This window comes from Hevea brasiliensis, unplaced genomic scaffold (assembly GCF_030052815.1).
Source record: "Hevea brasiliensis isolate MT/VB/25A 57/8 unplaced genomic scaffold, ASM3005281v1 Scaf1, whole genome shotgun sequence".
Taxonomy (NCBI): Eukaryota; Viridiplantae; Streptophyta; class Magnoliopsida; order Malpighiales; family Euphorbiaceae; genus Hevea; species Hevea brasiliensis.
The window spans coordinates 11,033,292-11,105,380 of record NW_026614585.1 but is presented as its reverse complement, the minus strand read 5'-3'; the positions used below and the strand labels follow the sequence as shown (position 1 = coordinate 11,105,380).

General features: G+C 31.5%; 2 protein-coding genes and 1 pseudogene across 3 annotated transcripts; 2 read left to right on the top strand and 1 right to left on the bottom strand.

Moving 5' to 3' along the window:
* Window positions 1–33,797: 33,797 nt before the first annotated feature.
* Window positions 33,798–36,150, top strand: LOC110662389 (zinc finger protein CONSTANS-LIKE 14). The gene is made up of 4 exons (XM_058141438.1): window positions 33,798–34,848; window positions 35,099–35,305; window positions 35,462–35,724; window positions 35,846–36,150. The coding sequence occupies exons 1-4, from the start codon at window positions 33,907–33,909 to the stop codon at window positions 35,940–35,942; spliced, it is 1,509 nt and encodes a 502-aa protein (XP_057997421.1). The 5' UTR covers window positions 33,798–33,906; the 3' UTR covers window positions 35,943–36,150.
* A 14,881-nt stretch (window positions 36,151–51,031) lies between these two features.
* LOC110662352 (uncharacterized) lies at window positions 51,032–54,183 on the top strand. 2 transcript variants are annotated; one of them, XM_021821296.2, is made up of 12 exons: window positions 51,032–51,194; window positions 51,528–51,764; window positions 51,861–51,935; window positions 52,027–52,085; window positions 52,187–52,322; window positions 52,402–52,498; window positions 52,581–52,647; window positions 52,928–53,026; window positions 53,215–53,304; window positions 53,384–53,538; window positions 53,645–53,746; window positions 53,844–54,183. In XM_021821296.2, the coding sequence occupies exons 2-12, from the start codon at window positions 51,563–51,565 to the stop codon at window positions 54,010–54,012; spliced, it is 1,251 nt and encodes a 416-aa protein (XP_021676988.2). In that variant the 5' UTR covers window positions 51,032–51,194; window positions 51,528–51,562; the 3' UTR covers window positions 54,013–54,183. The 2 variants fall into 2 exon arrangements, with proteins under 2 accessions (XP_021676988.2, XP_057997299.1); XM_058141316.1 differs by having other exon boundaries at window positions 51,047–51,194; window positions 51,437–51,764.
* Window positions 54,184–55,958: 1,775 nt separating this feature from the next.
* On the bottom strand, window positions 55,959–58,406 carry LOC110662390 (CASP-like protein 1F2; annotated as a pseudogene).
* Between the last annotated feature and the right edge of the window lie 13,683 nt (window positions 58,407–72,089).

Below are 72,089 nucleotides of genomic sequence, written 5' to 3'. Positions count from 1 at the left end.
AAATAATTATTATATTTAAGTAGTATGAATTTTAAGATCCTGCTTTAATAATTAAGTGCACAGTGTCGGCTGACATATTTTTATTGTCAAAGATTTTTAATGAATATGAAACCAGACTGTATCGAAATTAGAATAGTTAATTTATATATTAATTTAAAATGATTAAGCTGAAAAAAAAAATCAAATTAATTTTTTTTAAAGATCACATTAAAATTAAAAAGACATGAAGGTTACAATTTTTTTATTATTAAACATATTTAATTTGCAAAATTTAATAAAGATATTAATGAGCCAATCAGAAGTTAATATGATTATTTTTAGTAGAGAAGTGTCCAATTTGAATCTTTCATTATATATATTTTGACTTCATTTAGGATAAATAATGTAAAAGAAATAATAATGCATTATTAAAAATAAAATTTTTTAAATTAAAAAAATCAAATTATTTCATCTAAACTTTAAAATTGTTAAAAAAAAATTAATTAAATTAAATTATCATGAAATTTTAGATTCTAAACCTTAACCTATGTTATTAACCTTTATAAAAAAAAAAGTATAACCTATTAATTACACTGATTTATTGCGTCTTCATTAAATTAAAAAAAAAAATTGATGAGATTAAAGAAAAAAAAATCCAATAGCATCCATGGAACCTTCTGACCCAATTCAATTAAAGCCTAGAGTATGCATAAATTGTTTTTTTTTTTTTTTAAATTTTCCAAAGACCATAATTTATTTGGTAGCTTGGAAATAATCTTCTCACATTACGCTTCATACAATTGGGGCATTTAATATTGTAGACCAAGTTGGGCTCAACCTATGTGTCAAAATGTCAAGTTTTATTGGACCTAACCCAAACTCTGCTTAAGCAAAAAAAAAAATGGTTCAATAACAACAAACCAATTTCTCATTATAAAAATTTGCCATCAAATAAGCATCAATCAACAACTTACTCATTTCTCTGTTCTGGCTAATTTTATTTCAAAGATTTCTCTTATGAGGTGTAATTAGTGACTAGATTTTTTTTTCCTTTTATTCAAAGAAAATTTAATAAATTTAGTAATAATTAGTATGATACATATATAACATGAGATAATGGAGGTGCTATATCTCATAATTGATAAAAGAAAGACTTGAATTTGAGATATTTTTACATTTTATGCTTTTAAAGATGAAAACAAATTAATTAAGCTATTTTGATTGGCCACATTTTATTATTGCTAATGTGGATATGGCCATATGGTACGTATCTAATTACACATCTAAGTATTCCAAAAAGGTAAAAGAGTCAAATTGATGATAGAGCTCTAAACATGATAAGAATTAGACAGATTGCTAAGGAACAAACCAATTCGGTTATATTTAGTAGAGCGTAATCAAATTTGTAATGTAATCGTAATTATAATTATATTATATATTTAATTATATTATTCAGAAAAATTTAATGTAATGAAATATCAATTATATAATATAATTTTTTTAGAAGTAATTATATAATATAATTTGTTACACTTAAAAGTAATATAATGATCATTATATATAAAAACGGATGTAATTATGATAACTTATTTTTATTTTATTTTTTTTTATTTATTGTCCATACTACCATCACTACTATTCGACTACTATTGTCGTTATCACCACTTAGTGTCTATTTAGCATTGCGTTTCGATAGCTGAATCTATTTTTCTGAATAAAAGTATCATTTTAGATGCTATTGAAAAAAACAGTTTAGAAAAAGTTATTTTATTGTTTTAGTATTTTTATGACTAAAACTTATCAAATTTAATTTTAAATTATTTTTTATTACTCTCTAACTAGTATATTTTAAAAAATTATTTTCTTAACGGTAGTTTCAACAGCAATACTAAACAGGCCCTTAATCGTTACTATCGACACTACACCACCACCTATTCACTACCACCACTACTACCTTCACCTTGCTGCCACCACATAATTATCGCTATTATTACCATTATCACTTAGCTACTTTCGCTAATATTAGCCTATCAATCACTGTAAATATTATCACTTATTATTAACACCATAAATAAATTAAATATTAAAACAAAAATTATCATTATATTACATTACTTATATTTTTACTTTACAACTAAATATATATTAGAATTATGACTTAAAATTCTAGTAAAATTTAAAGAGACTTTTTTCTAATTTGAGTACGAGAAATATTCTTCAATATGATAGAGGAATATTTCCTATATAAAGTATAACTCTTATTTTAGCGTTTTTCCTAAATTAAGTGAGAGTCCTACTCAAATTAGGATTGAAGAAATTAACACTATAAATAGGAGAATGGTGGAAATAGTTATTTAGCTTTTAGCTCATGAAGTGAGGCTGTCGTCCATTGTAGAGAGGGGCCTTGTCAATTGCTGCGAATTTGCCTCTACCCATTAATGAGGGGCTTTTGCCCATTGCAGTGGAGAGAAGCTTCAGCCTAAGGTGGAGAAAGGACAAAGAACTCAAGAGGAAGAAATTTTTGTCCATTGGTGAGAGAGCTTTTACCCATATAGTTGAAGGCATCCTTTGTGGCGTAGTGTTGTAATAATAAATATGTTGGGTTATGTCTAGAAGAGACTGAGAGGGACTAATTAATATATTTACTATAAGCAGTTTGATGTTGTATGGGTTCTCTTGAGTATAATTGAGTTTATGGATAATATAGCTATTGACTTATAATGATGATTTATTTAATGAAGATAATGGAAGATGGCATGCCCGTGGATGTAATCCTATGTTAATAGGGTGAACCACGAAAATATTGGTGTTTTGTGTATTTGTTTTATTTCTTTGCAATTTACACGCTTCCGCAATGCACAATAATATAACAATATATAATAATTACATTACATTACAACATTAATTCAATTACATAATTAATTATATTGTATTAATTACATTATATTTTACTATATATAATCTTATTTTATTTGTATTTTTCTTTAAAATATATTTAAAATTTCGTACACTTTTGTTTACTTCTTCTAATATATTTATTTAACTGTGTTTTTATGGGTGCTATATTAAGTTATTATTTACTTAATTTGAATGAAGGGCGATTGTTATTTTTTTTTAATCTTATGCTATCTTTAAAATTTATATTATATTTTTGCATTTGAATGTGTAAATTTTACGTTAGAATTTATATAATTCTTTGATATTGGCTAATTGTTATGTTTTATTTTAAAATTATAAATTAATTAAAACTATATTTATGTAATATATATTAGTTATAGAAAAATTGTTCGAATGTTTTAAATAGTAAAAATTTTTATATTATAATTTGATAATTTGCATTATGTTTATTTTTTTTATATATTTTAGGCACCCTATTATTATTATTATTATTATTATTATTATTATTATTATTATTATTATTATTATTATTATTATAACATGATCTTGGAGTTTTGCATCTAAAATAATGTTTTATGCCTTTCTTAATTGATTGAGGCTTCATTACTCTCTTTAATTAGCTGATGACATTACAAATTTTATTTAACGTTACAATTTTTAGGATTGAGTATTTTTTATTTGATCCACTAACAGGCATTAGATAGAACTTAATCTATTAAGTATTTTTTTAATGATTTTTTAAAAATATCAACGTACTCACTTAAGTTCTAGACTGAATTTTATTTGATTTATTGTAATATCTATCTTTTATTTTAGCTTGAAATTGTTTTTTATAATAATATTTGTAATCACTACTGTCGTCATCTTGTAATTCTTCTTATTTTTAATGAAATGTTAAAAAAAAATTCTTTTTAAATATGAAAAACTTTAATAATATATTCTTGATTCTTGTAGTTTCATTAATTTAAAGATCTTAGCACTACCTTCTTATTCACTACATCGTATCAAATGACAATTATATAAGTTGGTTATTTATCTATGTGAATTTCATTATTTAAAATTGCATTAATTGATTATCAAATTTCTAAATTTAATTTTCAAACCCTATATAATGTTTTCATTTTTCTACATGTACTATATGTGCATGAATTTTTTTTTCGGTCTATTATATAAATTCAAAACATAAAATCTATGATGAAATTCATCTATTGAACATATGAATCTCATATGGGGTTTATGATGAATAGTGTATAGACAATAATTTTCTATATGTGTATATGCTAAGAATTATAGTGAAAGCAAAAACAAATTATTCTATATTTTATGATATTTGAGGCAACAATACATATAGAACATAAAATAGGATGTGTATTAAATCATCAAAAATAGGGAAATTAAGGCCTAATTATTAATAAAATTTTAAACTTTATTACAAATTTCAAAAATAATTCAAATCCCCAAATTTTCAATTATGATATCCCAAAATATGTCCAAGAGTTTTCGGTTCTTGCTCAAAACCTTTGAAAATTGCAGCTAGGTTCAACTCAATTGACTAATGTGAAATATGAACAATACAACTCTATTGACAAGTTGATTCAAAGTTAGGCTATATGCAATTAGTATACTGATCTATCAAATTATATCAACATTCAGCAGAGATATCAGTAATCTGGATAGGTTTTAACACAAAGAACCAGAGCAAAGATACGGATATACTAACCGGCACAGATCAAACAACAAGCAGATTAAATCAGATATTAACAGATTTAGCAGTAAACTAATTTTCTCAGTTTGCAGCAAGGTTAATAGTAAATGGCCTCAACTTTCATGTCAGTAAAAACATATCAATCATAAAGTTAAAATGCATAAATGTAAAGAGCAAGGGTTGAGAAAATGAACACTGAAATTTTTATAGTGGTTCGACTCAACTAGCCTACATCCACTCTCTCAAAGATCCAACTTTGAGCCTTCACTTCACTATTCTTCTCTTTTAAAGGCAAGAGACAAAAAACCTTTTACAAATCTTCTCACCAAAGCTTTTACAAGTAGCTTCACACTTCTACCAAGTGTTATTCCAAATACTTTTCACAACCAAGCTTCAAAAGGTGCTTGAATGATCTCTCATAAATGATAATAATGTGTTTAAAACTCACTCTCACTCAATACAACAGAATCTATAAAGAAGAGTTGAGTAAATAAGCCAATGAAGAGCAATAAAACACTTTTGAGCACTTTGAATGAAAGCTTTTATGATTTTGAACAGTGGAGAGTCTTTCATTAAGTGCAAAATGGCCAAAGATAGGTGTATTTATAGCTTTGGAACGTTTTTTACCATTTGAGAACTCATTTGAACGTTACAGTTATGAATTTCAAGAAAATAGCCGTTATTTTATCATTTTCTGCGATGTTGTGCAGAGTTGAGACAGTTAGCATACTGGAGAAAATAGCAAACCAGTTAGCATACTAAAATAAGTAGCAAACCAGTTAGCATACCAGGAAAACTTTTCTGCATAACTTTCAAAACTATAAAATTTTACACCAAATCATAGTCAAACACTTTTTAGGCCAATAATGATGTTTAAAAGAAAAATCTTTTGAGGGATTGAAAATAAGTATCATTGACTTTTACTCCTCAATTCTTTTCACAAGCAATCCTAGAAATTAAAACTAACTTCTATACTATATGTACCTTCAAATTTGATTTTCAATGCAGCCTTGGAAGGTAACCTTTTCTTTTTTTTATCTCCTTTGATTCGTCCTGTGTTATCTTTAGAATGTCATCCTTTCTTCAAAAGCACGAATCCATCATAAAATCCTCGTGTCTTTTCCTTTTGTTCTTTTGAGAAACATAACACTTAAAACAATGTTAGTTTGATTCTAGTTGAGTTTTGGTATCATCAAAATCTATGCTCATTTGAGCTTGTGGGGTCAACAATCTCTCCCTTTTTGATGATGACAAAACTCAATTGAATCACCATGTAAATATTAATAAGTGTGAGTATGCGTATGAATGTATATGTGAGAATAACTCCCCCTATGTATGTGCTTATAACAACAATTAATCACAAATAACTCCCCCTTAATAATTTCAATGAAATACTCATAAGCATTTTCTTAAGGAGTCAAGTGTGATTAAAGATACTAACTAAATATGCACAATATGCACACTAATCACAAATTGTATATCATTCACAAGTTATATCAACAATATGCACACTATAAAGTTATATCAATAATATACTATTCAAAAACTATATCAACCACAAGTAATCACAAACTATATCAACCTCAAGTTATACCATCAAGATTACTCATCCATTACTTTTCTCCCCCTTTTTGTCAGCATCAAAAGATCATGGGAGAAATCATGCACATGTGGATAAATCAAAATTCAGTTTAAGTGCAGTGAATAAACAGTCAAAACAGTAACTGATATAGCAAACTAATTAAAGTTCAGAAAAACTAAAAGTAGCAAATTAAGTAGCAATTTAAGAGACAGACTGTTGGACAAAATTCAATCATTAAACATGCATAATGGTTGTTTATCCTTTTAGCCTAGAGCTTCGTCTGATTGGTTTTGGAGCAGCCATCTTCAACTTTTTTGGCTTGACAGGTTTATCACTCAAGGTTTGAAGAATTTCAGCAGCCATTTCAGTTCCTGGTGTCAAGAGAATAATAGGTCCAGCTGCTAACTCAGTTGCAGCAGTAATACCAGATTCCGCTGTCAACTTTTTGCCATTTTTAGCCTTTTTGCCAGATGGTTTACCAGTTTCCTCTTTTTGCTTCCTTCTTTGTTCCTTTTGAGCTGTTTTTGCCTTGTCTTTTGCAGGAGCAGCAGGAGCAGAAGTCTGTGGTTCTGCCTCAGATTCTGAGTCACTCATATCCTTCCCACTTCCTTCTTTGCTGCCTCCATTACCATTTCCATCATCAGAATCATCTTTATCTTTTTCAGTTTCCTCTTCTTCCTCTTTTTCCTTTTCTTCCTCTTTCTTTTCTTCTTCTTCTTCTGTTTCTTCTTCTTCCTCTTCTGTTTCTTCTTCTTCCTCTTCTCCTTTCTCTTCCTCTTTTTCTTTTTCTTTCTCTGTTTGAGGGACAGAACCAGTAGCAGCCTTACTGGTTTCTCCAACTTCAGTGCTTGAAATACCCAGATGAACTTTGATTTTAAACAATTCTTCCACAATCTTATACATCAACATCAAAGTGCCATCAACTTTAGAATCAAGAGCATTCATAAGAACAGTTTGAAAAGCTCTAAACTTTTGTATTTCTCCAAGTTCAATTTCAACAAATTCTCTCAAGTTGTTTACTTCTTCTAGAATTCCTTCAACATTTACAGTACCGCTTGCACTATCCTTGGAACTAGCACCTTGTTCAAATCTAAGTTTTCTGCCATCATCATCTTTTTGCAGACTTGTGATTGGGATCATATTTGTCCTAAGTTTCTCGATTTCCAGAGGGATCCCAAAGTCTCTAAATAGACCATTAAGAAGATGGGCATAGGTAGCTTGTAAGGTAGTTTCCATTTCATGATTTGCTTCAGCATAAAGTAGGAAAGATTAAATTCAATTTGATTCACAATATGCCAAATTATGCAGAGATCAAGGGTACTTAAATAATTTGGACTGCCAGTTCTATGATTCAACACATAGATGATAAAACTATGAAGAATTTTGATGTGTTGATGAGCATGGGTAATGCTAGTCTTATCCTTTACTCCCCCTTTAAATACTTCAGCCTCAAAATCTCTTTTATTGAATCCACCAATAGCAAAAACATCTTTGTGAGAACAAATTTTATTCCCACTGTTTGGGATTCCTAGGGCTTTAGCTAATCTATCAACTGTCACTTCATAGACTTTCCCTTTCATTTTCACCTTAAAAGATTCATCTCTGTCAGAATCATCAACCCTTAAATTCTTCTAGAATTCTTGAACTAAGTCCACATATATTCCTTCAGTGTCAGAGCACAATTTGTCCCATTTTTGATATTCAAACAAGGATTGTAAAGGAACAGTAAACTTGATGAAAAGCAAAGCTGGATATACAGGTTCATGAATGGCCCTTTCCATATGTATAACTGGAGTTTTTGAAGTCTTTTTCTTTTTGGTTCCTTTTTCTTGGACAAGCTCACTGGTTCTTTTCTTGGGTGTTTCTTTTGATTTTCCTATTACCAGAGGAGCGTCTTTTTGTGGAGGAGGCGACGCAGGAACACTTGCGTCAGTGGAGTCCGAAGATGATGAATATGTGGGGATTTTTGCTTTGCCTTTTCCTTTTTCCCGCGCCATAATCAACCCAGAAGAAAATTAGGCCGAAATGACTGAGTTCACAAATTCAACGATGTGAGCAGCCAATATATAATCATTCGAAGCATATCAACATATTTCTAGCACAACTTAGCACAATGTCATAAAAAAAATAGTACAAACAGTAAGAGATACTCGAGTTCTTAAGAATCCATGGCAATCGATTCATGATTTTGTTATATACCACATTTTTACGAAATGTTAATGCCCAAAAAAAAAATTCAACAGCACATTGCGAAAGCAAAACAAACAAAATAAGCACAAACAAAATGTAAAACACGATTCCATTAAAGTTTTAGATTTTATACCTGAGATTTGCAGAGACAGAGAGTGCGAATCATTACCAAGCGCGTCAAAAACCAAAAAACTAATCCAACAAGAAATGGTTTCTTTTGGCAGATTTAGACAAATAACGGAAATGAAAAAGTTTGGGGATTTTCTAACTTGAAACAATCGATTTAATCGATTCACAGCCAATGGGTTTCAGAAATATTTAAGAATGATAAAGGGAGACAATGGTTTGGAAGGTTGCGAACGAAACGGGTTTGCAAGTGGAAAGAAAATGCATCCGTTCGGGTTTTGGGAGGCGATGCGATGGAAAAGAGAAGGAGTTTTGAATTTTAAAACTGAAAAGACATAAATGGAGACATTTGCAGAGAATGGGTACCGTGTATCAGTGGAGAAGCAGTGAGAAGATTGATGGTTCAGAAAAAAATTTTGAGTCCCGCGCTAGTTTATATGTTAAAAGTCCATTTTGCCCTTAATTCACATAAAGATGCAATGCTTTAAATAGAGGGGTATTTAAGTAATATGGGCTTTAAACATGCAGAATAGGCGCTCGAAAATAAGAATAATTTTAGAGTTTTGGTATAATCAAACCTGACTTCCAGTTTGCCAACGAAAAGTTAGGAGCAGTGGTAAAGCATTTAGCAAACAAGAAAATTAGCAAACAGATTAGTATACCATTGTGATCAAATTCTGCAGAATACTGTTCATATCTGATAAAACCCAGAATTTTTCAACTTGTACCAAAAATATCAGAATGCATTTTTAACACTACAAACCAACATATATCACTTCATTTTTATATAGAAACATGAGAATGCATCAAAACTTAATCAATAGCATCAATCATACCAAGTTCTCTTCTTATTTTGTAGAAAATTTCCTCATTAAGTGGCTTTGTAAAAATGTCAGCAAGCTGTTTTTCAGAAGGGACAAATTCAATTTGAATATCACCATTTTGAACATGATCCCTAATAAAATGATGTCTAATTTCAATATGCTTGCTTCTAGAGTGTTGAACAGGATTTGTTGATAGGTTTATAGCACTAGTATTGTCACATCTTATGGGAATGTGATCAAATTTAATTTCAAAGTCTTCAAGCTGTTGTTTCATCCACAAAATCTGTGCAACACAACTTCCAGCTGCAATATATTCAAATTTTCCGCAGAGAAAGTGCAATAGAGGTTTACTTTTTACTGTGCCATGAAACTAATGCATGACCTAGAAATTGACAAGTTCCAGAAGTGCTTTTTCTGTCCAGTCTACTACCAGCAAAATCTGAATCACTATAACCAATAAGATCAAATGATTCACATTTTGGATACCATAAGCCAATGTTGTGAGTGCCAATGAGGTACTTAAAAATTCTCTTAACTGCTACAAGATGAGATTCTTTTAGACATTATTGAAATCTTGCACATAAACATACACTAAAATGAATATCTGGTTTAGATGCTGTCAAGTAGAGTAAAGAACCAATCATACCTCTATAAAGTTTGTTATCTACCTCTTTACCTTTTTCATCTTTCTCCAATTTAATTATTGAGCTCATGGGAGTTCCGATACTTTTCATATCTTCCATTTTGAACTTCTTTAGCATATCCTTTATGTACTTGGACTGATTTATAAAAATTCCATCTTTCATTTGCTTAATTTGCAATCCAAGGAAGAAAGTAAGTTCACCCATCATACTCATTTCAAATTCACTTTTCATCATATTTGAAAATTTTCTACAAAGAGAATGGTTAGTAGCACCAAAAATAATATCATCTACATAGATTTGCACAATAAGCATGTCTTTTCCTAGTTTCTTAATGCAAAGAGTAGTATCCACTTTTCCTCTTTTAAAATCATTTTGAAGCAAAATTTACTAAGTCTCTCATACCATGCTCTAGGAGCTTGCTTTAAACCATAGAGAGCTTTAGTAAGCTTGTAAACATGATTTGGAAAGTGAGGGTCTTCAAAACCAGGAGGTTGAGCTACATAAACTTCTTCATCAATATATCCATTTAAGAATGCACTTTTAACATCCATTTGATAAAGCATGAAATTCTTAAAACATGCAAATGCACACAACATTCTAATAGCTTCAATTCTAGCAACCGGAGCAAAGGTTTCATCAAAATCAATACCTTCCTCTTGGTTGTATCCTTGAGCTACTAGTCTAGCTTTATTTCTAATTACATGCCCTTTTTCATCCATCTTATTCCTAAATACCCATTTAGTTCCAATAACAGAATGCTTTTTAGGTTTAGGAACAAGTGTCCACACTTTATTTCTTTCAAATTGATTTAATTCCTCTTGCATAGCAAAAAGCCAATTTTCATCATTTTGAGCATCATCATATGTTTTGGGTTCAAATTGAGAAACAAAAGCAACATTACCAAAATATCTTCTAAGTTGAGCTCTTGTCATCATTCTTTGTGATGGACTATCAAGAATGTCATCTTTGGAATGATTTCTATGGTACCTCCATTCTTGTGGAATATCTTGATGTTGAGGTTCCTCAATTTGTAGTTCTTCCATATTTGGTTGAGAGTCTTCTTGAATTTCAACATTTGTGGAGCAAGGTAGTTCTTCTTCTTTGTCATTTTGATCATCCTCCACTGGTTCTTTTGAATCAAGCTCATCTTTATTTGAATTCTTTGAATTTAGAATCTGCTCAATTTCATCATCACAAGAATCTTTCCTTTGCAAGGAAGTGTTAGCATCATCAAAAAGTATATGCATTGATTCTTCCATGGTCAATGTTTTTCTATTGAAAATCCTATATGCTTTGCTATTTGTTGAATAGCCTAGAAATATTCCTTCACAAGATTTAGCATCAAGTTTCTTGAGATTGCTGTCTTTGTTATTCAAAATGTAACATTTGCAACCAAAGACATGAAAATATGCAATATTGGGTTTTCTTCCTTTCCATAGTTCATAAGGAGTTTTCTTTAAAATAGCTCTAATGGAAACTCGCTCAAAATATAGCATGTCAGATTTATAGCTTCCGCTTGTAAATATTTTGGCAAACTGCTTTCATTCAAAGATTGTTCTTGCCATTTCTTGCAAAGATCTATTTTTCCTTTCAACAACTCCATTTTTGTTGTAGAGTTCTAGGAGCTGAAAATGTATGATAAATACCATTTTGAGAGCAGAAATTTTCAAACAAATTATTTTCAAATTCTTTTCCATGATCACTCCTCAAAGATGTAATGCAATATCCTTTTTCATTTTGAGTTCTTTTGCAAAAAGCTTCAAATATATCAAAGGTTTTATCTTTATGTGCAAGAAAAAAAGTCCATGTGAATCTTGAAAAATCATCAACAATTACAAATGTATATGCCTTGCCTCCTAGACTTCTAGGTGTGATTGGGCCAAAAAGATCAAGATGTAATAATTCCAATGGTCTAGACGTAGTTACAACATTTTTTGATTTAAAAGATGATTTTGTATGCTTATCAAGTGCACAAGCTTTGCATTGAAATTCTTTTTCAAATCTTAGCTTTGGAAGTCCTCTAACAAGGTTCCTTCTAGAGAGTTTAGCAAGTGTACTCATGCTAGCATGTCCTAATTTTCTATGCCATAACCATGCACTATCATCTGAAGTCATAAAGCATGTTTCACAATTTTCTTCAAGACTTGTTAAATCAAGTAGGTAAATATTATCTATTCTAGCACCATCAAACATAACATTATTTCCATGAATCTCACAATGTGTAGACGTAAAAATGACTTTAAAACCATTATCACATAATTGACTAACACTTAAAAGATTATATTTTAATCCTTGTACTAATGCAACATTCTCAATGCAAGGATTTTTACCAATAGTTCCACATCCAATAATTTTAGCTTTACTTTTATCACCAAATTTGACATAACCTTCTTCTTTCAAAGTAAGAGAGGAAAACTTGCCTTTATTTCCTGTCATGTGCCTAGAGCAGCCACTATCAATGTACCAATGTTCTGTTTCCAGCATGCTCCTTAGGCAGACCTGAAATCAGTTAACTGTTCTTAGGTAGCCAAGCAACTTTGGATCATTGTGTGTTAGTAACATTAGGTAGGGTTCCTTTAGGCACCCATACTTTCTTTGCCTTAAAGGTTCCTTTCCTAACAGGACAAGCATTAATCATATGACCTTTATGATTATAATAAAAACATGTAATACTTGGTTGAGAAAAGGATGTAGCTTTAACAAAAAATTGTTTGTATTTTTCATACTTCATAAATCCATCATAACCAATTCTAGATTTTTCATTTGTGGATCTTTGATTCCCAAGAAGTATATCAAGTGTTTCTTTTCCTTTTGTAAATTTAGTTAAATCTCTTGTCAAAGATTCAACTTTTGCCTCAAGAATTGCTTTTTCTCAAGAAGTTGTTCACACACTTCTTTTGATCTTTGAAGCTCATCATTAACTTCCTTAAATAATTTCATTTGAGATTTGTAAAATTCATTTTCCTTTGAAGCCATACTCAAGGATATATTTTCTGATCTTAAAGCACAATTTTCATGAACCAAAATTTTGCATTTCTTTTTAAAAGTTCTATATTTATCATATGTCTTCACAAATGCAAGTTCTAATTCATCAACATTAGAAAGTTCAAGATTTACCTCATTTTCACTATCTTCAATGCGTGAGCTTTCACCTTTTTCTTCAATTGCCATCATACAAGTGTTTGCAGCTTCTTTGTCACTTGTTTCATCATTTGATGAAGAGTCACTATCACTCCATGTTGCTGCCATTGCCTTTTTGCTTTTATCCTTTCTAAACTTGTTTTTCTTCTTCAATGTAGGACACTTTGGCTTAATGTGGCCTGGTTTGTTACACTCATAACAAACTATTTCACTTGAATGATTTGGAGTCTTTGGAGCATATTTCTTTGTGAACTTCTTGTATTTGCTTCCACCTTTTCTAAATGCTCTTTTGAATCTTTTGACTATCATAGCCATATCTTCATCATCATCACTTGAAGCACTTGAATCATCACTTGAACTAGCTTTAAAAGCAACACTTTTCTTTTTCTCATCTACCTTTTCGGATATGAAAGCTATACCTTTCTTTTTCTTTTGATCACCTTCTTTCTCATCTTTCTTATAGATCATCTCATGTGCAATGAGAGAACCAATTAGCTCATCATAGGTGTATTTTCTGAAATCTTTGGTGTCTTGAATAACAGTAGTCTTTGCTTCCCATGACTTTGGAAGAGATCTCAAAATTTTCTTTACGAGTTCTTGTTCCTCAAATCTCTTTCCAAGAGCTTCAATAGTTTCACCAGGTTTCATCTCAAATAACTCATAATCAAGGATGAGGAGGTTTGCCTTTGACTCTTTCACCACATCAGTCCCTTCATATGTGACTTCTAGTTTGTCCCATATTTCTTTTGCAGTTTGACATCCTGAAATACGATTATACTCATTAATATCAAGAGCACAATGAAGAATGTTAATAGCCTTGGCATTTGTAGAAATTTTCTTCCAATCATTATCATCAAATTCAACTTCGGCTTTAGGAATTTGTACAGTTCCTTCACTGGTTTTATAAGGAATATAAGGACCATCTTTAATTATTCTCCAAGCATCAATGTCAACAGATTGTATAAAGTTTCTCATTCTAGTTTTCCAAAAGGAGTAATTTGTGCCATTAAAAAGTGGTGGTCTAGTGATGGAATAACCTTCACTATAAGGTGTATACCAAATTGAGTTTCTAGATGAACTAGCCATGTGTATGGATCACTCTAAGGGGTTTAATCCTCAAGCAAGAGAGACAAGCTCTGATACCAAATTGATTTCCCAAAATATGTCCAAGAGGGGGGGTGAATTGGACTTTAAAAATAATTTTCGGTTCTTGCTCAAAACCTTTGAAAATTGCAGCTAGGTTCAACTCAATTGACTAATGTGAAATATGAACAATACAACTCTATTGACAAGTTGATTCAAAGTTAGGCTATATGCAATCAGTATACTAATCTATCAAATTATATCAACATTCAGCAGAGATATCAGTAATCTGGATAAGTTTTTAACACATCAACTAGAGCAGTATACCAGATATACTAACTGACAGCAGATCAAACAACAAGCAGATTAAATCAGATATTAACAGATTTAGCAGTAAACTAATTTTCTCAGTTTGCAGCAAGGTTAACAGCAAATGGCCTCAACTTTCATGTCAGCAAAAACATATCAATCATAAAGTTAAAATGCATAAATGTAAAGAGCAAGGGTTGAGAAAATGAACAATGAAATTTTTATAGTGGTTCAGCTCAACTAGCCTACATCCACTCTCTCAAAGATCCCACTTTGAGTCTTCACTTCACTAATCTTCTCTTTTAAAGGCAAGAGACAAAAGGCCTTTTACAAATCTTCTCACCAAAGCTTTTACAAGTAGCTTTACACTTCTACCAAGTGTTATTCCAAACACTTTTCACAACCAAGCTTCAAAAGGTGCTTGAATGACCTCTCATAAATGATAATAATGTGTTTAAAACTCACTCTCACTCAATACAACAGAATCTATAAAGAAGAGTTGAGTAAATAAGCCAATGAAGAGCAATAAAACACTTTTGAGCACTTTGAATGAAAGCTTTTATGATTTTGAACAGTGGAGAGTCTTTCATTAAGTGCAAAATGGCCAAAGGTAGGTGTATTTATAGCTTTGGAACGTTTTTGACCGTTTGAGAACTCATTTGAACATTACAGTTACGAATTTCAAGAAAATAGCCGTTATTTTATCATTTTCTGCGATGTTGTACAGAGTTGAGACAGTTAGCATGCTGGAGAAAATAGCAAACCAGTTAGCATACTAAAATAAGTAGCAAACCAGTTAGCATACCAGGAAAACTTTTCTGCATAACTTTCAAAACTATAAAATTTTACACCAAATCATAGTCAAACACTTTTTAGGCCAATAATGATGTTTAAAAGAAAAATCTTTTGATGGATTGAAAATAAGTATCATTGACTTTTACTCCTCAATTCTTTTCACAAGCAATCCTAGAAATTAAAACTAACTTCTATACTATATGTACCTTCAAATTTGATTTTCAATGCAGCCTTGGAAGGTAACATTTTCTTCTTTTATTTCCTTTGATTCGTCCTGTGTTATCTTTAGAATGTCATCCTTTCTTCAAAAGCACGAATCCATCATAAAATCCTTGTGTCTTTTCCTTTTATTCTTTTGAGAAACACAACACTTAAAACAATGTTAGTTTGATTCTAGTTGAGTTTTGGTATCATCAAAATCTATGCTCCTTTGAGCTTGTGGGGTCAACAAATTATTTAAATAAATTTTTAAAGTTAAATCAATTATAGCACACTGTCAATTTATAGTCAATTAATTACAAAACATCACATTTAGAAAATAATAATAATAATAATAATAATAATAATATGAAAATAAAAAATAGATTAGCACTTTATTAAGGTAAAATAACATTTTTTTCACTAAATTATACCATCAAAATTCATAGTCTCATATTTAAACAATAACCTAACAACTAAAATCACTACTTAGGTTTATAATTAGATCGAAAATTAACTATAATACCATTTTTATTAATTAAGCTCACATTGCGATTTCTCTCTCATCTTTTTGTGCCTTCGTAACATTTCTTTTTAATAGGGAATCGAGAGGTAGGAACTCGAACCTGACACCTACTATATAAATAATATATTTTTAATCACTATATCTCCCTAATATTAATCAATTCTATTTTTTTTTATAAATCACAGATATTTTCTAGTCCAATAGGTTAGGTTTAATTTTGTTCACGCTGTAGAGACTAATTATAATGGTAAAATACTTCCAATAAGAATTTTCTCTATTTATAAGGATCGAACACTTTATTTAAATAATATAAGTCTTTTATCACTCGTCCATTGATAATGTAGGAACTACTTTTCTAATTGCATAAGTAGACATTGCTTACCAATTATATTCATAAGGCGTTGTTTGGCTTTATTATGATTACGTAATATCAAAAATCAATTAATAAAATCCTGTCAATTTCAAAATTTCAATAACTTTTTTATTTATGGCCAATATGTATAAGTGAATTCAGTACTGATGATTTTAATTAATAAGCGATAGGATCAACATGCGTAATTACTTTAACAAATGGGACCTATATATCACCTCTCATTAAAAATGGATAAGGTCAAGGAATCCATCAACCACGCATGCATGGACCAAATGAAAATTAATGAGATGGGAAAGCTCATGCAACCACATCCTTAAGGTGTGGTTCATCTGCTCGTATCAATTTATTAATTATGATTAATAAATTGAGAACTCATGAAACATCCTCACTTAAACCAAAAAGAAAAAAAAAAGTAACTAATATATATGTTAATTGTTCTTCTTTCCATCGATTTCCTATATATATATATATATATATTACTTTTGATTGAGATTCGAATTCAATACCTCTTGCTCTCGGAGTCGATTGCACATGGAACATGGAAATGTGTGTATAACATGAAGAAGAGAAGGCCTAGCATAAGAGAGAAGAGCCTGTCAGCTTAGCCAAGGAGACCTGCCTGCTAGAAGAAATCAAACAAGAGTTTTCTTAACAATGCCTAAAGAGTATATATATATATATATATATATAATTCTCTAGGAATGAAGTTGCAGGCAAGTCATCCTTGGCTACCAAACGAGACTCTTATATTCATGTAAGGCCTCTCATCCTCTCTTCCTTAAGATGCGGCACTACGCAGCTAGCTACAGCACATCATTGGTGTAGAAGAGAAGGCCTAGCATGAGAGAAACGAGGCTGTCAGGTTAGCCAAGGAGACTGCCCGAGATCCCAACAACTGGAGATTTCCATTCTTGAATGCAAAGTCTTAATTGCATCAGAAAACCTCCCGTTGAAAAGGATCAGGCGAGTCATCTTTGGCTACAAAACAAGGCTCATTACCTTCATGTTAGGCCACTCTTCTTGTTAAATTGGGTTAAAGCAGCAAGCTAATTAATAAGCTAAAGCTCGCACTTATTTGCCAATGCAATGTTCTGCATCTTTCCATTTATAGCCAAGCAAAGAACAGAGACCTTATCTACCAAAAAAGGAAAAGAACACAGACATGTATCTCCACATAATTATTAATTTATTAAATGTATTGCCTCATCCATGCATATGCAAGTTATCTTTTCTCTTTTTTGTATATTTCTTCCACCTCTCATCAAGCTAGTGCATTCATGATTTGGCTGCCCATAATGGAATATATTCTCCATGCACAATTATTTAATATGGTGGAGATGAGATAGAATTTCCACGACCAATTCTGTCAGCCTAGCTTCTGGATCATCTGGCAAGTTGCCCAGGCAACTTGCTATATGATCTTTAACGCTTTCTTTTCTGCGAGTTAATTCAATGGTTGTAATCATCCTGATATGCCCTACGTGTCTATATATATTTCCATTCATGACTGAACCTGCGTACCATCCCACAGATTTGGTTTTGGATTAATCTGGTCTCTATCTTTGTTCATCTATCCTTTTTAGCTAGAAGTTACCACTGGCATGGGCTGACTATTTCCTGTAGGAAAAAGACTCTTGTTGGGAATAGATAATGATTTTCAAAATCGCAACACAAAATATAATAATAGAAAATAAAATCTCATATATAGTACAAAATTATAAATTACATAAATTAATCATATTCAAGATTTTGATTAATATATGCCCCCAAAATTATCCAAAAATAAGTTTTCTTTACAGATTGAAAAAATAATTTTATAAAAAAAAAAAAAGAACTGTTAAATTTCAGATTTTTTTAGTTCTAAAAAATTGAAAATGCGCTATAAAATATATTGGGCAATATAAAATTATTTTTAATGAGTACGGAAATTTATAATTATAATAAAAAAAATATAATTACTGTACAATTAAATTAAAAAATAAAAATTTTAATTGGGTTGAATTATTATTATTATTATTATTATTATTATTATTATCATCCAGTTATTCTCCTGACCATAAAATCAGATGATATTGACCTAACACTGGAAACTGAAGACAAAATGCGTATGGGTTCACACTATATATATATATATATATATATATATATATATGTTTTGTCCTTCACTTGTGGGGCACATGAGTCGAAGGGCAATATATACCCATTCACTATCCCAAAGATGCCTCCGCCTCTGAAATTAAGTCAATACAGGGCTTTCCACAAAAACAAAGACTTTTGTTATCATACAAAGCTTGTTTGACAAATTTAGTGGCTGCATGTATAATACATAGATATATATATATATATGTTTTCATCGTTTTATATTTTAAATTCATCAAACCCCAATACAATATTGATGGATTCATATTAATTCAATTTAATTAATTTAATAAAAATGGTTAAACATAATTTTTAAAATTTTAAGAAAATAAATCACATTGAATCAAACGTTCTTTTATATTTATGACAGAGCAGAGAAGGCTAGTCACATATTAATGGAGCTGCTTCCAGTGATTTCTGGCTTGAAGAGATCATAAACCGCACGATGAGTACTGACTAGCTATCATTGCTTACATACATCGAATCGGAATGGCCTTGAATTTATTGGATTTCGCTGGTAAAATACAATCACTCATCTTCTGCACTCACCTCTCCTCACATTCATCTTTAATGTTTGAAAACCTAGAGGACAATGATACACCAGAAAAGAGCAAATAAAAACAAAGTTATTTTTTAGAATAAATTGTCTCGTTATATACACCGAATCAATTTATAAATAACATATTGGTAAAATTATAGGTTTATATATATATTAATAATTCATTATTAACTAAGTATATACAAACACCTTCACTAAGTATATACAAAACTGACATGATTTTACTAAAGGGTGTATATCTTTTATGTCACTTGTGTTCTTAATTAATTCAAAAAGAATTAAAAAAAAAAGAATTTGAGTCTATTTGATAGGGGTATCTATTTACTTTTAGGTTATTGTGTTAGCCTTTAAGATTTTACATTAATTGTGAATAACATGAATATAGGAGATATAAGATTTAACATAATTTAACGAAATTATCATATTTTTATTAAAAAATGTGCGCCTTGTATGTGTGCGTGCTATATACTTAACTAATTTTAAAAAAAAAAAAACAAAAATTTAAGTGAGAGTATTATGATTTTAATCAAAATAATAATTGTATATTGATTGGGAATATATATTTGGCTGTAAATAAGGTTCACTCAATAAAGAGTGCGAGATTTGTGGGGCCAATAATAAAACATAAGTACTTTATTCCTATCAAATGCCACGTAAGTAAAATTGAAAATCAATTTTAATTAAGTTGGCTGCTATTATTACTTCATTTTAAATGAGTTGGCTTTTATTATTATTTTATTTTAAACAAAGTAAAATTAATATATTTTATAAAAAAAATTGTATTTTATAAATGTTTACGTTTTCTCTCATAAATTTTATGTGAAATGATATTTAATTTTTATAAAAAATAATCATTTGACAAAAAAATAAGATTAATAATAATAATAATAATAAAGTTTTTAAAAGAATATAAATATAACAGTTTTTTTAATTTATATAATGTATAAAATTCTTATGTTTTCTGTCATAAATTTTATGTAAAGTGATATATAATTTTTATAAAATAATCATTTTACAAAAAAAAAGTTTAATAAAAAATAATAACATATATTTTAAAATATATAAAAATAATATAAATTAATATATTAAAATATTATATGAAATTAATAACAATTAATTGAAATATGTACTTTCAATAATAAAGAAATAATATCACTATTTTAAATTTAAAATAATTTTTTTTATAATATTTATAAGAAATAATATATACTTATATTTTTATAAAGACCATTATTTTTTGTCAATTTAATAATTTTAATAAAATAATTACTTTAAAAATTGTATCACTTCATATGAAATGTATGAGATAAAAAAACATAAATTTTTTAAATTTGAATTTTTTTTTTAAACAAAGTATGGAATTGGAAAATTCTATAAATATATAAGGAGCATATAAATTTAATGTTTCTCTCTCATATAAAAGTGAATCCCCATAAATAAGAAGGGTGAATCTCATTTTAAAAGAATGAAAAAGTATGTGCACTAGATGATGTAAATAATCTCTCATAGAAATTATCTTTAGCTGCGGTTAGAATTAATTAACTTTTAAAATTATTAAAATTAAAAATTTTGAATATTATTATAAAAATTGAAAAATTTAAAATTTTTTAATATTAAGGTTTTTATCAATTAAGTAAATAAACTTAGAAATTTAGGCCATGTTTGGTATAACGTAATCAAAGTTATAATGTAACGGTGATTACATTACAAATTTGATTACGTTATTTGATAATATAAAAAATTTTTATGTGATGGAATGACAATTATATAATGTAATCAATTATACTTAAAGTAACGTAGTGATCATTACATACAAAAATGGATATAATCATGATTACTTATTTTGAATTTTTTTTTTATTTATTGTCAATATTACCACCACTATTAGCCATCACTGCTGCTACCACTATTATCCCACCTTGTCACCACTACTATTACAACCATTGTCACCATCACCCCCACCCCCACCACCACCATATTTCTATCGTCGCTATCACTATCACCACCACTTAATCATCGCTATCACCACTTAGCTACTGCCACTTCTATTACTATCAAGCTACTATCACGACCACTATCTTATCTTGTCACCGTCATTATCTAACTATCACTGTCACTACCACCACCACTTAACTAACACTATCAATCAATTACCAAGCACAGCAACCACTATCACTTATTATTGACATTATAAACAAATTAAATATTAAAATCAAAATTATTATTATATTACGCTACTTGTATTTTTATTTTACAACCAAATATAGGAAGGTAATGACGATTATATTATATTACAATTTTAATTGTATTACATAATTAATTTACATTACATTACATTACGTTCTACCAAACATAATCTTATATCAGTTTTATCATATGATTGATTACCATGTCAATTGAACATGAATAGCTAATTGAGATGCAGACATGACAGTTACGTTTAAGTTGTTAAAAATCGATTCAATAGAAAAAATAGACTCAACTAATAAATTTTGAAATTCGATTTAATTTATTTTTTATTTTGAAGGGTTTGATCAATTCTATTCTCATCATAAAAAGAATTGCAATAACTGAATTGAATTAAACATTGCGTTTTGTTTTGGACATAAAAAATACAATTAAATTAGTATATAATTAAATTTTCAATAGTATAATTTACATTTAAGAAACATTAAAATTGTCATTTTAAATATAACAAATTATATGCCCATATATGTAAAATTTATAATACAAATATATTAAAGGCCAAAGTATAGACTTTATTACCAAATGGATTTGATCCTATCACCAAAGTTGTGTTCCTTCTCATAAAGTTTTCTCTCTCTAAAACACCTTTTCTCTAAGTTTTCAATGATGGGGTCTTTAGTTTGGGGGAGATCCAGTCTCTTGACCATCAATCCTCCCCCACATCTATCCTTTTTTGTTTTGTTGTGTGCTTTTCGTTTCTTTTTTTTTTTTTTTTTAAGTTTGGTTTTTCTCAGATTTTTGTCTGTTTAAGTACCCCTTATGGAGTTCCAGTACGCCTTTGTGGATGAGGCTTAGTTTGGGTCTTTTATGCCCACTGCATGTTGGGTTCGAGAGCATCAAGTTAGGTGGTGATGCTTCCCCTTGCGCTTAGAGGTGATTAACTTGTTTTGATGGAATTGGTAATCATGGTGATGCAATTGCTTAGGCATCACTTGACAGGGTTAAAGGAGATTGAGAAGCTCGTGTCTTTGTCATGCCTTTTTTGGATTTATCTAGCAATGGTCCTCGCTCAAAGGTTCATCAGGCGATGTTCTACTTTACTCCCTTGTTGCTGATGGGATGTTTACTTTGGTTGGGGGTCCTTGATGATTTTGATAAGGAGTTTTGACTCTAATTGGGTCTTCCTTGTATGCCTTAGGCCATGCCTTTGCAACCTCCTCTCCAGCTACCTCAATTTTCCTCCATTAGGTTTTCTGTAGCTAATGGAGTCACATTTGCTATCAATTGAGAGGAAGGCTAATGGTGACAAAGACAGATCAAACCGTTTTAGTCCTAGGGTTCTTTTCATTTTTGGGCTTTCAACCTTTAATTTGTTTTTAGTAGTTTCTTTGTTTTTTGCGTTTGGCCTTGCAATGTTTTTTTAAAAAGACTTTATTGTCAAATCATAACTGTATTTGTCCAAAAACATTTACCCAAAAAGAAATCATGGGCTAAGCGTCAATGGCCCAATGGGATATCATATTTGATTTACACTGAAATTTGTCCCATTTTTTATGCAAGAAATACTCACAGAACTCTATTTAGGCCCAAGAAAGCATAGTTACACTATCCCTGAAGACTATTCATAAAAGCCCACATTCTCTTATCCTATTAAAAAAAATAAAAATAAATCCAATAAAATATTAGATGAAAGGTTAATTTTACTCGCGATTTTGATTATAAAATTCAGTTAAACACAATAAAATTAGATCAATTAAGCCCAAAAATTTATAAAACAACAAAATACTCTCAAAAACATTGATGTGCAATATAAATGCCCATTAATAAATAAAAAAAAATCATGAAAGAGAAATAAAAGTAATTTGACATTTTACAATTTAACATTCTCTATCTATTCTCCTTTTTAGCTTGCACATTTCTCTCTATCTCCACTAATTCTTGTATTATAATAAAAATAGACAAAATACACGTAGAAAAAGAAAAATTAGTGTTTAATTTTGAGTCGGATAAATGGCCGATTCACCTTTATACTCTTTCATCCATTTTTATCTGTCGCATTTAGTTTTTTTTTTTATTTGTCTAAAATTATATGTTGACACTAAGTGAGTATAGTTCAATGGGCCAACATCTTGCCCAGATCTCTCTTGTTCATAGTGTTTAAGTCGTTATGCTATAACGAGTCGAAGTTACGCATTTGCTAAAAACTTAAACTTTTGACATAGTAGTAAGCATTTGATTCTATAATTTGTATCAGAGCTGATGTCATGGGTTTGAATCCCCTGGAAGATGCTAGGGGATTATTGGCATTGAATAAGGATAACTCAGTGATTTAATATCTTACTTAGATTCCTTCGAGCTATGGCACTTGGACGGCCACGCTGTAAAGGCTTGGAGTTACGTTTTCACTAAAAGTTTAAGTTTTTGACACCGTGATAAGTGCTCAATCCTATATTATTTATTGCATTTAAAAACCTAAGAAGTATTAACTATTTTTTTTTTCAATTTTACCTTTTACCTCTACTGAATACGATAAATATTTATACAATGAGTAATTAGGTGAGATAAAAGATAATTTAGTCAATTACCACTATATTTTTATAAAAATAGATTATCAAATTTCTCTTATTATCATGCAACACCCAAATGCGATTAATAAAAATAGACGGATGTAATATTTGGCACTAGGAGGCACATAATAAATAAATTTGAAACAAGTGGAATGTGGTCACACGTACCCTAGATCAAATTTGACATTTTGCATGTATTCTTGTTTGTCCCATCTATCTCTATGCTTTATAGTGTTATTAAATCCAATTTGAAGATTAAATCAGAGAAAATTTATAAATATGTATTAGTAGTTCAATTAATAGGTCTATAATTAAATTAATGGGTCAGTGATTCAATTTTAATAATATTTTTAAATTTTGTATAAAATATTTAATTTTAAATATTATTATTAATTTTTTTAATATTTATGAGTTACATATAAAAAATTCAACAAATGTGTAACTATCCTTTTAATATTTGCTTAAAAAATAAGTAAGTAAATTGTTTTATAAAATTTATTATATTATTATAAATTAAGAGATATAAGTCAGGTCAGTTTAATTGAATGCGAATTTAAAAATCTTTTTATCGTGTAATGATTTCAGTTTCTCTTTCTAACACTTGACAAAAGTAGCTCATGTTGACTGGTTGGGTCATACTAATTCACTAATCCAATTGGTTGGATCTCACCAAGTTACTTTTTTACTTTCTTGTCTAGTCAGACTATAAACTCTGATTAATTTAAGGTGTAATTCACCAATCTGATTGGTTGGTATAATGCTTTCCCTAAAAAAAAATAAAAGTGACAAAAAAATGATTAAAAATTAAAATAAAAATATCAATACCATCAATTCATTTTTAAATTTCTCCTTAAAATTGAAAAAAAATTCAATAAATATTCAACAATTCTAAAAAAAAATATTTTTTTCAAAATATTTTTTTAAAATATTTTTTTTTGAATTTTTTAAAAGAATCTTAAAAAAAGGACATAGTTATTATTTTTATAAGTATCAGGACTAAAATATAATTTGTCATTTCAATATGCCAGCCATCACGCATTCTTTGTTTATACCGTGAGTCTCAATTTTTAAATTTGTGCCAAATTAATTTATTTTGCCAAATTCATTGTCAATTTAACCACAAGAGTTGTTTTTTTTTTTTTTTTTAAATTGAGTTTTTGATTTTATAGCACTTATATGAGATGGGAGTTTTGATAAAATTGTCATGATTTTATTAAAATATTGAGTCTTGTCCTTAAATATTGGGTGTGTGCATTTTACTTATATATAAAAAAAAGAAACCTGAAGTGAAAACAAAAGGTGAGTTGAGTATCCCGGTATGGACTGGTTAAGGTCCATAAATGAGTCGTGCATGTCAAAGAGCTGGTCTTTTGAGATTCTATATCGAATATGGAGAATGTATGTATAGCGATTATATGATATGAATGATCTTAGTAAAATTATTATGATTTAATCAAGATACAAAATCATATCCCTAAACATTGAATGTATATGTTCTACCTATAAAAAAATAAAAAAAAATTAGCCTTGATGCTGAATGTAATTGCCAAATTGGCCTTTTTGTAAATTTTGATCATACAAAACTTGAGAGTTAGGTTTTTTTTTTTGGGACATTATTTCAATTTTTTTTACATTTAAAATGACCATTCAAACGCCATTAACATTATTTTTCCTCATTTTCTCGCAAACCAAGCAAAAAATGTAGAAAGAGAGCAACTGAACATTTTACATCAAAAGGGCTTTAGAAAGCAAATTAAGCATTTAAAGGCAAAAATCAAACAAAACTTAGAAATTAGAATTAAATTTCAACTCCATTAGTTTAATCTGTTTGGAAATTAGAATTTTATAAAAATTCAATTTAATTAATTTTTTTAATCAATTTTCATATTTAAAAATTTAATAGGTGAAATTTTTAATTTTTTTAATTTTAAAAAAGAAAAATTATATTAAAAATAATTAATATGATTATGTGAAAATTAATTTTTTTAAAATATATTTTTTTTTCAAAAGAAGCCATCACGTTTGGTACACTAAACTCCATAAACTTTGCCTTTTTTGCTCTCTTTAATGTATTTGGTTACTTTCTTAGTCAGCCTTGAAAATGAAAAGTGGACGGAATTATAAAGAAAATAAAATTCTTATAAAAATATTATTATTTTTTAAAATCTTTTTCATAGAAAAAATGAAATAAAAGAAAGTAATTTGTTTTTTTTTCATGTTTTAATAAAAAAAAAGTGAGAGAAAAAATTATTACATTTTTTGTTACATACATAAATTAAATCGTTATGGATTATATGTTTAGAAAATATGTGTATCTAGAAATGAGCTTGTATCTATGATTTTTTATAAACAATCAAGAACAGAGAAAAAAAAGCGAAAGGGTAGGTTTACAACTCCCAATATCCACAGTGTTCAAATTCTATTTGAATTCTATCTGATATTAAATGGGTTATTAGAATATATATATATAAGACTGAGAGTTAGGGCATATTTCTTAGTGGGCTTATGGACAGCCTGATTCATTACAGGCTTACCCAATCACATGACCTCATCCATTTACATATTGCCAATTACTAAACTTACTTTGATATTATTATTTAATCTGTCAATGAGCCTAACAATTGATTATTGCTAATCCACATCCAGATACAAATAAGTAATCTAACAATCTAATAATCTCTCACTTAGATAGCAATAATCAATTTATTAAACTAAAAAAACATATTAATAAAATACAAAATAATATCCAATAACAAATAGGCAATTTAACCTATAAAATCCAGTTAATGAAATGATAAATAAAATAACATTGAATCCGATAGGGAAAATAATATTATATATGTGTGCCAACAAAATCTCAAAAAAAAAAAAGAATTTAAATGGAATATGTGATAAGATATGTTAAAAAAAAAAAAAAAAGGTCTAAGCATTCCATACAAATGCTAACCCAAATGTAACATAAAACAGACTCCCACTAAATCAAAGCATCATCAAAAGTTTTCACTACACCCATATGCACAACATGCTTTTGAAAAATATTAATGGGCAAAACTTTGGTTAACGGATCCACTATCATTCAGTCCATAGTAATATGTTCAATTTGAGTACGTGATTCACGAATCTTCTCTCAAACGAATAGGAATTTGACATCAAAATATTTAGTTTGACTAGAATTCCTGTGATTTTCAGAGAAGCAAACAGCAGAAGAATTGTCGCAATAAATGGTCAAGGGCCTTGAGATGTTCTCAACAACAAGTATACCAGAAATCAATTTCTTTAACCAAATAGCTCGATAAGTGGCCTCACAACAAGCAACGTACTCTGTTTCCATAGTAGAGGTAGTGGTAAGTGTCCATTTGGCACTCTTCCAAGAAGCAGCTCCTCCAAACATCATAAATATGCAACTAGAAGTAGATTTTCTATCATCTACACAGCCTGCAAAGTCAGAATCAGAGTACCCACTGACTTTCAAATTGCTAAATCTTTTATAAGTCAACATATAATTCTTAGTACCCTGCAAATATCTCATAACTTTCTTTGTAGCCTTCTAGTGACTCCATCCAGCATTACTCAAGTATTTACTAAGGACACTAATAGCAAATACTATATCAGGATGAGTGCATACTTGAGCATACATCAAGCTCCCAACAGCACAACTATATGGAATCTTTTCCATTTCAATCCTTTCCTTGTCATCCTGAGGACACTGAGCTTTAGAGAGTTTCTCATCTGGCAGAACAGGTACAACAGAAGATGAGCAAGTGTGCATGTTAAATCTCTTAAGAACTCGAGAGACAAACCCAATATGCCTCGAGACTTATTATGGTGAATCTGAATACCCAGAACATATGTGGCCTCACCAAGATCTTTCATGTCAAAATGACTAGAAAGCATGTATTTTGTCTCGTTCAAGAGATTAATGCTATTACTAGTAAGAAGAATGTCATCAATATACAACACTAGAATAATGAAATGGCTCCCACTCACCTTCTGAAAGATGCATTGATATGAAGCATTCTCCTCAAAACTAAGAGAAGTCAGAACTTGATCAAACTTTAGATACCATTGTTTATAAGCCTGTTTCAACCCGTACATGGATCTTTTCAACTTGCACACTAAGTGTTCTTTACCAGCTTCTATGAAACTATTAGGTTGAACATATACACATCTTCATACAAGTCTCCATTTAAGAAAATCATTTTAACATTCATCTAGTGGAGTTTTAAGTCATAATGAGCAACTAAAGCCATAAGCACACGAAAGCCATCTTTAGTGGACACTGGGGAAAATGTTTCTGTATAATCTATACCTTCCCTCTGATTATAACCTTTTGCTACTAGTCTGGCCTCATACCTTTCTATTTCACCTTTGACTCCACGTTTGGTCTTAAAGACCCATTTACAACCCCCACAGCTTTACAACCATTTGGTAATTCAACAAGATTCTAGACTTGATTGTTATACATAGAACATAGTTCATCCTGCATGGCTCTCATCCATTCTGAAGAATTAGGACCAAATACAGCCTCCTGATAAGAAACAGGATCAGAAATATCATCACCATCAAAGTTGTGTTCCTATAAATAGATCATATAATCATTTGATATTGCAGGTCTATGAATCCTCTGAGATCTCCTCAAATGTACAACTTCATCAATTGTATCAGGCCCTTCAGCATCTCCAACTGGTGGTTCAAAATTGACATCAATAGGATTTTGAACTTCATCATTGCCCTCAGGAGGATCAAAATCTACTGAGGAAGGCAACAAAGACACAGGAAAGATAACAGTCTCATCTCTAAGATCAACAACACGAGGTACTTGACTCCCATTATCCATCTCATCCTCAAAATAAATAACACGATCTGATTCAATCACTCTAGTAGAATGAGTTGGGTAGTAAAATCTACTACCTCTAGAACTTGTACAATAACCAATAAAGAAACCACTAACAAATTTAGCATCTAGCTTTCTAATCTAATGGTATATGGCCTCACCTTTGCCTTACAACCCCATACATGAAAATGTTTCAAACTGGGCTTCTTACCAAACATTAACTCATAGGGAGTCTTAGGCACTGATTTACTAGGAACTTGATTGAGAATGTACACAATAGTTTTCAAGGCATCACCCCACAAAAATTATGGTAAAGAAGAATGACTAAGCAAAAGGACCATATCCATCAAATGTACGATTTTGCCTCTCTGTAACCTCATTTTGTTGCAAAAGGACAATGCCCATCAAATGACTAAGTAAAATGTACATCTCACCATGTCCATCAAAATACAATTTTGCCTCTCTGCAACCTCATTTTGTTGTGGGGTCCTAGGCATGGTGTACTGTGCCTCAATCCCACATTCTTGTAAATACAAAGCAAAAGGACCAAGAGTTTTACCAGTCTTAGTATACCTGCATAATACTCACCACCCCTATCTGACCTTACACATTTAATCTTCTTCCCAGTTTTTAGTTCAACTGCAGCCTTAAATGCTTTAAAGGCATCCAAGGAACTAGACTTCTCATAAAGAATATCAATCCAACCATATCTAGAATAGTCATCGATAAAAGTGATGTAGTATTTAAAACCTCCTATAGCAACAGGAGAAATGGGTCCACAGATATCTATATGAATCAAATTCAACACACCTTCACTCCTAATTGGCCCTTTGTTTCTAGCTCTAACAAGAAATTTTCCCTTAATACAATCAACAAATATATTAAAATCAGAGAAATCCAGACTATGCAAGACACTTTGTTTAACCATCCTTTCTAATCTTTCCCTAGAAATGTGACCCAAACATCTATGCCATAACATTGAAGAGTTCTCATTAACTCTTTGACGTTTGTGCCCAATAACAACATTGATAGGAACATCAACAAATTGAAAAGGAACAGAATTTAAATCCAACATATATAAACCATTAGGGGTGACAATTCGGATTGATGGGTCATGTTCATGTCATGTCAACACGCGACACGAATACGATTAAGGTCGACACGAACACGATACGATTAACAAATCGTGTCAAAAATTTAAACACTAACATGACCCTTCTATTATATGGCTTACACGACACGACACAATTAATATTAAATTGTATTAGGTGTATTCAATACGACATGACCCATTTAACACGAAATAACCCATTTAACACAGTTTGACACGACTTAACCCATTTAACATACTATATAAGTGAGTTCATGGGTCATAGTGGGTCAAATGGGTTAGTGGGTTACGGGTTAACACGTGACACGAATATTAAATCGTGTCATAAATGTGTCAAGTCAGATTAGCGGTTTAACCTGTGACATAACACAATTATAACCGTGTCATAAATGGGTCGACATGAATTCGATATGAATTCGACATGAACAAGAATAAACCTAACCTAAACTCTACATTTTCGTATCGTGTTCGCGGGTCGTGTCCAAAATTGCTACCTTTATAAACCATTACATAAAATAGCAGAACCAACAATATCATATTTAAAATAAATAACAATTTTTCCATTGCCCTAAAGAAATACATAACCACACTTATCTAAAATAGAACTGGAAATTAAATATCTCCTTAAAGAAGGAACATAAACAGTATCATTTAATTCCAACACATGTCTAGAAGATAAATTCAAAGAAACAGTCCCTATGAGTTCTACTACTGCAACTCCATTTACTCTTAAAATAGTCTTTTGCTTTTTACTTGGCTTCCTCACGTTTTTGAAACCCTACAAGGAATTTGAAACATGAATGGTAGCACTAGAATCCAACCACCAAGAATTTGAAGGAACATCAACAACATTTAATTCAAAACATACTAGAGCTAGAGGGGCAAGTTCTAGACTATTACCTTCCTTCTCATGTTTTTTCTTAAGCTTAAAACAATCCTCCAACTTATGGCCAGGCTTCTTGCAATAGTTGCACTTGCCTTTGAAGGGCTTCTTCTTAACTGTTAAATTATGATCATGCTTACCACCATTCTTATTCTCAAATTTAACTTTAGGCTTCTTATCCTTCTGAAATTTCTCATTAGTCTTGCTATTAGACCCTTGAAAAACATAATTAATAAAAGGAGTATTCCCTCATAAATTCTTCTTCTTGGTACACAATGGCTATCAACTAATCAACTGTCCACTCCCCATGTTGGGAGTTGTAAGAAGTCTTGAGAATTTTGAATTGGGCTGGAAGAGATTCAAGAATACACCAGACCAAAAAACTCTCTCCCAAATCAAGATCAAAGGACTTGAGCTTGTTGAAATAACTTATAAGTGTTGAGCTTGTTGAAATAACTTTCAACACTTATAAGTGTTATGATGTATTCCCGTACATTACTAACACCATCATATTGAGTGTGCTCCAGCAAAGAAAGATAATGACTCTTTTGATCCTTATCAAACTTTTTAAACTTTTCAGCAATAGCTTGTAGAAATTCCTTAGTAGTCTCCTTATCAGGAATACCCTGTCTTATGGACTTATCTATAGTATACTTCATCACCATTAAGCAAACCCTATTAGAATTTTGCCACTTCTCATGATAAGCCTTTTCAGCAATAGTGGATTCATTAGTGAGTTCAGCAGGTGCATCAACCCTTAAGGCTAAATCCAGTTGGGCTATTACTAGGAACACACTCAGAGACTCTTTACAATCATCAAAATTAGAGTCATTCAAAGTTTTCACAGTAAATAATTGCATAGAAATAGCAGCTGGAATAAAAAAAAAAAAAGAGAAAACATGAATTATGTATATAACATAATCACAAAACTAAAGTTTCCTTTCAGATCCAGCTAAAAAAGCAATTATGCACAAAACTGTTATTTATAATCCCGTCTAAGGGTCCTGGATTACAATAAAATCAAGAAAACTCATTGAACTCATCAATATATATATATATATATAAACCAACATCTTTAACACTTTTATACCGATAGGGTATTAAAAATTATTAAAGACAATCAACAAATTATATTACAACCAATAATAACTCATTATATTAATAGTGTTATACCGATGGGTATATCCACTATTAATATAATCCAAATAACTTTTGAAATCCATGAAATAAATTTTTAAACAAATTAACAAAACAATTTTATGATTAGTCCCATGATAAGTGAGCTCATAATCATAAAAATATTTACCATAATCAGAATTTTCATAGACACTATATTATGAACATAGTAATAATGTTACTCCTAATGAATATGTTCTCAATATGTGTGAACATAATTAGTCCAACAAAACCAACAACTATTAATAAACACGTAATATTACCATAATTAATAAATACATAACCAAACAGAATTGTAAATATTTTATGCTATTGGCTTTTGTTAAATTAATTACATGTGACAGTATGCAGGTTTCATATGGGCTATGAAATTCAATCATAGTCAATCATAATTACTATATGAATATATTATGTATTGTTTTGAAAACCAACATCGAGCCATGTGGATTTTGAAATTCAATACACACACACACACACACACACAACAATTTTTATGTTCAACGCAGTTATCATGTTTAGCACAATCATGGCCGACAAACGGATATATATATATATATATAGTATTTTTATTTTTTTAAGTATTTAACGTAAAAAAAAACACTGTTTATCAAACCATGAAATCAAATTTAATATTTGTTTATCGAGACTAATATTCAAACATACAATAACGAAATTAACAAAAAAAAAAAAAATGAAATCCCTAACCAGGCTTTGATACCAATGGTTATATATATAAATTAAATCGTTATATATTATATGATTAGAGAATATGTGTACCTGGAACTACGCTTGTATCCATGATTTTCTATGAACAATCAAAAATAGAGAAAATGAAGCGAAATGATATGTTTACAACTCCCAATATCCACAGAGTTCAAATTCTATTTGAATTCTATATGATATTAAATGGGGTTATCGATATATATATATATATATATAGGACTGAAAGTTGGAGCATCTTCCTTAGTGGACTTATAAATAACCTGACCCATTACAGGCTTGCTCAATCACATGACCCAATCCATTTAGATATTGTCAATTACTAAACTTATTATTTTATATCATTATTTAATCTGTCAATAAACCTAACAATTGATTACTGCTAATCAACAATCAGATACAAATAAATAATTCAACATTTTTATTATTATGCCCATACTAAATAAATAAATTTATTTAAAAAATAACTATTAGAGGGAAAAAGGATGCAGAGAAAAAAAATTAAAAAATCAATACCATTTTCTACTCTTTTTCATTCAATTTGTGCAAAAAATAAAATGGCTTTATTTTGAGCATTTTCACATAAATTCTCATAATTTTTATTTTTTCTTTTACTTTTTACAAAATAAGGGAATTAAACTTTTAATTTTTTATTTCTTTTTCCTTTCAATAAAATAAAAGAATTATATATTTTTTCTGTTTCCTATTATTTTTCTCTCTTTTACAAAACTAGACGCTTTTTTTTTTTTTTTTCCTTCTTACATTGCATCCAGTTTTGACCAAATAAAAATCAGCAAGGAAAAATTTGTCGAGAGAGAGACGGTGTCAAGAAATTTTTCCAGTTAATTCAGGAGATGTTGATATATTTATTTATTTATTTTTTCAATTGCAAATCCAAATTGCAATACAAGGATTTTTTTTTTAATTATAAAAATTGAGAACCCTCCAAATATGATCATTATAATTTTTTAGGTCGGAGGTTTAAAATTATCAATCAACATCCTCAGTTTAATACAATCCTGACATAACAATCCGCTGCTAATTCCTATTACATTCTTATATAGATATAATATTTAACCATTATGTTACTATGTTACTGTGAAAAGTCGAATCAGAGTGAAATAAAACCTCTGGATTGTGGTGGGTGGTGCAATTCAAAGATGTTATTCTTGATAGTTGGGCTATACTTGTATCATAATTGTAGAGGGAATCAGGGAAAGACGCACATGGCCTTTCATTCCAGCTCATCAAAAAGTGATGAATTTATCACGTGTGGATATCCACCTGTCACCCCTATCAATCTGACACACTCCTATTTCAGATTTATGTCTGCATTCTCTTTCCTTCCTTCTTTTCCATGCTTGTCATGCGTGTCTGCAGGAGTACTATGTCCTCACCTCTATCCATCACTTTCTCTTCACACTCAGACCCTCACCATTTCAGTTTCTACATTATCTCCGCCTTCAATTTCCTTCTCTTATCCACTTACTCCAGGGTTTGGCTTAATTTGTTGTTTAACTGGCTGGTAATGGAGGATTCTTTATGTTCTGAATCAACAATGTCTTTCTTCATACAACCGTGTGATTTTTGCAACTCTAATGTTGCGGTTTTGTACTGTAAGGCTGACTCTGCGAAGCTCTGTTTGCTTTGTGACCACCAGGTTCACTGTGCCAATGCTCTGTCTCTCAAGCACCTCAGGTCACTCATCTGTGACAATTGTGGGGCTGAACCAGCCTCAGTTCACTGCTCAAAGGATAATCTTGTTCTCTGCCAACATTGTGATGCTAGCTCCTCTGTTTCATCTTCTCTTTACAGTCGAACTCCTATTGAGGGCTTCATGGGATGCCCTTCAGCGATTGAGCTCGCTTCTATATTAGAGCTTGATTTGAATCCGAAAATTTTTACGAATTCAGATATTGGGTATCCTTTGTATGAGCAAAATATGGTAAATTTGCATGATTTGGTGGTTCCAAGTGGTAGTTTTTCAGTTTTCTTGTGCACTGAGAAGTGTAGGCGAGAAATGCATCAGCAATTGATCGAGTTGGGCAAGAGGGAAAATATGAGAGTGAATGGAGATGCAGAAGAACTGGGGCCTGAGACGCCGCCAAGTAGATGCGAACAGCTGGGGAATTCGGAGAGTCTCGAAATGGAGAATGTAGATGAGGAAGAATTGCTTAACCAGCAAATGCCACTTACTTCTTTGCTTATGTTGCCAAATCAGGAAGATGCAAGAGAGAGTGATGGCGTAGCTGAGGGAGATCTTTTGTGGGATTGTAGTCCAACATATCAGGCAGCTCAGGTTTGGACCAAAAATTTCTGATACAGTCTCTAGATATGCTGGTAATAAGTATTGCAGTGGTAGGCTGCATTCCAATAATGCAAATCTGAATGTGGTATTACATAGTCACTTTTTTTTTCCCCTTTGAGGAAATTATAGATTCACTTACCATACACAAGAAGTTGTTGATCTGTTCTTTTTTTTTTTTTTTTTTTGGTTGGGTGTGGGGGGGTAACGAGCTTCTGTTAATGTTCTTTTGATGCCTTTTCAGATATGGGATTTTCAACTTGGAACGACAAGAGATGGTGCAGAACCTGGTCCAGAAGAAGCGGGATATGATGCAAAGGATCCCGGTTTCAGGATCAAGAATTATCGCAACCTTACAAAAGAAGCTGCCTTCTTCAATGCAAGAAAATTGTTGGAAGACACAAATGAACTGAGTTGCTCTGCACCATGTGAGGATATACTATCAAGAGATGTAAGCCATTCTATTTCTCATACTGGTTTACGATATCAATCAAAATCCAAACGTTTGGGACTGTTGTGTACACATATTGAGTAGCTTGTATAGTTGGTGCCTATACCTAAAATCAGCACAGAAAGGGCCTTACTGCTCTATGTTTGTCAATTGCAGAGTTGCTCTAATAAACAATTGTCAAGGCACACAGCAAGAACAGGAGAAACTGAAAGTACATCCCTAATTGAATCATCATCAGAATCCATACTAGAGGAGGCCAAAACATGCTATAGCCCCAGACATGCAAAGGTAGTGGAGAGGCCTCGTCTGGGTTGGTTTGGAACTGCAGATAGGGTGAGACCAAAGGTGGACACGGAACTTCTTGCACAGAACAGATGCATTGCCATTTTACGCTACAAGGAGAAGAAGAAAACTCGAAGGTATGATACTTATCCTCCATATATATAGATGATCAGCTTATTTCTCTGCCCTTCCAAAAACTTAATTAGAAACTCTGAAACTTCATGTTTATTACATAATGATGTGATAAACTATGAACAGATTCGATAATCGTGTCCGTTATGAATCAAGGAAGGCTATGGCTGATTCGAGGAAACGAGTGAAAGGGCGCTTTGTGAAGGCAAGTGAAAATTGCTGATATTTGCAGCTGGAGATACGGAGCGTGAAGTTTACACTATCGTGTTTGACATATCGTGAACAGAGGATTGATCAAATCATATATGAAATATTTTTCCTTAATATCAGCCTATGTGGGACTTAACAAGATCTTCCCACTAGAATCTGTGAACCCGATAATTGAGGAAGGGTTTCCCTCAAATTTGTATATATTTAGTATTTTGTATGTATATAGTTGCCGGAGTTCATCTTGCATATAAACACAGCCAATCTGATAATTGCTGACTCTCAATGTTCAGAAAAATACAAGCTAGTCACGTAGCTGCAATAATCACTGCAGCACAAAAGCTTGCAAGACCATTTTTCGCAGAGATGGCATCGTGTAAGGAAATCAAGCAATTGTATATTATTAAAGTGGCTGGCTCATTTCCCAATTCTACTATTATATAATTAGAAGCTTAATCTAATTTTTGTAAAATTAGGCTAGGGCATCAAAAAAATAGATCAACTTAAACATTCATTAGTCTAATTGGTTTTGCTCGGCCAAAAATAATGAAATATAATTAAAAAAAAATCAGATAACTAATATAATAATAGCATTCAAGGTAAGCATAATATATTTTTTTTTTACAAAAAATATATTAAACTGAATATTTTGAATAAATTATTAATCAATTTACTATAAGTGTTTGGTTTAACTATTTATTTTTAACTTTTAACTTAAATTTTATATTTTAACTTATAAGTCAATTTAAAAATAAATAATTAATTATTTGTGTAACAACCTGATTTTTTTAAATAAAATATTTTTAATTAAGGTATTATTTCATTAATATTTTATTTATTGTGTTAAATTAATATTTTTTATGATGGTATTTTTTAAAGGAATCTTATTTACATGTATTATTATTATTATTATTATTATTATTATTATTATTATTATTATTATTATTATTACATTAAATTAAATTGAATTTTTATTCTATACAATTTTAGTGGATACTATTATTTTAAGTATATTATTATCATTATTTAGGAAATATTATTTCATATTTTCAATAGTATTTAATTTAATTATATTACCCTAGTACTTTGGACCTAATTGAATGAATCTAAAAAGTTTAAGGACTAAAAAGATAATTAAAAGTTAAAAAAAAAAATTGAACCTAATTGAATGAATATAAAAATTTCAAGGACTAAAAATATAATTAAAAGTAAAAAAAAAAAACAACCACCCCTCCCCCCCCTTCCCCCTTTTCCTTCTCTTTCCTTGCCACTCTCTTCTCTCCCCTCTCCCTTACCTTAGACAACTAGATGGCCGACAACAACTCCAAGTGTAACACCCCTTATCCAATTTACAGTGTAGTCGAGTGAGGCGTATTACATTCAGTGCCTGAATACCCTATTTTATCCTGTTTTATACCATATTAATTTAATTATGTTATCTTAAGTATGGAAAATTTTTAATTTTTTTTATCCCATATTATTTTTATGGAGACCCAGACAGAGTCTCCTCTATTTTATTAGTGCATGGTGGGTTCTATTATTTACCTGTTGAAATCCCATATCCACATCATTTTTCATAAATCATGTCATGTCATCATAATACTCATAATCATTTTAAGTAAATAAAATACTTCATTTCATTCATATAAAGTCAAATACAATATTTACAATTTTATTTACAATCACAAAATGAATTACATCGTTTACTTATGTACAATGGACAAAATACAAAATCTAAACATGCATATAGGCCCTACGCAAAATAACCTTCTGAGGTGACAATCACTCTGTAGCAGATCTGGTTAGAATCCTGTCTAGGCTCTAGTGTTGCTGCTGATGGTGGTATCCTGTACCTACGCGATGAAAAACCATTGCGCTAAGTATAACGCTTAGTGGTGCAATAATTTGAAATAAAGATAACTAAAATAATTAAATAATTGAAATAATTATTCTATGTATAACTTTATAAAGAAATATAGAGTTCCATGAATTTAAAATCTTTTACATGTTTATAGAACTTTGGAAGCAATTAAGTTAATCAGGATCTTTTCTGTTTACTTGTTCCATGTTCAGTCTTATTACTCATACCTATGACCTCTTCATGTACTTATTTAAATTTAAGGCTCATTACTAATATCTATGCCCAAGTAACCTATACCAAACTATAAAGACTGGATGCACGGGAGTATACTAGTTAAACATCTTTATGTCTAACATGTATACATCTATCATGTCAGACACAAGGCTAGCGGGTGAGCAGGCATAAAGCCAGAAATAATAATGGGCACAATGGCCAAGGGGCATGCATAAAGCCTATAGAACGACCACATTAGATATATATTGTCTATCAATGATCATTCCTATGGGCAGTACTGTAATATATAGTCCCTAATTGATCCATCCATACTATATAAATAAGTCTAGGTATACTTTGGGCAAAATAATATTTTTAAATACTTATAGTTTCATTATTTCATATTATGTACTAATTGTATTTCATAGCATTTTCATGTCACTTGAAATGGGAAACATAAATCACACATGTATATTTATGTCACTTTTATGTTTTACAATTCATTTTGATTAACTTCATATCATATAATAAGTCATTTTATGAACCTTTATCAAGGTCCAGATTTAATGTTTTAAGTTCACCTAACAAATTGGTCAAGATGTGGCCACTGTTTGGCCACACTTCCTTCATGGAAGTTGTCCCTCTATGTCTTGTCTTTGTTTTTCTTTTTGACTCATGTCATTTGGAGTTTTAGAACTCAAGTTATGATCAAATTACCATAACTGATTCCTTAAATCACTCTAGTTCTAGAACCAGGTAGATTTTGGAGTCAATTTTTCCCTAATTATTTGGATAGGTTACAGCCACTTTTAGACCTAATATTCCTCATAGAACTTGTTACCCTATGTCTTATGATCACTCAGATTTTTTAATTACAATTTTTCAAGTTTTTTAGAATTAGTTATAGCCAATTAACTAGCCTGGACTCAGGTACCCTATGTCTACAAGATTCCAGGTTCAGGTCAGTAGTTTTGATTCCCATTTTAGGATTCTTACGCTCAAAATTTGAGGCAAGTTTCTAAATCAAAGTTGGAGCCCTATCTCTTAGGTTTCCAGAACAGTTTGGCGCATCTCATTTGGAGTTTCCTAGTGGGAGGTATGATATAAAAACTGTTCTGGGGTCAAGTGGTGGTTTAGTCAAATTCCAGGTTTTGGTGTGCTGAATTTTTCTAACAATTTGACCTAGTTCCTTTGGGTTCTGGGTTTTGGTCAAAACACCAATATTATAGATCTATGTCTTATAAAAATTTTAGCACTAGTTTCATTGCATTTGCAATTTTATAGTCCAAGTTATGGCCTTTTTGCCAAAACTGGTCATGTAGGTTATGTGTCCAGAATTTCTAACAATTAGTTCCAGACAGTTTTGTTGGCCTAACTTCTACTAGTGATTTGGTTTGGTTAGAGGCAAATCTGGGTTCTGTGATCTTCATAAAAGTTGTACTCCTATGTCTAATCTTTCCAATGGTATAAAAATCAGGTCATTCTGACTTTTCTAGAGGAAGTTATGGCCAATTGAACTTGTACTGTTCATTTGGTTATTTTTCTAGGTTTAGGTTATGGTCATCTGAATTCAAGCAGTAATTACGTCAAATTGTGGATAGTTTTTTAGCATGGTTTCTTCATAAAAAATGAGGCATTTTAACCCTAGTTTCATCTCCACTTAGCCTCATACCAATTGGAGCAACACAACTCTAGTTATGATTCAATTTTCCCACTGGACTCATTGGTCTTAAAACCTGCATAAAAACACACTCCCAAATTTTCAATTTCCTCCAACTCCCATACTTCAATTGGTATACATGGCACTTCTATTGATCAACAATTCATCTCAACAAGGCCAATTTCAAGCATAGCATAAAATTCCCAATTTATGATTAAACTCTAATTCAACATATCTCAATGCATATGAATTCCTCACATACAACTTCTAATACACTTTTAGTCATCAATCATCATCATTAAGCAAGTTTATATTAATCAAAATTATCAAACTCTCCCTCCTACCATGGCTGCCAAAAATTAGGATTCCCACTTGTTAATGTTTTTCTTTTGTTTTCATGCAATTTCAATTTAATCTAGTATGTTTATCATACTTAGAAAGGGAGGGAAGCATAATAGTGCACTAACCTTTAGTAAGCCAATTCCAAGCTTCCCAATTCTTCAAGTTTTCTTCTTTCTTTTGCTACTAGATACTTTAGCAAGGCCCTAGGATAAATTTTAATGTTGGGAACTATTAGTTTTTTGGTGAAAACCTAAGGAAATTCAAGCTTGAATTGAAGAAAAATGGAGGAGAGAGGAAGAGAATGGGATTCGGCCATGGAAGGAAGAAAGTGGAAGATGGATTTTTCTAATTTTTAACTCATTTATCTCTTATTTTGTCCCTTTTATAATGGCTTGTCTAATTTTTATTGTTTGGGAAATTTTAATAACATCATTTATGCATAATGCTTATGTAATAATTCAATTTAATTTAATTTAATTTTCTTTTCTTTTCTTCTTTCTTTCACTCATTTTTAATTAAATTTTTAGCAATATTTATTCATATTTTTGGACATGGATCTCACTTACTTAAATGGACAAGTTAGTCAAAAATCATCTCAGAAGGTGAAATGACCAAAATGCTCTTCGTTTAGCTTATCGAGTTAAAATTGTCTGTATCGATTTACAAAATTTTTTTAGCTTTTTCTTGGCATTCTATTATCATCTAAGGCTCAATAACTCTTCACTGGAATTTCAAAAATTATTTCACAGGGTTTGCCATGGGTATAGGGTTGCTAACTGTCTTTACAGTCGCTTCCCATTAGGTCACCCATCGCTGGATCTACAACTCATTTAACCTTAGTGCATTTCATTGCTTAAATTTTTCTTTAATTTTTCTTATCATTATTTAAACTATTTATGACTCCTCACTCTAGTTTACATATAGTTTCAAACATTCTGGCTATTCGGACAAACATTGGTCACCGGAACAGTAGAATGTATGGACTATTTAAAGTAAGGATGTCATACCAAGTGGTCAAAACTCCTTCAGGTGACCATCAAAGGTCGGATGGTAGCAACCGGCAATGAGAAAATTGACACCCATGCGAAGAGAGAGAAAACTCACCACCTCCACTTCCAAGCTTCATTTGGGGTGTTTCTAACCTCCAAACGGGGTGTTTCTGGTAGCATTAAACTCCTGGGAGTGGCTTTTACATGAATCCAACCTCATTGGATTTTATGGAGTTTTCGGTGAGGTAGAGGAGAGAGAAGGTAGTAGCATTTTGACTACTTTCCTGGCGATCCGAGACCCCCATTGAACTCAGCATGATGAAACCTTCGAGATGGAACCAACCTTACTCCAATTGAGCACCTTTTGGAAAGGCGATCATTGGACGGTCCAGATCGCTAGGTGAGATTTTTGAACTTTTTCGATTCCCGTAAATTAAAAATAATTATATGATAATTATTAATAATTTATGGGTTTCATTTAGGTGCGATTGGATTAGTGATAGCTCACTGGCACTTGAGACTGAGTTTTTGACTCGGTCTGAATGCTCGGCGGGCCGTTCCCGAAGGTGGTCATATTTCCAATTGTTTCCAGCATTTTTAGATGTTCCGGACGCATTCCAGGAAGTAGAATTTGCAAAGGTAGTCCTGAATTCAAGTTGTATAGTTTTTACCTTGATTAAACTAGTTGACTAATCTGTAAAATGTTCCTAAAGTAGTAAAATTAAGTAAAATAAATTTAATTAATACAAGAATAATGTAGAGTATCTTTAGAAATATTTTTATAATTTTTGAAGTGCTGAAAATAATTATTTGGACTATAAAGGAATTAGGAACCCAAGTTAGACTTTGAAGATCTGGACTTAAGTTAAGTTTCTTGTAGACTTCGGATGGACATTGTGATTACTGTTGTGGGCCTGAGGCCTTATATGTCATTGTTGCTATGAATTGTTTGAGTTTTCTTACAAGAGATTAGGTCCAGTTATAAGAGAGACTCTTTTGAAATTTCAGCAAAACTTTAAGATTAAATTCTTGTTTCCTAGATTTAATTTAATTATTTTGTCAATTTATTGATAGAGGTCAGTGTGCCTGTATAGGTGATTAGGCCAGCCTTTTTCTTTTTTCTAGTTGGACTAGCTGCAGTTAGGTCGACCAGTCTGTGAATTAGATATTGATTATTTTTATAATTTCAATATTATTTATATTCTTGGCATGCTCATGCATTATATATATATATATATATATATATATATATATATATATATATATATATATATATATATATATTATATTTATTTATTTATTTAAATTAGGAGTGTTCTTATTGTTGCATATAATTATTGTTAATTATCTGTGATTACCATCATGAGGATAATTTAAAGTTGTGTGTGTTATACATGGCATATGATGGATATAGATTAGACGGATAGTCGTAGCTTGAGCTAATCTCGCTGGAAACTGATCCTAATGGATATGGACAGTCAGGTTGAGATACAGCTTTGAGTTGATCTCGTTGGCCTCATATTTGGTGTCACGACCTGATCCCACTGGCCAGACCAGTACTAGGACGTGGGCCAGCATAAAGCTCCTGAGGCCCGTAGTAAGCCTTACTATTTCCAAATCTATAACCAAGGCCCAAAAACTGAGGCCCAACATGTAAATAAAATAAAATAAAATATTTCATTTTAATTCGGGTTAACCCAATCTAATGAATATCAGCTATAAAGTGAGGGAAGCACAGCTCAACCCTATTACCACCATTTATAAATTATTTATATACCATAAAAGTTTTCATTCAGTAAAAACTAATAACTCAATTTGATACTGTCTCTAACAAGATCCACAATACTACTAACACATGCGGAGTTCTAGATTACAATTTAAGAAAAATAATATTACAAATAAATAACTGGTAATAAACCTACGAGGAAGAAGGTAGGTTATTCTGAAAAAGAATTCCTCCTGTATCCTGAAAAAATAGGGTGAACAGGAGTGAGCGTTCGACTCAGAGAGTAAATATTTATTTTACATATAATTTTTATAACTATCTAATTCTAATTCACCCTTAGAAATGAAATGCATCATCTTTATACAAGACATACAAATCATATTAAGTCACATCAAAGATAATCTAGTGCACTCACATACCTGGGTCAAATCCATACTCACACATACATATATGGGGAGCTGATCTCCCTACCCAGCTCTCTTAATCCAAGGCCTACCAGCGAGATCAAGTCGAGCCAGACTTTCGCTTAATAATATATATATGTGGGGGTCAGCAAGACCAACTCAAAGCCGTACTCACCGCTACTTTCTCAAAAAGACCTGGCCCCAAGCGAGACTAGCTCAAGCCGATTTGCCCGTGCTACCCATATCCATCACATCAGACCATATGCACGCCGACACACACATACAGCTCTAGATTATCAAAACACAGTAACTAAAACAGTATTCATCAAGTACATATGCAATACAGGGCATGCCCTGTATTTTATATATATATAAGTTATGCATGAGCATGCCAAAAGTATAATAATATTGAAATTGTAAATAAAATAAATATCTACTCACTGTACATCGAAGACTATTGTGCCTGCTGGATGGAGAAAAATAGTTGACCTCGATCATCTAAATAATTATATTATAAATTTATTATCACTAATTCAAAATAAGACTCTAAAGAGATAACAGATAGCCTAATTCATACCGAAAATCTGGCAGAGTTTTTTCTATACCTAGGACCTACCCAACCTGTAAAATAGTTCAAATAACATTTCTAAACTCAACCCATATCTCATTAATATCATATGGCCCCTCCTGGGCCCTCCAAATCAGACAATAATTACAATATTAGACAATTCAATCATAAGGATTAAAACTAATATTTTTCAAGAACTATCCAAACTAACTTAAAAATTTTTATAAACTTGTCCCACGATCCTTAATAATATTATAAGGCTATTGCAAAAGGAATCATAATTTTCTGATCATTCACGAATATTTTATGAATTTTATTCTAAACTCAGTATGAGGTAAAAATTGAGCAATTTAGAGTTCGGATTTACCTATGTCAAATCTGACACCTGGAACGGGTCCAGAACGTTTGAAAATGCTAGGATTGACTATAATATTGATCACATTTCGAGAGAGGCTGCCAGACAGCCAGATCTGGTCGAAAATGCAGTCCTGATGCCGGTGAGCTACTATCGATCCGATTACACCTAAATTACACCTAAAAATTGTTAATAATTATAATAAAATTATTTTTTATTTTTGAGAATTGAAAAAGTTCGATAATCTCACTAAGCGATCTGAACGGTCCGATGATCGCCTTTTTCCAACGGTGTTTGATCGGAGCAGGGCCAGTCCCATCTTGAAGATTTCGTCGCCCTGAGTCCATCGGTGGTCTCGGATTTCTGATCAAGGTCGGATCGTCGAAAAGGTGGTCAGAAAGCCACTGCCATCATTTTCTCTCTCTTCTTTCTCTCTCTTCGAAACGCGCCTGAAACCTCCATGGAACGGAGCACTGCTGGTGGGATGGGAAGCTCGTGGTCCTAGGAGTCGAGTGCCACCCTCCCCTCTTCGAACGGTCCCCGGAGTTGGCCGAAAACAGCCTTGGAAGTCCTCTCTCTCTCTCTCTCTCTCTCTCTCTCTCTCTCTGTCTCTTCAATTCTCGTCGCCGCTGCCTTCGTCCATCGCCGTTTCCTATCCACTGGTGGTCGGTCAGTCAACCTGAAGCGTACTAAAGCTTCATCTGCTGCTAGGGGTCGCCGGACAGAGGGGAAAATTAGGGAAGAAGGGGTGTCGGGTGGAGGGGCTGCGAGAGGGAGGGAGAACGAAAGAAAGAGAAAGGGGGGGGGGGAGCTGGTTGCATGTGATTGGGCAAAATTTTTTTTTAACTTTTAATTGCAAATAAGTCCTCCAACTGTTTGGAGGTTTACAATTAGGTCCAAAATTCTTTTATTATGATTAAATTTAATAAAACTTTAGTAATGAAATTAAATATACCCTAAAGAAACCTAATTATTGTTTTATTCTATTTGATTATTATCATTATGAAAATACTAATTTAGTACCTTAAATAAAATAGTGTTAAATTATTATCAAAATTTTAATATATATATATATATATATATTAAATTAAAAAAAAATATCGGGTTGTTACATTCTGTAACATCCTGTGTGGAAAGGGAAGGTCTCAGTTGAAGCAATCCTCTGGGAGGGCAAGGCTCGCTAGTGCCCTTATCCAAATGGGGAGCAAGAATGAATCGAATCATACATTGAAATGGGGAAAAGTAATTACTATAGGCGCCTTTCGGTGGAATGGCCTGGAGAGTTAGAAGAACTCCAGGGTTAAGCGTGCTCGCTTGAGAGAAATTCTAGGATGGGTGACCTCTTGGGAAGTTCTCCATTCCACCTATGGGACAAAACTGTAAGGCTCAGGATGGGATGGGCTAAAGCAGACAATTCCTCTATTGGTTGGAGCAGAGGTGTTACAGATGGTATCAGAGCTGAACCCCCTCTAGTAGATGTGTGGTTTGAGGACAAACCAAGCGGAAGCTAGTGGGCCTATAACATCCCGTGCGTAAAGGGAAGGTGTAGGCCAGAGCGGTCCTCTAGAAGGGCAAGGCTCGTTGGTGCCCTTGTCCAAATGGGGGGCAGGAATGAATTGAATCATACATTGAAATTGGAGAAACTAATCACTAGAGGCGCCTTTTGGTGGAATGGCCTGGAAAGTTAGAAGAACTCCGAGGTTAAGCGTGCTTGCTTGAGAGAAATCTTAGAATGAATGACCTCCTGGGAAATTCTCTATTCCACCTATAGGACAAAACCGTGAGGCTCAAGATGGGGTAGACCAAAGCGGACAATTCCTCTAGTGGTTAGAGCAGAGGTGTTACATTTGGATTTTAAGCGAAAGCCCAGCTTGAGAGGTATCATGCTAATGAGATTTGGATTGAGAGAGCTGCATAGGGATTAGCTCTTATATTTATATATTGATGTGATACATTGAGTGTATGAGTAACTTTAAATTATCTTCCCGTGCGAATATTGGATGAATTATTTGTTACATGTGATGGATATGCATTTTATGGTAGGATTGCACTAGTTTTAGGTAGTTATGAAAATTGCATCTATAATTAATATCTAAACTCTCTGAGTTAGAGGCTCATTTCTATTCAAATATTTTTCCCCAGGTTATAGGAGGAGCAAGTTTATTTTTTAGTCTAGCCTATATTTTTCTCTGCAAGTTATGGTGTTTTTTAGTTACTAATTTTTATTGTGTTTATTATTCATTTATTTATCTATTTGTTTAATTATTAAAAATCTGCTGTGACACTAGTGTATAAATATATTGTATAAATTAATGAAAATTAATAGTATTAAATAATTTATACATGCTGGGTATTAGGGTTAAGCTGGGCTCCCCTAAATGTGGATTTCTTATAGTTATAGGGTTGAATTGGCCCAAATTAATTTATAATGTTTTATTTATTTTATTTTATTTTATTTTACATGTTTGGCCTTAAAATTGGGTCTGATCATGGATTAAAAATTGTAAGGCTTACTACGGGTTTCAGGGGCTTTATACTGGCCCAAGTCCTAGTACTGGTTCGGTCCATAGAGTTGGGTCGTAACAGTTTGCTAAAATTATTTAAAAGTTAATTTTAAATAATTTAAATATTTGGTTAAAATGTACTTAAAAATAATTTAATTCATCAAAATGACAAAAAAGGATATGTAATTGGGTGTTTTAGTTTTTAAAATGAGAATAGTGTTGATATTTTAGAAAGTTATTAGGATAATATAGTTTTTTCCTTAGTCAGATAATATTTTTAGAATAAGTAGATAAGTCATAAGTAAGAGGTACCCTACTTATGACTTCTAACTTATTTTAAGTAGTTTCTTTAACTTATAAGTCAAACCAAACAGTAATCTAGTTATGACTTTTTACTTATAAGCAGATTTCACTAATTTATAAGTTAAACTAAATACCTTTTTAGTGTATCATCTTAACGATAGCTAAATGAAAAGATAAAAAAAAAAAATCTATAAAAGCTTGATATTATTATACATTCTTGAGCAAAATTGTGTATCTATCATGAGTATGAAAGGTAATTTTTAAAGCCCGTCCCTAAATTTTGCACTGTATTTCACTTTTGTTTTTTAATTTCAATTTATTACTAAAAAATGCTTAAACTTTAATTTTATTTTAAAAGAAATCTCTCTAACCTGCAACAGCAGGTTTCCTGATCAAAAAAAAAAAAAATCCTCTAAGCTACAATATAACATTTATAAATGCAGTTTTAGCACTTTTCAGTGATGGATAAATCCTCTTTTAAAGGAAATAGATCGCTGTGATAACATTGATATTTTTGTGATAGGTCAAGATGATGATTAAAACGGTCGTGCTTTTTGAGTGTGAGAGGAAAAGCGGCAAAAAGGTAATTTTATTTTTTTAACCTGAAAACCTACAATAATAGGTTAAAGGATTTTTGTAAAACAAAATTAAAATTTAAGGATTTTATAGTGATAAATTAAAGTTAAGAGATTAAAATAAAACACAAGGTAATGTTTGGATAAACTATAAAAATTACCCTGAGCATGAGTGCACAAGTGCCGCCATTTTTGTTGGGAATCTAAATCAAATATCTATAAAAATGAAAGTACAAAATATAAATAGTTACGTGGTTAGTTTACAATATTGACATATTCATTTTGATGTGTAAATAGTTCAATTATTTATATGCCCTTACTAAAATTAAATTAATATGTGTATACTTAGCACTCTTTTTGAATTTAATATGGTAACTTGAGTCATAGAATTGTATAATTGGACCCATATCGAGTTTAATTATCAAATAACATCCATGTAGTTGCATTTGAGGAAATATGTTGGGAATCCCATATAGAGAATCTATAAAATGAAAGGGCAAAATATAAATAGTTAGTTTATGACATTAAATTGGATAATCATTTTAAAGTAAGCAGCTTAATCACTTATATGTATTCATATTAAAATTAAATTTATAAGCACATGCTCAATATTTTATCCGAATTTAATATTTTTGAAAATGAAAATGGAATTTAACATTTATAGCGTGGCTTATTATGATATAGTATAATATTTCAAAGTTTTTCATTGGGCAAGACTCGTACATAACTCTCAGCTTTTTACGTTTTATCTATTAACCTCTTATTTTCATTTGTTGATACTGAACCTATAATTTTTTTTTTTAATTTCATTCTATTGAAGATTTATTTAACAATATAAACAAAGGAAATTCATGAGAAAATTATTCAATTTAGAAAAAGAAAAAAAATCATTTATGTGCTCTTGAATTTGTTGAAGTTTGTCTATCAATGTAATTTTTTTCGAGAAACAGTGACTTTTTTATGACATCAATAATGGATTTTTCAAAATTTTTTATATGGTTAAATAAAATTTTAAATTGAAAAATTGAGTACTTAGTTTCCCCCATCCATTTGCTGGTAAGATAAAAGCCAAAATATTCGATTTGTGAAACTCATGTATGGATTGCAAGGAGTAGGATACTCGCAAAAAGCATCCTACTCAATCTGAATCTAATTAATATTTTCATTATTTGAAATATATCTCAAACTCAAATAAAATTTATCCTCAATTACCAAGACATGTCTCAAACCCATTATTATTATTATTAAAAGTATTCAAACTCATGTAATTTTATATATTTTAATTAATAATTTACCTAAAAAAATAATTTTTTATTAATAATTTATATTTTAATAATATAATAATTCTATAAAATATTTAAATTCTATTTATTTAAAATATAATATATAAAAATTTATAAATATTATTTATAAAAAATATAAAAATTAATATTTAATTAATTATTTATATAAATAAATGAATAATAAATACTCAATATACAAAACCTGAATCAATACAAATTTAATATTATTACGTGATTATATATTATTAAAATTTATCTCATTAAAATTTGATCAGATCGAATATTTACAAATAACCGATTCATTGTCATCCTATCATGTGATTTTTGAGGAGAAAGAGAAGAAAACGAAAATCCCTACAGGCTATTGGTTCAAATAATTGCAGAGTTGGAGTTGGAGGGGTTGACCTTGGAAAATGGATGGAGTGAACAGTGTATACTTTTTCATATACATGTGCTGTAAACGCAGCATGGAGGAGTATACACACCTTCACCAACTAAAGTGAAACAACTTTAATACGTGTAAGTTGAGTGCCATTGTATAAATATATATGCACCTACTCCAAGCAAAGATATATATATTTTTTTTCATTTTCCCTTATTTTTTGAATGCAATTATTGTAACATTAATCATATATAAAAATAAATTTAATAATTATTAAATTAAATATTTACATTATTCTGGTTCAAACTAGTTTAATGTGAGTTGAAAATAAGCTTCCGTGTCTCCACAACCCAGATAATTACTGGGTGATAGTTCAACTGGCACAATTGTCTGGTTAGGCCTCAAAAGAAGATCATCATGGAATATACTGTGACATCCATGAACCAACCAGGCTGTCCTGCTTCTGATCATCTAATTCATTTAATTTTTTAGTTACTAAGTTGCAGGAAGGAAAACTGGCAGGTTTATTACAAACCCTGCTTGATTGGTGTCTGATAACAGATCCATGGACAATCACTGCACCAGTGCAATTTAAATATCATTTGACTCAAAAACTATATATTTACATGACTACCATAACAGTTCAACTTGCTTGTCTAAGTTATCTATTAAATCCAATGAGGATGTCTCTAATCAATTTCCTTTCTGAAATTAACAGAACATATAATATATGATATTGCTTTGGACTTGGACATAAGTAATAGAGATGAGTTAAATGGATGGCTAAAAGATAAAAGTTAGAAGGTGGATAATAAGTTTTTTATTTTTTCTATATTTTTTTAAGGAAATTGAGGAAGTAGAAATTTGAACTTAATTTGCTAAATGAGTAATATGCTTTTAATTACTAAACTAATTAGTTAAGTTAGTTAGATGATCGGTAAAATTAGCATGAATAATAAGTAAAGACAAAACTATTCGCTTATTATAAAGTTTAAAGTTAAAGATTTTATAATTTTAAAAATAATTTTAATATTATAAAATTAAAATTTAGTAATAGATACGGTCAAATTTAAAACAAAATTTACATATTTACTGTGTTTTTTTTTATATATACATATATTTTTTATTTTTTTTATAAGATGTGAGTAGCTAAGCTTGAAGGGTTCAAATAAGACTAGCGATTCAACAAAACAAGGGTAAGCTTTTAAGAGTTTATAGTTTAAGATAAGCTTAAACAAGGTAATTTACCTTAGAGTTTGGACAAGCCTATTTAATTTCATCATAGGCTTCATTTGTTTTGTGAAATATTTTTTGTATTTTTAAGTATTTAGATACTCAGAAAAATAAATTAATAAAAAATATTTTTTTAAAAAAAGGAAAATTAAACTATTTTTAAATAAAATGATTCATCTTTTCAAAATAAAAAGCCAATTTTTAGACTTTAATGATTTTATTTAAATATAAAAATATTTATATATATATATATATATATATGTGACGCGAATATATATGATATAAATGTATATTATTAATTTAATATTATAATTAAATAATAAAAAATATTTTTATAAAAAATATTTTCTTATCAAATAATTTTTATAAAAAATATTTTTTTCATAAATAAATTATTCCCATAAAACAAATAAATAGAGTAAAAGATTTGCTTTTGCCGGTGGAGTTGTTTAACACTTAGCCGCCCAATTTACCTTAAAATGAAAGCCATGTGCTATTTCTCAAAATCAAAACCTCAAGAACTAACGTAGTACAAAAAATGCATTGGGTTGTTGGCATTTGAATTGGGAATGGTAAACTTCAATGAACCCATCATTATCTAATGCAGTAATGCTTACTTGGATTAAACAAATAATACCAATACATGTTGATGGGCAAATTTCAATGATCTCCTTCAACTACGCAGAGACTTCTGCGACTCCTCCATGTGAACCATGTCTCGGTCACTGAGCTTCCTATTCCCAGATTCTTCTCTTTCTCTCTCTCTCTCTCTCTCTCTCTCTCTCTCTCTCTGATATTGAGATGTTGCCATTTCTAAATGCACCCTCGAAGCTTCATTTCTCCCTTACTTCGCTCTTTCCTCTGCACCCAGTAAGTCATTTCATTTCAAGATTTCTTCCCTTCTGTATTTTTGGACTTTTAACGATGAATTAATCTTCTTACTTCCATTCCTTTCGTTCCAGCTATATTAATGGGTTGTAATCATTTTCAGTTTTGAACCCACTACTTCTCATTAAATGCACCTACATAGCTCTATTATTTTATTCGAAATCTGTCTCTGGTTTTCTCTCTTTAATGCTTAACAAATTCCATTATTTTTTAATATTTCACAGCTATTTCCCGTCACTGCTCAATTCATTTCAACTCTATCTCCTAAGTGATACTAAAGTATAGAGGTGTACTTACGTGATATATTTTGGATAGGATGTTAAGTTTGAGAGAAGTTACAAGGAGAAACAATGGGGTGCACTGCTTCTGTGTATGCGGTTGGGAGGAGAAGGAAGAAGCCAACTATAACAGAAGTGGTAGTCTATGTTCCTCCAATGCGAATACCAGCACAATCTGATCTTCAAAGGTCACTTAAAGGGCTAATTCCTCGAGATCTTGTGGATAGATTGGCCTGTCTTCGCAAGCAGATTAGTTTAGTGGCAGAGGATACTGGTCTGACCCCATAATCCCAATCTTAAATTTTCTTTCATGTTCTGTTTGGTTGCTGAGAAAATTACTAATGTAGAAAAAGAATTATGGTTGTTGTAGGTGGATCCGCTATGACTGAATTAAGTCGAGCATTGGAGGAGTATTTGTCTCTCCTTATTGGACTCACTAAGAAAGGTAATGAAGTGTTTTTTTTTTTTTTAATTTATTTATTTTAACTCTTCTTTCTCGGCCTCTATCTTTATTGAATTGTACTCATATCTTGCAGAACATGGTCTTGAGAACTTGGTGGAATTCAAGTGGAAAGTTTTAGAAGATGGGCGACACGTAAGATTCTCAAAATTGATAGTCTTTTTGTTGCTGAAGCAATACCTTTCAAATTTGAAAACCACTAAACTGGTAATTGGAATTGAAATGTGACTGAGCAGGAAAACTCTGTCTCAAACTCCTGGTTTGAGTTTCTATCTGTTGTTCATATGATGGCAATCCTGACTTTGTCAGAAGCTGACTCATTGATGATCCCCAAGGATCACTCTGGTTCCGGCATAAGGGTTGTATCTTTAGGTTCATACTTTTATCCTTATGCTTTATACGATGATCTTGAATTCTTTATTGGCAAAAACTAAAGATATTTGTACCTTAGATTGTAAGAGGGATGCTGTTGATTTACTGCTTAAAGCAGCAGGATACTTGGAATTCTGTGTTCGGGAAGTATTGGTTCGCATTCCGGCAGATATCAAGTATGTTGAGAGATATATCATTTAGGGGTTTTCTTGGAACTTTAGAATCACTATTGATTTGTGGTTAACTGTGTGTTCATAGGAAAGGATTTTCAAAAGATTTGCAAGATGGTGTGTTGGAGGCTATATCCATTCAAGCACTAGGCCAGGTACACATTACCTAATGATTCTGCAATGTTTTTATCCCTTTTTTCCTCCAAAATTCTGGCCTGCACTGGTCTTTTCTGATGCCCTGCATTGGTCTTTGAATATCATGTCCATGTTTCTCTTACAACTGGATCACAAGTACAAAACCTATAAAACTAGTATCCATCAGAATGGAAGTGATGTTATACAAATCAAATTGAAAAATTCAAAGAAATGGTGAAGTATTTGGGTTTGAGTGGCCAAATGTGAGCTTGTGGAAACTTATATTGTAGATATATTCAGGGAACTGAAATTCAGCTTGGTTTAGCTCTTGAAAGTCAGAATGCCACTTTATCAGTAAAGAGGAGGTTGGCATGTGAACAGCTGATTTTCTTCAGTCAGGTATGCCCTTTGGCCTCTTCTTTTATTTAGATCATTTTTTCTGAAACCTCTTTGTAAAGATTTCAACAGTCAAGCACAGAACAAATAGATTCATTCTAGGAACCTCAAGTTGAAAATTTCTGCTAAATACATTTTCCAAAATTATACTGTTTCTCATGGTTTGATTTTCTCGTTCTATGGTTGGTCAGGCTTATCACCGCCTGTCAAAATGTGACATGAATCATGAATATGGAAAGAAGCATCTCTGGTTCATTAAGTGGAAGTTCCTTGAAGCAAAGGTAAAATCAATGCTACGTGAAGTCTGATTGCTGCATTTTTGTAAATTTTGCACTTCCTGATTCTAATTGATATAATTAGGCAGCAGCTTACTACTACCATGGCCTGATCCTTGACAAGGGTAGTGAACCAGCCTGTCACGTTAGCGCTGTATGTTGTTTTCTTGCAGCACAAGAACTTCTAACAGAGAGCAAGAGGGCCTGCTTAAGCTTTTGTCTTGCAGCACCTGTTACCAGGTTTGGTATTAACAACGTTTTGTTTTTTCTAGAAGGAAATGATCAAGATTGTTCTATCACAATCCTTGAAGTATTTATAATATTCACTCAATTATTTTCTTGGAAGATCTCCTCCAATGTGGGGTGCCATGAAGCACTTGCATCAGAAAATTCCTGAAGTTGCTTCAAGGAAATCTCAGATGTATGGCTACCTATTAGAAGAAGAGAAGTAAGCAGTTTTCTACTTGCACTAATCTTATCTCCATTCAATTTCATTTTACGAATTTAGAATTTCAAGTGAAATTCTTACAATAATGATGGTGCAGGGCTTTGCAAGCATTGCCTGACCTCCCAGATTTCCAACTGTCATTAAGACCCGACGACTATGTATTGCCTGAAATGGATGAGGCATGGGATAGAGAGAGGTGGAAACTCCCGAGCCAGTCCTTGAAGGAACATCTTAATGATTCTGAAGATGAGGTTGAAACTGAATGACACCAGTTTATCACCTTTTATTCCTCTAATATAAACCGGTTTTTCCTTTTCCTCTTATTCTTGCTGCTCTGAACGTCATATCATTAGCTTATATTACCGCAAGTAGCAACAAAATAAGGTTCTTCATGTGTCTTGCATTCCCAAATCTATGTAAATTCAGTTCTACTTTTAGATTTTGTATGATCATCAGCATAGAGGCTATCAAACCAAAGAGTGTGCGTGTGTGTATATATATAACTTAGGTGATCTTCTTTGATTACAAAACAAAACTAGAAATTAGAACTTTCTTCAATGTTGGAATCCACACAATGAAAAGAAGCTAATTGCGTGAGGTACATGGCAAAAAGTTTTTGGGACTCTCACTGTTATTTTCATTGATTCTCCCACGAGAAAAAAACATAATAGTGAGCAGTTTTCGGTTTAAAAAAATAAATCGAATTGAATTTATTTTTTTTATTGTGTTAGAAAATTAATATGGCTCTAACGATATTAGATCAAGCATATTAATTCATAACCAATCTTGTATTACTTGTCCATATTTAATCACATATTATGCACGAATTAAACATAAAATTCATAGTCTAAATGTATCTAGATTGCAGATAATTTAAGAAGAAATTATAGAGAATAAAATACGTGATGAAAGTACATTGATACGATCAAAATCACAACAAAGAAAAATATAAATATAGAACCACAAAGAAAAGACTCATTTTTCTCTCTTGTATTGCTGAAATTATGACAAAGAATACAAGTATTTTTTTTTTGTGCTCTTTTTATTTGGTTTTTCTTCGGCTCTATTCTCCTAATTGATGTCAACTTGTATTATTCTATTGTACTACTTCACGTAGCAGAATTGCAGGTAGCAATTCTCATCCCAGCAGGAAATATACCCATAATGAGCTTTTATAACAATAAAGTTCTAAATTTTATATTTTAAGCCTACTTAAATGCAGTCATCATGAGTGTTCATGCCTTAATTTGATTTGATTATTTTGCTAAAATATTGAAAAACTCGAAACAAATTAAATTTTAACGGGCTTCTATTTTGTTTAACCTACTAGTCCAAGCTCATATTTTAGCATTTGAAGACCCAAACCTTTTAGCAGATCCATTCTAAGCACAAACCAGTAAGTTCACACTCAGAAGTATATTAAAAAAATCAAATCCAACTGAAAATTTTTGTTCAATTGGATTCTATTTTATTAGTCTGTTCGGTTTAGTTAGTCATTATAAGCTATTAGATTTCTCAATTTTGCTAATTTAATTTTATTCAAAATTGAACCGACTGAATATTCTTCCTTAATTCTTGATAAGTTTTTATTTATTTATTTATTTATTTATTTTTCCTGTTTTCACATCTTGATTTATCATTTTGTGGTAAGATAATGAGAAAATAGTGTATGTAACAACATAAAGCCAGTCTGCCAAGCATCTTAAATTTATTTGTTCGATCTGAACTCTCTGTAAAAGAAGTTTCTGCTCAGTTGAAAGAAAGGCGTCAAGAAATTTTTTTTTCATTTCGCCTTTTCCAGTCCATGTAAAGTTCAATCCTTGCAAATTTAATCTCTAACTTTTATATCTTCCCATAATTTTTGTACAAAATTTCATTATTTTTAACCTCCTTTAATTAATCCTATAAATTAAGTCTAGTCATTAAACTAATCAATAGTTCAATTAATATTCAGATGCTATAGCAGCTGATTACCAATTAAGATACAACGATAAAAACAATTAAACCATAATTTTTTTTTTGAGTTGGTAGAGTGGAGACTCAAACCTAAATAAGTGATATATTCAGCCACTGAACTAAGCCAGACAAGGTTAAATGAACTACAAATTAATAATACGTAGATGTGTGATATTTTTACTGCATGCTCTATCGGAAATTGTTCCATCGTTAATTAATCACCTTAATTACCTCTCATGCTAAATTTTAGAACTAACTTACACATTAATGTACATATAAATTTGTATTCTAATACTGCATACAAGACCTTGTCTTCCAGTAAAATAATATGGAAAGGAAAAGATACTTTCCTCTTGAGAGAAATGCAGGGGATTCACTGAGTCCGAGTCATGAGTTTGTGGGCAGAGGCACAAGTAAGTGCAAGGTAACAAAAGAAAGCTAGGTAAGATAAAGACAAGAGAAGCCAAGACATGGTTGCAAAATTTGCCCACATAATCACAGACAGCAATCCAAGTCATCCCGTTTGCTCCATAGTGACCCACATAGCCTATAGCAGTTGCCGCTGAGCATCCAGATATCAGCAACACCATCATTACCCGCACTAAATTAAGTTTTTCTTTTTTTTCAATTCCTAGACATTTGGCATGCTTTGCCTTCTTGAATCAAAGATTTTCTATATATATATATATATAAAATGAAAATTGGATACCCAGTATTCAATACTAATAAATGCGGTGGAAGAGAGGAAAGTCACCACTGAAAAGCAGATAAATGATGGACTACAATTTATGAGTTTTCCCTATCTATCAATATGGGATAGGGGGCCACCAATCAACAAATTTTTGACGGAAAATGGGGTCAAGTTTGAACCCCAAAATTTTGCAATTTAAAATAAAAAACAACTAATTCACTTCAAGTCTTGATAAAAAAAAGAAATTCTAAATCATTCAACTCTGTCTCAGTTGTTCTGAAGTAGTCTCTAACATTATAATGTCTATAGTTTAAGTCAAAATCAAAATCAATTATACAAAAAAATAAAAAGAAATTCTAAGATTTATTTGCGTCATTTATAAATTAAATTACTCCACATCATTTTTGTTTATTTATAATTATATAAATATAAGAAATAATTAAAAATTAAATCACATATTTATTTATAATTATATTACCATTTTAAAACAATTTTATTGCCTACAGAAAATGGAGTAGACTAAGTTTACCTAAAAATTTCTTGTAATAAAATGAACAAATCTACCATCAAACTTTTTTGTTCTTTTGAAAAACATCAAACTATTATATTTGATTATGTAAAAATGAACTTCTAATGGAAATACTGAACAAATAGGAGATTCAATTTCATTCTTATTTCATTTCCAAAGGGAATCAAATGTTCTTTTTATGAACTTCAACAAAAATCAATTAATATATTTTATTATTGGCAAAGTAATTGATTTCTCTTCTTTTTCAGTTTTCTTTCTTGCTAAAATGTTCGTTGGTAAAGGGTTTTAACTATAAGTTAGATGATAATAAATTTTTATGGATCAACTGTACCTTAATGTACTTTTATTTATTGAAGAAAATTAATTTAAGACACAAAAATTATACAGCTTTCCATATCATGCAAGAACAGGTAGAGATAGTTCATAAACTGTGCTCTGAGCGGCTCAGAATGCAAAAAATGATCAGAGAAAGCACAGACAAACCACATACTACTGCATCTGCACCAAGCAAGAATCTGAAAAATACACAAGAAAAACCGAAATCAAAGATCATACGATACTTATAAATTAGCCCTTAGAGAGGAATTAATTTTATTAAATGCTGTAACGAGCCACAGTCATGATACCAAAGACTAAGACATTCTGGTCGCTAGTAACCATCACAGAGATTAAAGCAACTGTAAAAGCAATGGCTAAAACCCTAAACATGACTTGGGTCATGAAGAAACTTCTGTGTGGTACTCGACTTGGGTATGAGAAACCTAAAGACTTGACTTCAAAACTAATAGTGTTCATTTCTTTAGCAGCTGTGGTTGCCATTGAAAAGCCCTAGTGGAGACAGTGAACAAGTTTTTGTACCAAGTAGGAACTGGGGTGGAAGATGGAGGGTAGGGATCAGAGGAGCAGATTATGCATAAATTAATAGGAAAGAAATGGGTTGTGACTTGTGAGCACTCGTCGAGAAAAGCGAAAATCCAGTTTTATTTAGGCTTCAGGATGATAATAAAGAAGGAACCAACCTAAGTACGTAGAAGGGCATTAATGGCATTCATGACCGAACTCTATGCCTCTCTCTAAAGGACAGGCTAAATCAGGTATATATCACTGAAAGATTATATAGTGCAGCATTACATGTAGATTTACATACATTGATAAATTAATCACAAAATGGCCAATCAGGTGTAGAGGGTGGGGAGATGTAACACCCAAGTTCTAGAACCCTTTAAAAATAAGAAGATAAAGAAAGGAAGAAAACAAAGAAGCGAGAAAAGGAAGTTTAAAAACCGAGAAGAGATGATGGCAGGTGAATCATCGTTGGTGACCAGACGAAAGGGGAAAAAAAAGAGAGAGAGAGAGAGAGAGAGAGCCACCATATTCCCAGCCAAATTTCTTCATCACCAATTGTTCCTCTATCTCACAGTAGCCCAATGATGATAGAAGCTCTGTCACTTTTATTCCTCACAACCACAGCGAAATTGAGAGGAGAAATGTGGGAATTGAGAGGGGAAATGTGGGATTTCGGCTGCCTGAGTTTTAAGTTGCCATTACCGGCGTTTCTGTAACATTTCGAAAACCCATACGTACTATACTTATATAATTGATTAAATTTCTGTGGATTTATTTTCGTCAAGTAATTGATATTCTTAGGATGGAAATAAAATATTTGGGGTTTGTATTAATGAAAGTTAAAACTAAGGATTTGGATGAGAACTCAATAGACAAGGAAGGAGTTATAGTAAATTTTCCTTCCATCACCCTATAGATGACGCATGACAATATGTGAATCAAATATTTGAACTAAAAAAATGAAATGGAAAAAAAAAATGGGGCTAAAGAAAAGGACCCACTCTCCCTTCTCCATTTCTTAAATTTCACCTAAATTTCTAGTTCCTTTCCTTGACTATCTTCCATGGAGCCATAAGTTAGAATTCTCGAAATGTCCTTCTAACTCAGCTTTATTCTTAAAAAAAAACCAAAAAAAAAAAAAAAATCCTTGAAGTGTTTTATAGAGTTGAGAAAAGTAAAAGCATATAACAGAAAACAAAGAGATTAAGAAAGGAAAGGAAGATTCGGTCAAGGAGGTTAAGCTTTTCATCAAAGGAAGCAAAAGAAAGGTAAAGAACTCGAGCAGGGAATTTCGGGTACTTGGGAAGTGATAAAATAGAGGAGGAAGCATTCCCTCTTCATTCGGCCAAGTTGTTGGTGTGAGAACAAGAGTTTCTTGAAATGGTTCAGCCTAAAGAAGGGATAAGGAGGAAATTAGCTAGGCAAGGACTTTACTTTGTGTTAAAAGAAAAAATACAAGTAAAGAAGGAAAGAATTATCTATTTGTCTGTGTCTTATTTATAGAGATATTACATCTATTTGTACATGAGAATATGAGCTAATTTAGACAAGAATAATAATTGCTCTAATTATGCTACACAAATATCTTATAATCATGCTAATTGCTGTAATTATGTTATACAAATATCCTATAATCATGCTAATTGCTGTAATTATGCTAACTCCCCTCAAACTCAAGGTGGTAGCACAAGTGCCAACTTGAGTTTGCTTAAGAGATCCTGAAAGCAAGCGGGAGGATGCGTTTTGGTGAAAATATCAGCGGTTTGGCTGACAGAGGAGACAGGAATCAAACATATGGTGCCATGAGCAACATGATGACATACAAAATGACAATCAATTTCGATGTGTTTGGTACGCTCATGAAATACATCATTATGAGAAATCTGTATGGCACTTCTATTATCACAATGAAGCATTGTGGCAGAAGAATGAGTGATACCCAAATCAGTTAATAACCACCGTAACCAAAGTAATTCAGATGTAGCATCAGAAAGAGCACGATATTCAGATTCTGTGCTAGAATGTACAACAACAATTTGCTTTTTGCTATGCTAAGAGATAAGAGAATTACCCAAGAAAAAACAATAACCAGTAGTAGAGCGATGATCTGTCAGATCACCAACCCAATCAGCATCAGAGTAGCCAGATAATACTAGGGAGGAGGTAGCGAAAAAGTGCAAACCATGAAAAAGAGTGCTTTTGATATAACGAAGGATTCTAAGTACTGTAGAGAAATGAGTTGAGCGAGGAGCAGACATAAGCTGGCTGACCAGATGAACAACATATGAAATATCAGGTCGAGTAACTGTGAGATAAACAAGATTCTCGACAAGCTATCGATATAAAGTAGGATCATCAAGAGGAGTGCCATCAAGAGGTGTAAGTTTACAATTGAGTTCCAATGGGGTTGATAGTGTTTTGCTATCAGTAATGCCTGCTTGAGAAAGTAAGTCGGATGCATACTTGGCTTGAGATGGATAATAGCTATCAGAATTTTGAGAAACTTTAAGACCCAAAAAATAGCTGAGAGAACCCAGGTCTTTCATTTTAAAATGCTGATTGAGATAATGTTGTAACTCTGAAATACTAGATGAATCATCTCCTGTTATTATCATATCATCAACATAAAGCAACAGAAGAACAATACCACTGTCAGTTCGGCGAGTGAATAATGCAGAATCATGTGGACTAGAGAGAAAATCAAGTTGATCAAGAGTGGAACTAAATTTGGCAAACCAGGTCCTGGGAGCTTGTTTTAATCCATATAAGGCTCACCGAAGTTTGCAAACCTTATGAGGAGAATGATAACCAGGAGGAGGATGCATATAAACCTCTTCTGTTAAATCACCATGAAGAAAATCATTTTTGACATCCATCTGGAAAAGTTTCCATTTACGAACTGTAGCAATAGCTAAGAGACTACGAATAGATGTTAATCGGGCCACTAGAGCAAAAGTTTCTTCATAGTCGATACCATACTCTTGAGTGTACCCTTTGGCTACTAAGCGAGCTTTGTAGCGTTCAATAGTTCCATCAGAACAGGTCTTTGATTTTGTAAATCCATTTGCAACCAATAGGGGTCTTGTTTGGTGGAAGATCAACTAAATCCCAAGTATGAGTTTTCTCTCAAGCCTGAAGTTCGTTAGTCATAGCTTGCTGCCAAAAAGGGTCAGTATTTGCCTCATGATAAGAACGAGGCTCATGAAGGGTTGTAATAGTAGAGTAACAGTGAAAATAAAAAAGATAATGAGGAGTTTCTCTTACACAAGTAGAACGACGAAGAGTAGTGCTAGGAGGAGATGTAGGCACAGGTACTGGATCAACAACTGGTGTAGATTCAACAGGGGCAGGTGTAGTTGGGCTAATATTGAGCACATCATAATCACTTGGATCAGGACTTGGAAACAGCTCTTTGGAGGAGTCAGTGAAAAATAGAGAGTCAGTATTGACAGAGTGATAAAATTTGGAAAGAGAAGAGAACATATTATTGTCCCAAAAGGTAACATGACGAGAGATGCGTAACTTATTAGAAATAGGATCCCAACAATGATACCCTTTGTGTTCAATGCCATAACCAAGAAAATAACATAAACGAGCACAGGGTTCTAATTTGGTATGTTCATGAGATTGTAAAAGAACAAAAGAAACACATCCAAAATGTTTAAGGATCGTATAGTCAGGAGGTTGTCCAAACAACTTTTCAAAAGGAGATAAATTACGAAGAACCAAGGTAGGAAGACGGTTAATAATATAAACAGCATGAAGAGCTGCTTCTCCCCAAAATTTTTTTGGACATGAGGCAGAAAGAAGAAGAGTACGTACAGAATAAAAAATATGGCGATGCTTGCATTCGACTTGCCTATCCTGTTGAGAGGTGTGAGGATAAGAACGTTGAACAACGGTGCCTTGTTGACTAAGAAACTGAAGTAAAGAAGAATCCCAATATTCCATGGCATTGTCTGTTCGGAGAATTTTAATGTCAAAAGAGAACTGAGTTTTAATCATTTTTGCAAATGTGATATAAATTTGTGATAACTCAGATTGATGTTTCAAAAAATATATCCAAGTAAACCGAGAATAATCATCAATAAATATCACAAAATAACGAAAACCATTTATTGAAGAAATAGGAGAAGGACCCCAAATGTCAGAATGAATTAAACCAAAAGGAGTGTCTGAAGTAGTATTATTATGAGAAAAAGAGAACGTAGGTTGTTTTGCAAGCTGACAATTTAAACAATTAAATGACTTAAACTTAGTAGATCCTAATAATCCACGAGAAATTAAAGGTTGAATTTTATTGGTAGAAGCATGATCAAGACGAAGATGCCATTGGTGAATGGAGGAATTAGGGACTTTAGCTGCAGACACAAATCTCTGAGGAAAATGTAAAGATGCAAGCTCAAATAATCGACCCACTCTGCGACCCTCCCCAAGAATCTGTCCCATTAGTGGATCCTGTACCTGGACACCATGGGGAGAAAAAATAACATTTAGTCCTTTTTCACACAACTGACCAATAGAAATAAGATTGAGTGCCAAATTAGGGATATAATAGGTGCTAGGGAGATGAAGATTTGAGGTAGACACATGACCAGTATGTGTGATATTCATTTTAGTACCATTTGCAGTATGGATTGGTGGTAAGGAAGATACAGGTTTTGCAGAAGACAAGAATTTAAGATTAGTGGTCATATGATTGCAACATGCAGAGTCAAAAAGCCAATAAGAATTACCCGGAGTGGCAGACATGGCAGCAGGAGAATTAGAAGAGATAACCTGTTTGAATAATGTCTCAAGATCACTCATGGTGATGGCAGTAGAACCCTTAGTAGCGGCAAAAGCAGTGATAGAGGAAGATCCAGGCTTTGAGACATTCTTGAATTTAGAATGCCCTCCTTTTGGTCTTGGAGGGCGTGTGGGACAATGTTCAAGAATATGACTGTAACCATGACAATATCTGCATTCTATAGTAGGACAATATGCAAAAGTATGACCAATTTGATTACAAATCTTACAGAGTTGATTGCCAGATTTCTGATGTGAGGATCGAGTAGTTGCAAAAGCAGTTTCAAATTGAGGAGTTTTATCCAAACTGAGATGAGTCTCTTCAAAAATAATTTCTTGAATAGCAGTATCCAATGATGGGAGTGGATTTCGATGTAGCAGGGACGCTCGAACGGCCTCATATTTTGATCAAAGAGCCATTAGAACTTGAATGAGATGAAAATGATCTTCACTGCTTTTGGGCTGAGATATTTGATTCCAAATGGGTTGGACCTGGGCAAGAAAATCATTCACAGATTGACCTGCTTCTTGTTTCAGATTATGAAGAGTAGTCCACAACTGATAATAGTGGGCAAGTCCAGTGGTCTGATATCGATTAGCCAAAAAATCCCAGATTTCTTTTGCAGAGTCATAATTAGCAAATTGGATGTGGATGGACGAGACAGAGTTATTGCAAAACCAGGTTATGATCTGATGATTTTTACTATTCCAATCCTTAAGACGGTCAGCAAATTTTGCATCAGTTTTATCATTCTCTCTTGTCGGCGTAGTGATATTTCCGGTAACAATACGCCAAAGCTTGTGACCTATCAAAAAACTTTTCATTCCTTGAACCCAAAGATTATAGTTGGAACCAGTCAGAACTGTTGCAATAGGTTTTGAAATATCAGATTTCTCCATTGATAACAAGATGAGGAGAAAAAAAAATGGTATAATAACAGGAATGAAAGAATGAACCAGAACAGGTTGTAGAGAGAGAAGAGAGACCCCAGAAACTAGAAATAAAAGCTTTACGGCTCTGATACCATGTTAGAAGAAAGAATACAAGTAATGAAGAAAAGGATTATGTATTTGTCTGTCTTATTTACTAAGATATTACATCTATTTATACATGAGAATATGAGTTAATTTAGACAAGAATAATAATTGCTGTAATTATGCTACACAAATCTCCTATAATCATACTAATTGCTATAATTACGCTACATAAATATCCTATAATCATGCTATTGCTGTAATTATGCTAACACTTTGAATTTGGAGCTTGTGTGACTATAAGGAAACATAAGTTTTTATTGCCACGTTTTAAAGTTTTAAAATTTTAGTAGATATTTACTTTACTATAAGCCTTGATGTTAAAAGAAATACTACTGTGCTTGTGTAAAGTTGATTTGTTTAAATTAGAGGTTAGTCAATGTGGTGTTATAGATTGTGCCAATAAATGGGTTGAGTGATTTTATAATGTACCATGTATAGGTATAGGAATTGTGGAAGACTTTTGGAAGAATTCTATTGGTGTAATTGGTAGATGATATAATCACTATAATTGCTGATATATTATGTGTTATGTGAGTGGTTGATTATCTATTTATATATTTCTTGTTTGAAAAATCTGTTGAGAAATTCTCCAGTTAGTAGGCTATGTTCAAGCTATTTCCCTAGAGAGCATGATAAGTGGGTGGTTAGGCAACATAGAACACGAGGGGGGTTGTAAGTGCCAAAGCGCTGCATGAGACGGCTAGTTCCCTGCCTCAATATGTGAAAGTGCTTCTTAACAGGCTGTTACGTGGCTAGATTTACATTGCCAATGTTGAGTTATAAGCCACTTGTTATAAGGTTGAAATTCTAACATATTCTAAATATATAAATTAAATTAAACACATGGCACCGCCCAGGCAAATTGACTAGATTAGAATTGTGACAGGTGTGTCTTGCATATACTTATTTATTCATTTATTTTCTTTCTTCGACTTTTACATTGTAAAACTATGAATTGACCATCTCAGGTGGGTAGTTGCACTGAGCCTTTTGTGCTTGAATGAGAAATACATGTATTGAAATTTATTTTAAAAGGGTGATAGTCAATGGCACAATCTAGCAAATCTTGAAATTCACTAGTAGTATTATATTGTTTTTCTTATAAATGTTTTTAATTTTAGCATATGCGTCAGTAGAATTTCAAAATTTTTTAGATAATATGCTATTGAATGGAAGTTGTCGTTATATAGATAACTAAAGTAAGCTAAGCCTTAGAGCTAAGTTAGAATATGTATATTAAAGGTTTTAAGAGCTGTATCGACCTGATCTTCGTAGAAGGTACGTAAACAATTTTTGAATATGGTGTAAAGTAAATACTATGTTTTTTTTTTTTTAATATTTTCTTTTATATTATTATTTTCATTTTCTCATTAAATTATAATTATTGGGGCACTATTCACTTCTAGGAGGACCTGATCCTCCATAGAAGATACGTAGATAGCTTTGAATATGGTTTAAAGTAAGTACTATATTTCTTTATTTTTAATATTTTCTTTTATGCTGTTGTTTCCATTTTCTCATTAAACAGTAATTATTGGGCACTATTCACTTCTGCACTTTATCTTATAATAGTATTAGTTATTGGGAGAGCCTTTCTTGTCCTTTACTTGTTTATTCTTTAATTTTGATTTATCTTTATATAAATTAATTTTTGAAATAAAATTCATATTATTCAATGGAATATATATGTTAATTTCATTTGATTCTCCTTGAGAAGATATGTATACGTATGCAGATTTGGGTCCTAAAATGGATTGGTTATCTTGATGCTGTAGGTTAGTTAAAAAATTATATGCTCTAGGGCATGTCTTTATGTTCATTTAGTTAATTTATAAGAGATATTGTAAATTTGGTTTTAGAATTAAATCTGTCCTGTTTAGTGGAGTTTAGGTGTGATGGGTGATTTTGAACTCTTTATCTATTTATTTTTAAATTATTTATTTTTATGATGAAAAATAAAGATATTTATCTTTCATTATATGTAACTTATATTTATTATCACAAAATCATAAATAATTAATAATAAATTTCATAAAATTTAATTTTATCTATATAATTTTTTTTCTAATTAATTATAATTTCTTTTATAGTGAAATTGACATATTGTTCACTGAGAGGGATGATTTGGTAAAACTCAAATTTTTAATTTAATGCGAATTTGACCAGTTAAACCAATTCTTATTTGTTATATTTAACATTATTTAATAGACAACAAAAGAACCAATAAAATATTAACTGCAATTATTATGGTAATAATTAAACTGTTCAAATTTGCCAGCGCCTATAGGCTAATACTCCCTCCATCCGTTCGTAATGGCTTTTTAAGGGTTGTGTACAAGAAGAAAAAATGATTGGATAATATTATTTTATAAAAAAATATTAATAATTAATTAAAATACTTTTATGATATCATTCGAATATAAAAAAGTATTAAAAATAAGTAAATACATTAAAAATAATAATAAATAAGTATAATATTAAAAAAATAATTAATATTTTTTTAATTTTTTAAAATGATAAATAAAATGAGACAAAAATTTTTCTAAATCATTTTTTACATTGAGTCAGAGGGAGTAAAGGTTACTATAATTATCACGAATAATAGCCAAATTAATATAAACATTTTGCAAGTTATTATTTGATAAATTTTTTTGTGGAAATAATTAATCGAAAGAGGCTTTCATTTTCAATAGCTCGTTTAATTACTACTATAGGCATGCATAAGCTGTTTATTAAGCTCTCACATTAATGTAAGCACTGTTTTTCAGAGGATAAACAAACTCTGTTGTGTTTATCTCGTCAACTTCTTTCGTATTTATCAGTAACTTGTCTTCTTATCTTTGTCTTCTATTGTAATGTACACTTCTCCCTAATAGAAAGGTGGAAAAACTCTTTACAATTCTTGGCTTTACCATGTTATCAGAGCAGTGATAAGAAAAATTTTCCCATAACGTCCAGTTCCTCTAAACTTACACTTGTCACATCAAATCCTCTCGTCTGTCAACCCCATCGCTTCTCACCATACATTCTATTAAACTTTTTTTTTAATAAGCACATTTTCTGATGACCCTACAAGCTCAAAGGAGCATAGATTTTGATGATACCAAAACTCAACTAGAATCAAACTAACATTATTTTAAGTGTTGTGTATTTCAAAGAAAAAGGACAAAAGGATTTCATGATGGATTCGTGCTTATGAAGAAAGGATGACATTCTAAGGATAACACAAGACGAAGCAAAAGAGATAAAAGAAGAAAATGTTACCTTCCAAGGCTGCATTGAAAATCAGAATTGAAGGTACATCTAGTATAGAAGTTAGTTTTAATTTCTAGAATTGGTTGTGAAAAGAATTGAGGAGTAAAAGTCAATGATGCTTATTTTTAATCCCTCAAAAGATTTTCTTTTTAAATATCATTATTGGCCTAAAAAGTGTTTAACTATGATTTGGTGTAAAGTTTTATAGTTTTGAAAGTTATGCAGAAAAGTTTTCCTAGTATGCTAACTGGTTTGCTACTTATTTTAGTATGCTAACTGGTTCGCTAATTTCTCAAGTATGCTAACTGTTTCAACTCTGCACAACATCGCAGAAAACGACAAAATAACGGCTATTTTCTTGAAATTCGTATCTGTAACGTTCAAATGAGTTCTCAGAACGGTAAATAACGTTCCAAAGCTATAAATACACCTTCCTTTGGCCATTTTGCACTTAATGAAAGTCCCTCTACTATTCAAAATCTTTAAAGCTTTCATTCAAAGTGCTCAAAGTGATTTATTGCTCATCATTGGCTTATTTACTCAACTCTTCTTTATAGATTCTGTTGTAATTGAGTGAGAGTGAGTTTTTAAACACATTATTATCATTTGTGAGAGGTCATTCAAACACCTATTGAAGCTTGGTTGTGATAAGTGTTTGGGATAACACTTGGTAGAAGTGTGAAGCTACTTGTAAAAGCTTTGTTGAGAAGATTTGTAAAGGGCTTTGTCTCTTGCCTTGAAAAGAGAAGAATAGTGGAGTGAAGACTCAAAGTGGGATCTTTGAGAGAGTGGATGTAGGCTAGTTAAAGCCGAACCACTATAAAAATTCCAGTGTTCATTTTCTCAACCCTTGCTCTTTACATTTTTGCAATTTAGCTTTATGATTGATATACTTTTCTGATATGAAAATTGATATCATATCTTTGTTGATCTTCTTCTTGATGAGAAAATTAGTTTCTTGCTAAAGCTGGCGATATCGATTTAATCTGCATATTGATTGATTTGCTGTCAGTTGGAATATTTGGTATACTGCTCTGGTTGCTGTATTAAAAACGTATTCAGATTACTGATATATTTACTGAATGCTTATATAGTCTGTTATATCAGTATACTGATTGCATATAGCTTGACCTTGAGTCAACTTGTCAATAGAGCTATATTGTTCATTTCTCACATTAGTTAATTTAGTTGAACCTAGCTGCAATTTTCAAAGGTTTTGAGCAAGAACCGAAAATTGTTTTTAAAGTCCAATTCACCCCCCTCTTGGACATAATTTGGGACATCAATTTGGTATCAGAGCTTGTCTCTCTTGCTTGAGGATTAAACCCCTTAGAGTGATCCACACACATGGCTAGTTCATCTAGAAATTCTCTTTGGTATACACCCCTAGTGAAGGTTATTCCATCACTAGACCACCACTTTTTAATGGCACAAATTACTCCTTTTGGAAAACTAGAATGAGAAACTTTATACAATCTGTTGACATTGATGCTTGGAGAATAGTTAAAGATGGTCCTTATATTCCTTATAAAACCAGTGAAGGAACTGTACAAATTCCTAAAGTTGAAGTTGAATTTGATGATAATGATTGGAAGAAAATTTCTATAAATGCCAAGGCTATTAACATTCTTCATTGTGCTCTTGATATTAATGAGTATAATCGTGTTTCAGGATGTCAAACTGCAAAAGAGATATGGGACAAACTAGAAGTCACGTATGAAGGAACTGATGTGGTAAAAGAGTCAATGGCAAACCTCCTCATCCGTGATTATGAATTATTTGAGATGAAACCTGGTGAAACTATTGCTGAAATGAGTACCAGTTCTGGACCTTGTAAATCTACTTAAAGCTCTTGGAAAGAGATTTGAAGAATAAGAACTTGTAAAGAAAATTCTGAGGTCTCTTCCAAAGACGTGGGAAGCAAAAACTACTGTTATTCAAGACACCAAGGATTTCAGAAAATACACCTATGATGAGCTGATTGGTTCTCTCATTGCACATGAGATGATTTATAAGAAAGATGAGAATGAAGGTGATCACAAGAAAAAGAAAGGGATAGCTTTCATATCTGAAAAAGTAGATGAGAAAAAGAAAAATGTTGCTCTTAAAGCTAGTTCAAGTGATGATTCAAGTGCTTCAAGTGATGATGATGAAGATATGGCTATGATAGTCAAAAGATTCAAAAGAGCATTTAGAAAAGGTGGAAGCAAATACAAGAAGTTCACAAAGAAATATGCTCCAAAGACTCCAAATCATTCAAGTGAAATAGTTTGTTATGAGTGTAACAAACCAGGCCACATTAAGCCAAAATGTCCTACATTGAAGAAGAAAAATAAGTTTAGAAAGGACAAAAGCAAAAAGGCAATGGCGGCAACATGGAGTGATAGTGACTCTTCATCAAATGATGAAACAAGTGACAAAGAGGCTGCAAACACTTGTATGATGACAATTGAAGAAAAAGGTGAAAGCTCACACATCGAAGATAGTGAAAATGAGGTAAATCTTGAACTTTCTAATGTTGATGAATTAGAACTTGCATTTGTGAAGACATATGATAAATATAGAACTTTTAAAAAGAAATGCAAAATTTTAGTTCATGAAAATTATGCTTTAAGATCAGAAAATATTTCATTGAGTATGGTTTCAAAGGAAAATGAATTTTATAAATCTCAAATGAAATTATTTAAGGAAGTTAATAATGAGCTTCAAAAATCAAAAGAAGTGTGTGAACAACTTTTTGAGAAAAACAGAATTCTTGAGGAAAAAGTTGAATCTTTGACAAGAGATTTATCTAAATTTACAAAAGGAAAAGAAACACTTGATATACTTCTTGGGAATCAAAGATTCACAAATGAAAAATCTGGAATTGGATATGATGGATTTATGAAGTATGAGAAATACAAACAATTTTTTGTTAAAGCTACATCCTTTTCTCAACCGAGTATTACATGCTTTTATTGTAATCATAGAGGTCATATGATTAATGCTTGTCCTATTAGGAAAGGAACCTTTAAGGCAAAGAAAGTATGGGTGCCCAAAGGAACCCTACCTAATGTTACTAACATTCAAGGACCCAAAGTTGCTTGGGTACCTAAGAACAGTTAACTGATTTCAGGTCTGCCTAAGGAGTATGCTGGAAACAGAACATTGGTACATTGATAGTGGCTGCTCTAGGCACATGACAGGAAATAAAGGCAAGTTTTCCTCTCTTACCTTGAAAGAAGAAGGTTATGTGAAATTTGGTGATAAAAGTAAAGCTAAAATTGTTGGATGTGGAACTATTGGTAAAAATCCTTGCATTGAGAATGTTGCATTAGTTCAAGGATTAAAGTATAATCTTCTAAGTGTTAGTCAATTGTGTGACAATGGTTTTAAAGTCATTTTTACTTCTTCACATTGTGAAATTCATGGAAATAATGTTATGTTTGCTGGTGCTAGAATAGATAATATTTACTTACTTGATTTAACAAGTCTTGAAGAAAATTGTGAAACATGCTTTATGACTTCAGATGATAGTGCATGGTTATGGCATAGAAAATTAGGACATGCTAGCATGAGTACACTTGCTAAACTCTCTAGAAAGAACCTTGTTAGAGGACTTCCAAAGTTAAGATTTGAAAAAGAATTTCAATGCAAAGCTTGTGCACTTGGTAAGCATACAAAATCATCTTTTAAATCAAAAAATGTTGTAACTACGTCTAGACCATTGGAATTGTTGCATCTTGATCTTTTTGGTCCAATCACACCTAGAAGTCTAGGAGGCAAGGCATATGCATTTGTAATTGTTGATGATTTTTCAAGATTCACATGGACTTTCTTTCTTGCTCATAAAGATGAAACCTTTGATATATTTGAAGCTTTTTGCAAAAGAACTCAAAATGAAAAAGGATATTGCATTACATCTTTGAGGAGTGATCATGGAAAAGAATTTGAGAATAATTTGTTTGAAAATTTCTGCTCTCAAAATGGTATTTATCATACATTTTCAGCTCCTAGAACTCCACAACAAAATGGAGTTGTTGAAAGGAAAAATAGATCCTTGCAAGAAATGGCAAGAAAAATGCTGAATGAAAACAGTTTACCAAAATATTTTTGGGCAGAAGAATAAATCTGACATGCTACATTTTAAACAGAGTTTCAATTAGAGCTATTTTAAAGAAAACTCCTTATGAACTTTGGAAAGGAAGAAAACCCAATATTGCATATTTTCATGTCTTTGGTTGCAAATGTTACATTTTGAATAACAAAGACAGCAATCTCAAGAAATTTGATGCTAAATCTTGTGAAGGAATATTTCTAGGCTATTCAACAAATAGCAAAGCATATAGGATCTTCAATAGAAAAACATTGACCATGGAAGAATCAATGCATATACTTTTTGATAATGCTAACACTTCCTTGCAAAGGAAAGATTCTTGTGATGATGAAATTGAGCAGATTCTAAATTCAAAGAATTCGAATAATGATGAGCTTGAATCAAAAGAACAAGTGGAGGATGATCAAAATGACAAAGAAGAAGAACTACCTTGCTCCACAAATGTTGAAATTCAAGATGACTCTCAACCAAATGTGGAAGAACTACAAATTGAGGAACCTCAACATCAAGATATTCCACAAGAATGGAGATACCATAGAAATCATTCCAAAGATGACATTCTTGATAGTCCATCACAAAGAATGATGACAAGAGCTCAACTTAGAAGATATTTTGGTAATGTTGCTTTTGTTTCTCAATTTGAACCCAAAACATATGATGATGCTCAAAATGATGAAAATTGGCTTTTTGCTATGCAAGAGGAATTAAATCAATTTGAAAGAAACAAAGTTTGGAAACTTGTTCCTAAACCTAAAAAGCATTCTGTTATTGGAACTAAATGGGTATTTAGGAATAAGATGGATGAAAAAGGACATGTAGTTAGAAATAAAGCTAGACTAGTAGCTCAAGGATACAACCAAGAGGAAGGTATTGATTTTGATGAAACCTTTGCTCCGGTTGCTAGAATTGAAGCTATTAGAATGTTGTATGCATTTGCATGTTTTAAGAATTTCATGCTTTATCAAATGGATGTTAAAAGTGCATTTTTAAATGGATATATTGATGAAGAAGTTTATGTAGCTCAACCTCCTGGTTTTGAAGACCCTCACTTTCCAAATCATGTTTACAAGCTTACTAAAGCTCTCTATGGTTTAAAGCAAGCTCCTAGAGCATGGTATGAGAGACTTAGTAAATTCTTGCTTCA

Bases quoted from the DNA above. Each gene is read 5' to 3' on its own strand.
- LOC110662389 (XM_058141438.1), top strand. From the start codon at position 33,907: ATGCTTGTCATGCGTGTCTGCAGGAGTACTATGTCCTCACCTCTATCC. The intron at 35,306-35,461 runs GTAAGCCATTCT...TGTCAATTGCAG, and splicing joins AGGATATACTATCAAGAGAT to AGTTGCTCTAATAAACAATT. The intron at 35,725-35,845 runs GTATGATACTTA...AACTATGAACAG, and splicing joins GAGAAGAAGAAAACTCGAAG to ATTCGATAATCGTGTCCGTT.
- LOC110662352 (XM_021821296.2), top strand. From the start codon at position 51,563: ATGGGGTGCACTGCTTCTGTGTATGCGGTTGGGAGGAGAAGGAAGAAG. The intron at 53,539-53,644 runs GTTTGGTATTAA...TTTTCTTGGAAG, and splicing joins CTTGCAGCACCTGTTACCAG to ATCTCCTCCAATGTGGGGTG. The intron at 53,747-53,843 runs GTAAGCAGTTTT...ATGATGGTGCAG, and splicing joins TACCTATTAGAAGAAGAGAA to GGCTTTGCAAGCATTGCCTG.